Below are 72,089 nucleotides of genomic sequence, written 5' to 3' on the forward strand. Positions count from 1 at the left end.
ATCCAAAAGGAAGAGCAGGGAACTGGTATAATCCACCCGCAGTTACGAAAGCTGTTTTCGGTCTATTTTCACATACAATTTAATGCAGGAACTCACCCTAAATCTGTCTTACTAGGACGTGCAGTACTGGACAGCCAAAGGACGTTATAAGGACGCGCTTAAGACACGGTTCTTTTAAAAAATAAATCTTGTCCCTCTGAAAACGTGTTATTTGGATCCATTTCTTTAAAAGCCACGTTTCCACAATTAACAGTGCAGCGTTAATTTCGGGGTTCAATTTAGTAAGAATTTCGTACGCCACATCAAATAATAATCCAGAATTTCTTTTTCAATACGTAGTGATTGGTTAACAAGATGATGCGGGAGTCCAATGATCAAAACTCATAATAGTTATGTTTCTCTTCTGGTATTTTGGTCAAAGATCGCAAGGTGTAGATTTATTAAATGATAAATTTTATTCTAAAATTCATTTTTTAATAATGGAAGCCAAAACTATTCCACTATAATAAGTGTCAGTCTAAAACTATTTAAGTATAAATGAATGTTGCGTATATGGTAGACTACTCATGCGGGAGATCCGTGTTCGGATACGATGGTAGAAATTTAGTTTTTGCATTTTTTATAGAGAAAAAGTCGTCCTAGAGAACGCCAAAATGAGAGCTTTGGTGACCAACAAAATATGTGTATTAGAGCAGTTTTTGCCGGTCATCAACACCGGCTAAAATCATCTTTAAGTCGTCATTGTAGGATTTCAGGACAGAATAAAGAAATCCTAATAGTGCCGTTAAGACGAATAAATATCCTTTAAAAGACGTCAGTGTGCGGTTTGGGTTCTTGCTGGCGACTGGCAGCTGGTGATATCCGGTTTTGAGATCCATGCTGGAGAAAATTGTAGCCCCCTCCAGGTAGCTCAATGTATCAGCTACACGAGGCAGCGGGTAAGAATCCTTTATGGTCACTGCATTAAGTTTGTGATAATCAAAACAAAAACGCCAAGTTTCATCTTTCTTCTTTACTAGGGCCACAGACGAAGACCAAGGGCTGTCAGAGTGTTCAATTATTTCCTGACGTAACATTCCTTCAACCGGCTCTTGGATCACGGCTCATTTCTTCCAGGCACTCTTATAAGGAAGCTGGTGAATTGAAGGGTTAACTCCAGTGTTAGTGTCATGCTCAACCAACACCAAGTCAAATCATATTTACTAAATACGAGACAACTGACGGAATTCTTGAGAATTTTCAATACCTCATTCCTTTGATCTTCGTGCAGGTTTTTTCCAATTCTGCTTTTCAAATAATCCAACAATTTTTCAACTTTTTGATCTATTTTCTCATTCGAAACATCTGTTCCTGTAGCTTCACCAGATTTTTCTGTATTTTCTGCTTCTTGGAATTCTTATAAAGTCCTCAATGTTACACCTTTCTCCAGCAACATTGATTTTGGAGACAGATTTGCTACAAGAATTTTTTCCAGGCCATTTGCACGAGGGCATTACCCGTAGACAGACTTGTTGTTATCATCAATGAATCTGACGGTTTTAAGACACAATCGCCTTCCAGTTTACTAAAAACTTTCACTGGAACTGGTTTAATTCAATACGCAAGAATTTCTTAACGTGCATTGGACACTAACACGGTATCTTCTGATCCTTCTTTCGCAGGGAGGGAGATTGCCAAGACCGGTAAATCACCCATAGTGAGAAAAGGTTTCTCCGCCTGGTAATTAATCCGCATAGATCCGAATTGCTTGAGAAAATCATTTCCCATCAAAAGTTCCATTTTTGAACTTGCCATAAAGATTGCTTTTCCTTTCACAGATCTGTTTTTGTGCGTCACCAGGATTTCGGCTGCTCCTTGAGGCATTACTCGTGAACCATTCGCGAGAATAATTCCGAAACCATCCCATGGTTGCTGAACGAATTATGTTTTCTTCAATAATTCGGGAGAGATCACTGTCACTGCTGCACCAGTATCACTCACTGCCGTTGCATTCACCTCACCGCAAAACACAGGTTCTTTAATCAAGTTGGTTCGATCGAAGATTAAGAGTTGTTTTTCTTCCTATACGTTAGGAGCTTGGGTCGCTAGATTTACTGCTTCATTCGCCATTGGCGTCGTAGCTGGACCGGCATCCCGCGTCAGAGCTGTATAATTTGGAAATTTTGGATTTTTGAAACAGTACCGGGAGATGTGTTAGGGTTTCTTGCAAGGGAAACAGTATGGTGTACCGTCAGTAGTACGCCCATGTGGGTCGAAGGGCTCTTTTGCTTTCTCTTAATTTCTCACAGGTGTCTTTGATTAACTTACGCATTGACTTCATAAATTCTGCTTGCTGGTCTGGATAGATGACGGAAAGGTTTGGTGAAGGTGGGTTTGGTGCAACTAGGCAGTCGTGGATTTTCCCTCTTCGGCATCGGCTAACAATGACTACTGTCACCTACGGTGCTGCCCTCATTGGGCAGGGCTGTGGGAGGCAAGCTAAGTCGTCGTCGGGTGGTCTCGTTTTGTTTTTGTCAGTCTTGTCCTTTTTGTAACCAAGTTACCTCGTCAGTCCATTCGATTTTTACGTTTTTGATTTTCCCTGCCCCGTCTTAAAGACAGTTCGTTCTTACGTTTGTCCTCTACGTTTTGTCCCCCCTTTTTTCTCACAGAAATACTGTGTACTTAGATCCCCCCCCCCAAGTAAATTCTCTTATCTTTCTCTGCAACGCGCCTGCAAGCACGTCAGGTGCGTTACAACTACAGCACGACTTCGTTTACTCTCAGGTAACGAGCTACGTCTTCAATAATTGCAACACTCCAGCACAAATTCGTTACTTAGGTAATGAGCTGCGTCTCCACTAATTGTCACACGAGTTGTATTTAAACGAAAATAGATGAATACAACATGTGATGACTTAAATCTAAACAATGGTTTTACTTAAACAAAAAGGGAATAACCATTACCAAATGTTAAAGAAGCGTCTGACGACCTCTAGGAAACCAGGGAACTCGTCTTTAACTATAAATGAACATTTCCTGATGTTTTTAATAGTTCAATTAAAATCCCGGGTAAGACGAGAAAAAAAAACAGTCTTTGTTTGAGTCGAGAGGGGCAGGAAAAACATTTCTTTAAATGAAGGACAAGATTTTCTTGGTCGTTTCATTACTTTTTATATTTTTTTCCCGCAAAAACCAATTAAAGCATCATCAAATTCCAGAACTCCAACAAAAGTACGAGAGTACTTGAGATTTTGATCCCAGCGCCCCTTGTGGCGCAAGCACAAAGCATAATTTTCTCTGTAAAACATTTGAGTGTACCAGCTTTGGGGTATAGGGAAGCATTTTTTTAGTTAAAATAATTCAAAAACATGCACTATATTCTTATAAAGTCAAGAAAAACGCGCCGTTCGGCATAAAAAAATTAATTTAAGGATGAATTGAAGTATTTTATTTATATTTTTGGAAACGCCGGTATTAACAGGGGGTTTTTGGGGAGAAAGGTGGTGTAACTAATCATATGAACGATACTTTAGCACCCTGGGTGTAACTCATAAAATTTTGTGATGTAAAGATAACTTTTAAAGCACTTTCTCTTCTGATAGAGGAAAAAAGAAAAAAAAAATTTGTCCTTACCAGTAAAAAGATATTTAAGTTTTCTTAAGACCCGTAGCGCCATAAGGATGCACTAAAAAACGTGGGTGTACCTAATCGTTTGGTGGGTACTGTACCTTACAAGTAAATATATATATCCTTAAGTGTTAATGTCGCATAACTATCTTCTGAAGTCAATACTAGAATTTCTCCAACCACCAGTCTTTTTCTTAGCAATCTAGAGCTATACCACTGAGCTACCCTTTATTTCCATTGTATTATAATTTAAACAATGTGTAGAACCAATTTAAACGTAATACAATTTAATGGCGGCTAAGAATAATAGATCCGTTCGTATACCTGATAGAATAAATACTAGTATTACGTAAAAAACACGACCAAGTTTATGATACGCGTTTCTCAGACTAGAAATTGAAATAGTATACCTAACTCAACTTTACTTTTTTAAATAAAATATTGTTGAATAGTAAGGTTAAAAGGAACTTCACTTTATAAATACGTACCTTAAATACATAACCTAAAAATATCTTCCTATCACTAGATTGGAACCATAATCCTCATTCACAGCAATCCAGTCCCACATGTGATCAATCCAAATTCAGTAAAACGGATGGCGCGATGTCCTAGTCCTTGGTTATAGCCAATCATACGTAAGATAAATTAAAATAAAGAATTATAAAATTATTATCGTAAGCCCTAAAGAGACAATATATATAGATCGCAGATAAGATAGCCCCTTTGCTATGTTATCTGCGACTCGAAAAAATATACATTTATTTTATCTTTATCTCATCTTTTGCAATTTTTTATACGTATCAGATATGTTAAAAGATAAATTGTAATGTGTTTCACTTTCAATACTGCAATTGCTAGTCCAACCACTTCCCAGGGGTAACACCTTCCCTGACTTGCTTCTTGCGATTATCTTTCTCGGCCAATTGTTGAATATGCTTTTCAAAACTCCCCATCTCTTCTCGAGTTTTACCATTTCAAATCGCAGTTTCCATCACGTCATCCCTGTCTCTGTTCTTTCCTTGCCACCCTTTATCTGTCATTTCTATGGTTCTCATATGGTTTCCTTGCACAGTCAGACTCCCTAGATCCATTACCGCGAGCTTCGGAGATTCCAACTTAAGACTTGCAAGCCAATTGTAGATACGGTCTTGCCGAAAACTTGCCTGAAATATCTAGTCATCTGACTGTGCCGTACATCCCATAGGAATTTCAAAAATTCCAACGGCTGGTAAACCCAAGGCATAGCTACTACTTCCTCTGACACGTGATCTGTTGCGTTTCTTGCGCAGAGAATATCCAACAGCGATGATCTAGATACACTGCTGATTGCCTTCTTCATGGCATGTGCTTAACATTATTTAAGAAAATAGACACTGAAAATGCTTCTTTAGTATCTTTACTACTGACCACTTGACTAATGAGAAAATAGTAAAAAGAAAAAATTTTTGAAAGAAATACATGTTTTACATTCCTTCTCTAAGAGCTCAAGGAATGTTTGTCTATCGAACGATCAGGCCAAATATTCAGGTAATGTTGAGTAACAAACAGCTCTTGTTACGATTCCCATTACCATGGGTAGACTTACGACGCGATACACGGAAATCGATAAGCGGAATTCAAACACGGATAAGTGTATAAGAATTTAAATACCCGTTTTTACTGCTGCCGCCACCATTCTTGCGTTCTGATAAGCCCTCCACACAAGCAAATGACCATCCTGGTGGAATATTCCTTTTCATTTTCACCAGTCCTTGTCCAAGCTAAAGGGGTGGAAATAAGGCTGAGGCCAATACCCTCACCACTCATTTGATCGAGGCAGAAGAAAGAGCTAAAAAATTTTTGGCTGAAATTACTCTTCATCATGTTGGTTTGGACTGAGGATGAATTCCAATCGATAGTCAATTTTAAAAATTTGAGGATGAAGAATTTGGCGAAATATAAAGATAATGGAGGCCCCGTTGAATTTTTTAATTGGTGGAAAACAATGGCCGTCCATCTATCCACCCCACCTCAGCGCCATCTACCGTACACACTACCGGTCACCGTTTGCCCAAGACGAAGCAGACGACACCAACACCGGACCCTATAATGGCTACTGATGCTGCTTCTTCCCACCACCCACTTTCTAATGCGGCAAAAAGAAGAATTAGACGAGCTACCCTTGAAGGAGAAAATATTTCCACTCCCGACGTTTCATAATCTTTAACGGAAAATTATCTAAGTAGACCCAAAGTAGTGGAAAAAGAAAGAAAAAATTCTTCTTCACGGCGGAGCAGTCCTCAAACACCAAAAAGAACGACGTATTCCTATTCACAATCTAAGTCCAAGGATTTTGATTCTCGTCGCTCAAATTCTGATTCCACCTACAGGGGAAAATCTTCAACTCACCGCCAACCCCAACTGCCTTAAAAAACGCCAGATTTTCATCTCCCCGACGCACCCCTTACCGAAGCCGCTACCCATCACCGGACTCTCGTTGCCCATATTCCCCGGTCAGCCGACGAAGCCCCTACTCACCAGTGAATCACCGCTGGCACCAACGCTATCACGGCAGCAGGGGAGACTACGACTACGACGAGTTAGAAAATCATACGCCAAGAAACTATAACTACAGGGAATAGTTTTAAATGATGCAAATGCCTATCTCAATGATGCCATTAAAGAAGGGTTTTGAAAACCGTTGCATAGCCAAACTTGCAAATCCTACGCCCAAATTTTTCAAAAATTGTGCCAACTAATCCCAAGGTAGGTCAACCAACTGAAAAGCGTCCTTCACTTTTCCCATTGCCACCTATTGATTCTCTTTTTCCTTGTTACGTTTCCGAGTCGGAATTCCGCTTTTCTGCTTTCCCGATCTAACATTCCGCATGTCATCTGCATCTTTGCTATAGCCTTTTGGCTAGCTCGAATCTCCCAGACGGTTTCGTTGATCAGTGTTGTGTGGGCTTCTAGCGCGTGCACGTTAGCAGTAGATTCCGTTGACAACTGTTAAATGGTTTTTTTCACTTTGTCCAACTCATCCGTGGTAACCATTCCAAAAAGCCAATTCAGTGCTGTTCCCCCTCCATCCATAACACCGCGTTGTTTTCTCGATCGTTTCGGTGCTCAAATTGTGGCTTTGAGTTCTTTGTAGTTGCGGGTTATGATCCACAAAAACGCGAGTACATCCAATGCTCTGGCATGAACATGATCTATTGCCGTGGAATGGAATTTCGCTATTTCACTCGGCTTGACATCATCAGGCATTGTACTTTTCTGCCTTAACCAATCTTTGAATTCTGCTGCCACCCCATCCGTTTGCTCAAAAGTGATGCCCGACATCAAAACCCATTCTGGGCCAGTAAAACCTCTCGTCTTTTTCGCTTTGAAGATGACTCCATTTGACAAAGTGATATCTGATGCTATTGCTAATCTGGGTGTCAACATCAGATTCGTTATTAGCAATGGTAATGACAACATAAAATGTAGTGGTAATGTCATGTTAAGTCTAGTTTACCGCTTTGTTCCGGACTATTCCTCCATGTATGCATTATTCTCCCTCTCTTTTTCTCCGGCTCCCCCTTCTTTTCTCACTCCTCCCGATTGTTCCTCTCACAGGTTCTTGATTGCTTCCAGTCGGTCGAGCGTTTCTTTCTCCCAGCCTTCCTCACTCGTCTCCCCTTTTGCTTTTTCTTTAGCTGCTGCATCTTGCGTTGCTGTCTCGTCCTTCCGGCTCAGCTTACTGACGTCCCATTTTTCTTCGTTTTCACCCGCTGATGGGGCTAGGTGTTCAACAAATTTCTTGATGTGCTTGACGTGGACTATCTCCGTTTTTTGGGAACGGTTGTCTGCAAATTTGACCTCATAGTTAAAGAGCGTATTCCGTCGTACCACCACGGCCCATGCCATCAGTGTAGTAGTTTCTCTGCCCTCCTTATTTTCCTCACTGATTTCTGAAATTAACACCTTTTCCCCACTGCATTCCGGTCCACTTTTTCCCGACTTTTGTCGTAATATGGCCAATACTCCATGATCCCGCTCCTGCCACCGTTCTTCCCAGCTGTTCGGCATCGTGTTAGAAGTTATGACACGACATGAGTGGTTTCTGAGCAATAGCCGTACTCCTTATTGGTACTACTCATAGAACGACACAAAACTCATAAAGGTAAAATACAATAGGACTTACATGACTACTAGAAGAATTATACAGTCTATACTTTAAGTGTTGGACAGAAAATGGTTAGAAGGTGGTAAGAAGTATGACTTGCCAGGGGACACATAAAAAAGCGAGAGGCAGAGCATGAGAGCCCAAGGTTGGGGCTAAACAGCAACCTAGGTTTAAGCAACCATTAGTTGTATCTGCTGGGCGGTCTGGCCAGTTTCGTGTTTCGCTACACTCAGTAACACACGGAAACCATTGCCACGCCGGTCCCTCCAAATACATTCCAAAATTAGCTCGCTTGTCTTCTTTTTTCTATCTATTGTAGTCTTCCACTAATTTTCACCCATCAAACCCATCTTCCGCATTCAGCTCTTGTTTTTACCTAGAACATAGGAGGAGCTGTGAACTTGAATAATCTGGAAAACGCAATCTTCTCTTCCACCTCGTCTTCCACCGCCTCTTCATAGTCTTCACTCACGGTCTCTGGATCGAAGTTCTCAAGTTGCAAAAATGTCCCGACCTGTAACTTGCCTTAAAGCGTAATACCTTAGGGCATAAAAAAATGTCTAGACTTACCCAACCCTGCCCTGACGTGTCCATCACCCCGTCTACCCTCCCCCCTTAAAGAAAAACAAACAAAAAGCCCACTACCTTGCCAATAGGTTGCTTTAAAAATTAAATCGGTGTTCGGATTTTTGTGCAGGATACTGTACTCTGCTTCCTCTTCATCGCTTCCTCTTCATCGCCATTCTCTCCGACCATTCATTATCATTCAATGAGATATACGACTCCAACGCCTTCCAGAGATCTCGTCCCTCCGATATCCTATCCCGTCCGGATAATAGTTATTTCTTTCTCCATGTCCCGCAGCTCTGTGTGTAAAAATAGGACCCACAAAGTCCATTCCAATTACTTGAAAAGGGGCTTTCGTAGTTTCGTGAGGGTACAAATGTGCTCTATATGTGGATGAAGTGTTAATTATGCATATTTCACAACTTTGAAATATTCTTTAATATGGCCTCTTATGGTTAGACAACGATAATGATTTTTTACTTTTAAATACGTACTATAAAAACCTTAATGGATTCCCATCGGCACAACATGTAATTCTTTAAGCACTAGATAGCGAAGAGGCAAAACCAATTGATAGTTTGTTTCACTTCGCTTGCTATTTTGAGAAGGTAATTCATGTCGATAAAGTGTACCTTCCATTACATGAAAACAATTAATTTTTTTTACCCATTCTGGCTTAGATTGGTTAAACATTTCATCAAGCTCTCATTTCTACAAATAATTTCTAATTACTATGCAAAGTTTGTGTTCTTACTGTTTTTTTTCAAATTAAATTAATATTCTGTCCTAGTTCAATACTAGCGCTTTTTAAACAAGAGAAGCCATCATACCTCTTATGAATACGTGCAGTCCTATACTATAATTCTTAACTTTTATTAGTTAAAAGTAGAGCCCATCTACCTAATTTTCTATTATTATCTTTGGAACGGACAATGATGACTAATAATCACAAAAGAGAAACTTCACAATATCTCACGAACTTACGAGCGTCGCTCTCGCGTTCGCTTACAAAAAATGTAATGAGCGATAGCTTGCACTCGAAAAATATCATGAAATCTGATTTTAAGCCCCGTTCTACTTCCTCCTCTGGTGTGACAGTGGAAAACCTGTCATACAATTTAAAAATTATGAAAAATTGAGTATTAAAGAAAGATGTAAAATTAGACAAAACACAATATAGAGGAGCAGTGGACCACAATATTTCCATAAGGTTTGTAGACTCAAGTCTAGCTAAATATTTGGGAACATTTATTTAAAGGTTTTGCTAAGCACGCAAGTTTGAATTTCTTACAATTCACTGTAATTTCCCTCCAAATCGATAGGTTCACTCTTTTTTTCATCTATTTCGAAAACGTTGAAATACGGTAGGTATTTCACTCACGTGTGTGAAATGTCTCCCATAGCGCAGATGGGTCCCACGGACATCCGCAGTTTATCCAACATGGATAAGGGTGATATCCTACGGACATCCGTCAAACTTCCCAACCTCCAGGCTAGATGTCCCTTGGGTATCGACTGAATATTACATGACCTGCCGGGAAGATGCCATCGGACATTCTAAGAACATCCGAAAGTACTTCTTTTGGATATAAATAGAACATTTTTTCCGAAAAAACTATTCTCCCGGTCGGAATTCGAAACCGATTCTCACGCTTCATAGTCGAGTCTCTTAACATTCTGCTATCCTATTCATGTCTTTATTTCTTTCATACAATTTTATTTTTCTCCTTAATTGAAATATTGTGAAATACTTGTGAAATGTTGGCAGCTTGGGATGGCCAATAGCTGTATTATATAATTATCAGCTTAGTACTATTTTAAAACTTACATAGACTTGTATTATTTTCACTCTATCATTATTTTGCTGATCTTGTTACACTACGAATCGCTCATAAAAATTATAGAACAAATCGATAATGAAAGAAAATGTAAATGAAATCGTATAACCTAATTTCTGATAATAAATGTTATTAACTTATATAATCTGCCGAAAATTATATGAAAACTAAGAGTATGTCTTAAACCCCCCAAACCCAAACCAATCCCTTCGTGTTCCAACCCAAACACATTGTGGTGGAAAATTTAAACCCTGTTTAAAGTTCCCCTTTGTTTAAAAAAAAATTTATTTTATCAATCAAAAACGATACACTAAATAATCTTCTAAGCTTTTGGAATAAATAAAAAAATTTGCACTTCAACTGTGATGGACATTAGGGTGTTTGATTTCCGCAAAATTTTAGAATTTTGCTGCAAAAGTTGGAATTGGGGTGTAGGGGAGACCGGGGCTAGTTGGCTTAGGGGTAAGTCGCTCTTTTGCGTATTACTTGGCGCCACTTAAAAATTAGAGTTTTTCAGGATAGCCGAAGTGTTAATTATTATTACTAGATGGTCTGTACAAAATTTTAATTTTGTCTGCACTTAAATACTGACGTTGTACTGCAAAAACCGTTTTACGCTTCGCCGCGAACTTTTTTTTTCCGTGCATTTTTCTTTTTCAGAAATAAGGTATGTAGTGGATGTTAATGAAATTTTTTCTTTAGATACCTTAGTCTTTTAGCTAAGGGTCAGTCAATTCTAAAATTCAATATAATTTATTTTTAAGTAAATATTTTAAAGAAAACAATGACCCCTACCCATGGGGTAGGTTGGCGGTTTTTTTTTGGGGCAAGTTGGCCTTTTGTTTTAGCTTCTGACCTTGTTTATTTGTGTGTCAAAATCTTCTGTTTTTTTAGTGTTACACGAGGATGAGGAACTATGTACGAAAAACTGACAGGGGAAAAACGCCTAGTGAGGTTATCGAAAGAGCAATTGATGTTGTTCTTACAGAAGGAAGAGGAATAACTGAGGTTGGAGAAATGTTTCAGATTCCCAGAAGAAGTCTTGCTAGATACGTAGACAAGAATAAGAATGTGCTACCCTGTAAACAAAAATATGGTTATTCAAAGATTCGTCAGGTAAGAAATACATTGAGTTTAGGCTACAGGCATAGTAAGTTAGGCTAATGAGTGTAAACATTTTGTCGAACAGGTTTTCACAGATGAGGAGGAGGCTATACTAGTGAAATATTTGCATCGAGCAGCAGATATTTATTTTGGATTGTCACCACTGGACGTTAGGAAACTAGCATTTCAATTGGCCACCAAAATGAACATCAAAATTCCCTTGTCGTGGACTACAAAATGCTTAGCTGGCCCTGACTGGTTTAGCTCATTTCTTAAGAGACATAATACTTTGTCAATTAGGAAACCCGAGGCTACCTCCTTGGCAAGAACATCATCTTTCAACAAACACAACTGTGACGCCTTTTTTGACAATTACGAGAGATTGTTGACAAGAGAAAACATATCACTTGATTGTGTATGGAATATGGACGAGACTGGTGTTACAACTGTCATGCCACCTGAAAAGATCGTTGGTCGACGTGGCTAAAAGCAAATAGGTTAGAGGACTATAGTATTAGTTTGCAGTTATTTATATTTTATATCATCTTTGAAACTACTTTTCTATAGGGGCAATCGTTTCGGCAGAGAGAGGGACTTTAGTTACCGTTGTTTGTGCAATTTCGGCTTTAGGAAACACAATTCCCCCTTTTTTTGTTTTTCCAAGGTAAATTTATAGTCTTGAAAGCAAGCAGTTTGTGGTATTCATTGATGTTATATGAAAAATAGAGTGAACTTCAAAAGCCACTTTCTTAATGGAGGTCCTATAGGATGTGCAGGTACTGCAAACAAATCTGGATGGATGAATGATTCCAGCATGGAGTTATTTATGGATCATTTCGTAAAATTTGTTCGTCCATCCAAGGAACGGCCAGCTTTATTGCTTCTTGATAATCACTCTTCACACATGGCCATCAATGCCTTAAACTTCGCAAAGGAAAACCATATTCATTTTCTATCATTCCCGGCACATTGTTCCCATAGATTGCAGCCACTGGACGTTTCGGTGTATGGTCCCATGAAAAAATTTAACAGCAGTGCTGCTTCAGCATGGATGCTTAACAATCCAGGAAAAACTATGTCCATTTATGATATTCCGGGAATAGTTGGCAAATCGTTTCCTCTAGCTGCCAACCCTATTAACATAACATCTGGTTTTAGACAGACCGGAATCGTCCCATTTGACCGCGAAGGTTTCCATTCACGTGCTGACTATGATCCTGGCTTTGTTACCGATAGAGTGGACCCAAAGTTAACTGTTTCTTTAGTTGAAATTGATTTGCCACTTCTAAATGAGCCATTTGCTCTTCCAATTGGGATTTTACCGGATGAAGTGGGAACTGATATGCAGCTTGTTGTGGATCCCCTAGTGGAACATAATGCTGTGGAGCATGAAGTGCAACGTGATGCTGTGGAGCCTGATGTTGAGCCTGGTGGAAGACAACACAATTCAAGATCATCTAACAGTGCTTCCAGCTCACCTGTTCCCTTTTCAAATTCACCGACTAATTCTTCCTGTTCATCAACGCTGTCGATAAAAATACTTGAAGAGTTGAGACCTTTTCCTAAAGCTGGCCCCCGGATAATTCCACAAAATAATGGGCGCCGGAAGAGAACATCGGCAGTTTTAACTGACACTCCCATAAAAAATGTTATCGAAGCAGAGAAAGCTGCAGTGAAAACAAAAGCCGCAAGGAAGATTGTGTATTCTGAACAGCCGCCCAACTCTAAAGCTGATAAGTGCAAGAAAAGCAAGCCAGCAAAGCGGAACAAAAAAGAAGTCAAGAAAAAAGAATCATTTTGCCTAGAATGCGGAGGGCGTTATTCCACCACTAAAGAAGATTGGATTCGTTGTACAATTAAAAAATGTTGCTTATGGGCGTGCGAGTCGTGTGTGGATGACAGAGGAGAAGATGAAAATTCTTACGTGTGTTCAAAGTGCTCTGCAAAGATGTAAGGCCAACTTGCCCCGACTTCACGGGCAACTTGCCCCACTTACGGGGTAAGTTGCCAGCTGAAAGTGTCCGAATAAAACTGTTTTTTGGGCAGAAAGCTTTTCTAAATTAGCATTTTTTTTTGACGCTACAATTTAGATAAGATAACAAAGCATCAGCTAGGCCATAAATGTTATCATTACAGGAAAAATTTCAAGTGGTAAGACAGGGTGTGTAAAAACCAGGCCAACTAGCCCCGGTCTCCCCTATTAGGTCATAATTAGCTTACTGATTTTGTATTTTATTTTTAAAATAAAATTTAGACCCCCCACACCTCCTTTTTATTCAAAATAGCCTTAATTTCAATATAAAATGGGTCCGCTTGGTAGGATGGGAATAAAACTTTTTTACAAAAGTTAGACATATTGTTAAGCATTATTTGATCTTTTACTTAGCTAAAAATGGAGACAATCCGATTAAATTTAGACCCACCCAATCACTTTTATTCACAATGACCTACTGAAATATGACCAAAATTTCTCTATTTCAAACCAATTATGCTGAGTTTTATATGAAATTGGCAAATTGAGCATAATAGACATAGCGAGCATAATAGACAAACGTGTGATGATGTATAAATCCTTGTCAGCATTGCAAACGAACAGAAAGAATGAATCTGCGAAGTAAATCAAAAGATCCTTTTATTCAACGTTTGGAATATCGCAATTTAGCCGAAGGTATCAGGTTGCCAACAAATCGTGAGATTATTGGCAGATTTCTGTGTTTGAGAGAAAAGAACAAACTGCTTCCAAAAAAGAAATCATTCAAACAGTGGCCAGTGAAGTAGAGGAAATTTGGAAAACGGGCATTTATTCCCATCAAAGCAACAACACCTGTCTCTTTTTGTGTACCTTCACTCCACCATAATTTAATTATAATAATAATAAATAAATAATTTAATCAATTCATTTAAATCATAAATTCCGCTTTGAAATCGTGTAAAAGGCATTGCTGGTCCTTGACAGAAGAATTGGTAATTTTCACAATCTTCAATGAAAATCTGTCTAGCTTCACTCGTTCTTTACTTGCCAAAACATTATTAACACACCGAAGCCAAATAACTTTATCCTAAAAAAGCCAAAATTTCCCGTTTTTACAACGGAACTTCCATTTTTATCTCCATTAATCGGTCCAAGATCTTGGCTGCTTTTTTCATTGATGAGACTCAGTAACTGACCGACTGGCTACAATTACCTGTTGAGTGTTGGGATTTAATGGAGAACTATCGCACCATTAAGAACTTTACTAATCAGCTGGAAGTTTTTAACGATTGTGCGGAACAAGGGATAAAGATCATGTGATAAGTGATTACAAAAACATTTGTAGAAATGACGAACATTTAGATTATGTCATTCAAACTGTTGGGCATCACCGCCTCCATGTATCGTCCCTTGAGAAGAATAATCTATCAAATGTGTAAATTTAACAATTCATAGTAATCCTGTAGTTCATCCAAATAAAACCAAGAGTCATCAGCTGAATACAATTTAAAATATTCGTTTTTATGTGTTAGCAAAGCCGTTTTTCTCGCATTTTTAGTAAACTTAAAACCGTGTATAAATCTGTGTGGGGTCTAAATGTATTCGGATCGTGTCCTTTTTTGGCCAATTAGAAGATCAAATAATGTTTAACAATATGTCTTACTTTTGTAAAAAAGTTTTATTTCCGTCCTACCAAGCGGACCCATTTTATATTGAAATTAAGGCTATTTTGAATAAAAAGGAGGTGTGGGGGGTCTAAATTTTATTTTAAAAATAAAATAAAAAACAGTAAGCTAATTATGACCTAATACACCACGATTCCAACTTTTGTGGCAAAATTCAAAAAGTTTCCGGAAATGAAAAACCCTAATGGACATCCCTGGAATTACCCATGGAGTAAATGGATATCTAACGGATGTCAGGCTGTGAATTTGACATCCGATGACAGAAGTGTGCTGTATGGGGTGTCCTTAAAAGAGCAGACAACCTGAATTTTTTTACATTAAATTGCATATTTTACCGCTAAATGGCGGTAGCTCTGTGGCAACGAGCAACCGCTAATTGGCCATATTTTCTCACTAATTTCTCGCTCAAATGCATTTTGAGCGCAATAGCTCGCCGCTCACGTAAATTCGAGTGAAGCTCGTGAGCGCACTCATTTTCGAGCGTCATTCGTGTGAAGTCCGTCAAAAGGTTTGTCCTAAAGATAATATCTGAAATGTCTAATTGCATCAATTCGGCTAAACCTTTTTTTTCAGTGGTTTCATATTTTGCTTCAGCTTTTGTTAACTGTCTACTAGAATAAGGTATTGGATGCTCATGAACTATGCTACAATTACATGCATAAGCAAAAAGTAAAAATTTTTCATTAAAATTTTTTATATTGTAAATATATTATATACAATGCCGGTCTAGTTATAGAACCGCCTAACTATGCAACCGGCTCGGTTATCGAGCCGATTTTTCTTTGCCGTGTTTCAGTGCCACCGTTGGCCGTATTATGAACTATATCGATTTTCTATGGCGGAAATGAATGGGTTTTGCCTTTTAAAACATGCCAAAAAATGTTACTGTAATTGATTTTATCTTTTTAGGCAGTGTTGTACATTGGTTCAATGACCCAACTAATAATAATAGGCGGTAAAGTTATTCTAAGACCGTCAAAGTTTGAGGGATGAATGAACCGACGATAGGTGGCACTAAGATCGGGTGCTTGGTTATAGAACCATTCAGTTATAGAACCACGCACAGGCCGGTTCTATAACTGGACCGGACTGTATTTATTATATTAGGCAGTTATAGAACCGCCTAGCTATAGAGTCAACTTGGTTATCGAGTCGATTTATCTTTGCCGAGTTTCAGCATCGTCGTCGGTCGTTTTAAAAACTAGATATAGGTTCAGTTGGCGGGTTTTACATGCCATGAATTTTTAACATGCGAAGTTATATTATTTTAATTTAGTTTGCCAATTTTAGGCAATTGTGTACATTTATTCAATGATCCAAATTAAGACAAATGGGTGACAAGCTAATTTAGCCGAGAAACGATAAAAAAAAATTATTTTCTTACTTTTCTCTATGTCTGTACAAAAAATGGTAAAAGCTTTTTAAGGTGGCATTTGTGTTGTAGTAAAAAGAAACAAAGAAAATAACTATCATCTGCCGAGCGGGTTGTGCTTACCTCAATTGTAGAGCTCACATCAATTGTCTTTAAATCTTCTGTTTTGGCTGTGTTTTTCCACTCGGGGATGGGACTTACGTAGGCCCAATTGAAAGATGGCCTACTGCAATCAAAATTTCACACTGTTATTTTATCCTTTTATGCTGAGTTTTGAGTTAAGAAATTAGTTAAAATCAAGTTCAAAAGAAAACTAGAATGGCAGAAGCTTCTCAAGGATCCAACGAAAAACTTAAATGAATTTTACATGTTGGAGAGGACGATAGTTGTGAACCAGTGAAAAAATTTTAAGCTGAACTTTTCGATACCTGCAGGAAAAAGAGTGTTGCCTACAAATTTCGTGTTACTTCTGACTTTAAAGACCTTATTATTCCTGTGATTGTAAGTGATTCAAAAGGGTACCACTTATCATGTTATAAAAAGTATACAGCCATTAAAAATAAAGAAGTTGAGTCTGAATTGTCAAAACAAAAAGCACTTGACGAGCAATCAGTTTTAGTGCAGTCTACATTACAACCTACAGCCCAACCAGCCTCAGGTAACTGAAACATTGTTGAAATTATCGGTACTATTTGTAATATCCTTCCTTCTGTTCAGACAGTGCTGTTTATTCTACAATTAGTACTCGTTCTTTGAGGTCAACACCAAAAGGAAAAGAAAATGAAATAAATCCCCGGACTGGTGTGCACATTGAAAAATGCATTTTTTGCCTAAAGAAGAGGAAAGAATTTAATAATAAAGTGTAGTCTCTAATTACATGTAGAACTGCAAACATTCAGGTATTACTATTGTTATTTATATTTGACAAGATTCCACTGTTGATTTTGATATTGTTATAGCCTAGCATATTACATGATGCAAAGGTTTTGCAACATAAGAATATTTTGGAGAATTTCGCTGGTGTACAATGCGATTTAAAATTTGTAGCTAAGGAAGTGAAAGTCCACAAGGCGAAAGATGTTTCAGATCGTCATCGTATGTTACAAGCCGAATATGGGCTTGAACCAAACGACTTTTCCACAGACCGTGACTACATGTTTCTCGCCAAGTTGACTGAACATTTCCAAGGAAAAATTTTTATAATGAAGCATGAAACTAAAGGCATTGGCAAAATTATCTTCTCCTCAACTATTCCACCAACCAAAGCTTTTGCCCCTATTTTTAACGTAAATAATGGTATTTCCTACAAGGTATGCAACATGTAAATTCCTCTTAATTACGCCAGTTAACGAAACAATATTTTTTCTGTGCTTCCAGGTGCAGGAAGCTGCCTATTTCCTTCGAAATTTAGTCTTGAAGTCACCTTGTAAACCGTTACCAACAAATAAGCTACAGGCGAAGGATATTTAAGAAGGTAAAATCTATTGGAGTCCGTAATACGGACTCCTCTAGCGTCAAAACTGTTTATTGGAGTCCGTAATCCCATATGGCTCTGGTGTCGTGCCTAGCGCTAGCAGACCTTTTTGAATTGTAATGTTGAGAACAGAATAGTTTCCGAGTTAAACATGTGTATTGTAGACTGGTATCTGAATTATTCACATTATTGTGAGCTGGGCAATTAAAAACTTATACAATATAAAGGAACATGGTAAGACAATAACATTTGTGAACGATAAAACTTTCAAATTAACACAATTTTTCCAACCAGGTTTGCATCACTGTCATCTGGGTAATCTTTGACACATATTTGATGAGTAAGCTGGACTATTTAAAAAAATTATACAGTATGAAAAACATGGTAAAGCAATAACACTTTTTAGTGATAAAATTTACAAATTAATGAAGTTTCTGCACAACCAGGTTGCATCAGTGTCTTCTGGGTAGTCCTCACACATTCGATGAAACCATTCTTGGCAGTTCTCACATTCTATCTGGTCCCACTGTTCTGATTTCAATCTGTACCAAGTCCTTCTGCAGTGACACATAACAGGTGATCTTTGAATGATGTCCACATGCCTGCTTGAGCGACTTGGGGTTGATGGGAATGGGGTTAAGTTTCCAGCTGCCATGCATGCCCTTAGGTGGGGTCTTAATTGCCGAACATCATAGGTAACTGTTGTTGGGTCTTGGCCATGCAGTAAGCTGGTTGCAAAAGCAATGGCAAAAACACCACAGTCATAGCCAGTGCCTTGACGTTGCACATTCTTCACCACACAAGTCATTTCCTTTTCTTTTGTTTGTAGAAGGGTAGATGTGCAGCTAATAGTATGTGGATGTTGATTTTCTCCAGGGAGGCTGTCATAAATAAGAACATGTGCAGGCTAGCTGAAGCCTTTAGCCGCCAATACCCAGTGATCCTTCCCGTATGGATAATTTGCATCCATTTTTCCTCGTCAACCTTTGGAAATTCCAGGGATCCTCCAATGGTGACACAAAAAAGACCGCCAATGTCGGGATTATTTTTCTTCATCATCATCTGTGCCATATTGATGTATCCTGAAGTCAGTTGATTCTTTGAGGTAAGCTCTTCTACCTTATCAACAAAGAGGTGCTGGTGACCAACACGCGTTTTTCTTTTCGGCTTTTTTACAGGTGACGTGGTTGCTGGGATCTCCACCGGGGTATCTGAAATTGTTGAAGAATCCATAGCATCCTCCGTCTTAGTTTCGGTTGGCTGTAAAGATAGAAACTTAATGATTCATCACCTCATCTAATTTTATTGAATTATTATGTTTACTTCCATAGGCACATCCGAAATGATGATGGAAGAATCATTCACAGCTTCCGTCAATGCTACATCTTCCTCCTTAGCGTACATTCTGTCTTCCTCTTCACGAATCATATTCTCTTCTTCAAGTAGTTCATCTAATACGGAGCTTGGTTGTGCGATACGAGCCTTTTTTCTCTGATGGAAGCTGTTGAAATAGCCATTATTATTCTTTGGGCGGCCTCTCTTTTTTAAAGCAACTGGTAGACGAAATGATGACCATTCAGAGGAAATTCCCTAATAGGTATTCGATGTTAGGACACAAAAATACCTAAGACGTGCTAGTATAAATTACCTTTTCTGTAGGATCAGGTTCGTTTTCCTCAGACACTGGAGAGGAACATTCATGGGGATTTTTAGTGATAGTTTTTCTATCTGGTATCTTCACATCGTTATCAAACTCACTATTTTCAGAAACCGGTGATGAAGTTTCTTGAGTAGGATTCTTGATAGCACTTCCGTCTGTTAAACTAAGAGTCTTCATAGCATTTTCATTAAGAAGAAGTTAAATGGGTTGATCAGCCCTTATCAAGGTATGAATATCAACGAAGAGGCGGATTTTTTCACTGAATTTTGCTTCCGTCAACATACTAATGGTTTCGGCTATTTTTCGGAAAAGAAGCGTTGCCGTGTTGAATTGCTCCCTCTCAGTCACAGGCTTTCTGGCCTTTTCCTTCTTATGCACTCTTGTAGGGGATGTTACACTGGCGAGAATATCTAAATCATCCCAACAAGAATTAACAGGTAAAAATTATGAATATTTACTTTTTGCTCTTAAAACAATTATGAATTACTCTATACCTCTAGACATTTGTTTCTCCAATGATCAGAATATGATTCGGGAGGAACCTCCAAGTTATCCTTTATATGAAAATAGATTAAATGTCGGCAAGGCAGCTGGAAAGACATGAAGAAATCACAGGAGCAGCCCGTTAAGTCCTTTTGTAACGTGTAGCTCTTGTTGTTGCTTGAAGAAATCTGGTATGTTGATGATTCCTTTAATTAACACCAATATTATTACTTTGCATCATATGTTATCCTTATTACAACTAAGAATACCTGATGATATTTAAAATCGTAGGATTTCCTCATGTACTTCATGTTTTCTGTTATCTTTCCCCAGGCAAAGGGAGAAATGGAGGCAGCAAACTTTTCCAGTAGCGGATGTTTACGCTGTCTTGAAAATTTCACCTCTCGTATTTTCTGCATAAGTTGCCTGTCACTAAGGCTGATTCGTACGATATCGACTAAACCTTTTATAACCTTAGCCAATCACCTATCCTTTCCGAGGACTTCCTTGATGGTATGATGGAAGCTAGAAAACTAAGAAAATAATGAATAATTGTTTGAAATTTAACTTTATACGTTTGTTTTTATTACCGTTCTAGCTTATTCGTTGTATTATTATCCAATGGTGGAAGGTGCTGTCATCCCACACTCGTCCACTTGTCACTTATGTTGAACCAATTGTTATGAAAATACGCTGCAATGATTCCTCCTTCTATCAATTACAGAGTTTGTAAAATTTCAATACATTTTTTTTAGATTAAACTTAAACGATGACTATTCACTACCTTCGTATAGCCTGGCTTTGGCTGTATCCAACTCTATATTTGTTCCGGTATAGAGAACCTTGCGGAATTTTTCTCGGATGTCATTTTTCCTTTCTTTGTTGACTCCATCAATCTCTTTTAAAGTATTAAGCCAAGCGTCGACCGCCTTAAGAACATGGAAGTGGCATAAAATGTGCTCAGCATCCGGGAAATACTTCTCTAATGCGGAAATTTCAGAACAGTCCTTATCTGTCATTGTTACTTTCGTAACTGAAACATCATTATTCTGAAATTTGTAACAAGTACATTAATGATATTCTAAGATAATTTTTAAATGCATCTATTGTACCTCTAAAAAAATCCACAGGCATTCACTAATTGCTACCGTTGTCTCTTCCTTCGTGAAAAACAATGCAACAGGTTGACTGTTACCATTTTTGTCCTCAATCATCAAATGGTAGAGGGAAAATCCAATTTTTGTTATCTTATAGATGCCGTCCATTTCAACTACAATGCCATATTTGTGGTACAGTTTCCGTTGTTTTTTCGAGCTGTATGAATATTGCTGCGACCTCCCCGTCCCCATCATAAGAAACGCTTATGACATTATTGGGATCTTTTCTGAGATCAAGAAGTAAGTCAACTGTATCTTTCCATTCATCTCCAGTGTTTCCTATTGGAGTATGGTAAAAATTAATAATGCGCTCACAATTTTTATTTTTGAAATAATTAATTGAATTCTATATAATTTCACACCTGCCAGAGTCTGCTTCAAGTTGATTAGGTCTTTGCTAATGAGATGACTCCCGAATTTATCTTGTAGCAGCTTCCGTACTCTAGCTGGCTGAATACCAGCAGTCACAGTATCTTTGGCTAATTGCAGTGCTTCTGGAGCCAATCTCCTACAAAATATTTCCATTATGGTAATTTTAAAATTTAAATTACATTAGCCCAGCACGCATTAACACTTACTGTTTTCTAGCATAATTCTGGATGTGTTCCTCGGAAACGGGGTGGTCTTTATGGATTGAAACTTCTGATATGTCAACTTTTCACTAATCTTTGTCCGATTCCTCACATCATTATTGAATGATTTCACTGTTACGCATTTTCCACGACGAAGACACACATTTTCCTCCACTTCAAGTTGCTTGATACACGCAACAATTTCTTCTTCGCTGTCAAAAGTTTTATATTTTGCCAATGCATTAACCGCACTAATAATCGACATTTTCTGTAGAAGAATTAAACTGTACTGAGGACTTTTCAATATAATGCCAACTTTTCCGAATAAAAGCTCCTGCCTTTCATTTGATGTTTTTCATTTTCTCCTTTCTTTCCCAATGATCTTGTCAACGATCCCCAAGCTTGTTTATGCCGCTGGTGCGGTAACCCTTTCATGTAAGAGTATGCCGTTTCCTCGAACCTGTCTATTTCTGACCTTGTAAAGCAGTGCTGCTTGCACTTCTAATTCAAGTGTAACATCGAGGAGACAGGTAGACTGTGACAAATAAATGATTTGCCCGAACTTAGGCAATTAACGACACGAAATGTAATGTTTGTCAGAACCGTTTATTTCAAATTGAACGGAATAGTTTGTTGCACAAAGTCAAATGAGACAATATTTTTCATTTTCTACATCAGGAAATAGGGTAACACGCAAATAATGCAGCGAGATTTCATGTTTTGCAAGCTATTTTCCGCTTTTTTCAGTGAAAAATTCATTGCCATCGAAAAATTCGATTGCCTTGCACATAAATATTTTACAAACAGAATTGCGAAATCCCCAAAAAGACTGCAGTGTGAACTTAAGTTAACACGCTCTGTAATTTACATAAAAACAGATATTTTAGATCATAGAGGCTGTCACAAAGTGTCATAATATATATGTTTTATGGTTAACCGGTAAGGCTTAGTTGCTATAATAGCGCATTTCATGTAAAAGTAAGATTTATTCTGTAAATGTGCCACTTAGTATTTCTTTAATTTAGTTTATTAATGTTTTCTTGATTTGATTACGGAAATATCACCAAATATTATCATTTTAAACGCAAAAACGGACTCCAATAGCCCTTTTTGCCGTTAGAGGGATCCGTATTACGGACTCCAATAGCAACTTTTGACAATAGGCGTCACCATTAAAGAAGGCAAAGTTTGCGCACCTGAGTTATTGGCATTGTTTTTCCAAACATTAATTTGTAGTGAATTCCCCTTTAATAAAAATTTTTCATTAAAACAAATAATCATTTATAACGTATTTTTCAGACCGCCCTCGCAAGGGCCGACCAATTACTGAGACAAATCGTATTCGGATTGATGCGCTTTGCGACGATGCGATGTTTGCGATCACAAAAGGATTGTTTAAGCCGAATATTCATCTTCAGTTGGCCATTTATCTGCTGTCCCATACGGGCAGCAAAGAAGTTCTCTCAGTAGTAAACCGTTTGGGTAAATGCGTCAGCTATGCAGTTACTCAAGGACTCCTGACGAAACTCGGAGGAACTTTTAAGTCCACAACCGAAGCAGAAAGTAGTATATCTACCGCAAATAGACGCATCTCCAACAAGAAATGATGTTGTCGTAGAAACGCTTGAAAGATCTCAAAGGCTGAAAGAAGCTTGCAATCAAGAGTACAAGTATGAAACTTATGATTTAGTTGTAGCTATGCCCACTCTAAAAATTAAAAAAACTGGAGGGAGAAAATATGCCAAACTGTTTATTCATGGGACCTTTCCACATGCTGATGTCCTACTTTAAAGCAGTAGGCAAATTTATCACAGATTCCGGCCTGACTCATATCTTAACGGAAAGTGGGGTGCGGGCCCAGGGGTCTTTAGCGGCTTTTTGAATGGGACAAATTTCAACCGAAACAAACGAATTCATCCTTTGTTCGCTGCTGCTTTCTTAAAAGTACATTTCAACTCCTTCTTGAAGCAAGAACACACAATGGATGCGGAAGCTCTCAAGCAACTACTATTGAAAATCAAGATAGAACCGGGCGATGAATCTACAGTTACAAAATCTATGTCAGAAATCCAAGAACTGTTTGAAAAGTACGAGAGATATAGGAATCTTAACTTACAAGGAGAACATGGCACAACAGGACAGTTCTGTATGACGTATGTAGGAATGATCAATGTGTACCACCATTTTAGCCGTGCTGTAAGAACAGGAAACTTAGAACTGTAAATCCATGATCTTACAGAAATGAACAAGTTGTACCACTTGTTTGGTCATCAGAACTTTGCCCGTTGGGGCGTTAAGTAATTTATAACTTTCTACATAACGTATTTTTTGCGGAAAACTTAAAAGTTTTTCTTTATACAGATTTCTTGACAATTTGTTGAAAATGGATGATACTCACCCTGGCCTGAAGGAATTATTCCGGAAGGAGATGCTTGCTGTGCGACGGATGAACAAGGAATATTCTGGAAATTATTAAGATTTGGCACTGGAGCAAACGATTAATCGTGATGCGGCTAACACAAAGCACGGTAATAATTGTATTTAGATAAGAGGCATTATTGATTGTTAACTTATTCCGTACATAATTTTTTAATGCAGGTGTAATAAACGTCACAGATTCTCTTAGTGCGCGACAAAGATGGACGATTAACTACTCTGTACGAACAGAACTTTCATCTCATTTCCTTGATTTCTTATGCATGGTTAGAAAAAAAGATGTAACAGAGAGAGAACTTGATGGAAGTTGCATTACAAGAGACGAGCGTCAGCTATCGGCGATCATTGGCCAGTGCACGAATCCATTTTCTGGAACGCCTAGTCCAGTTCTGTACAACTTGAGTACTGGAAAAGCAGCCACTCTTAAAACGCAACAGTTCCTCTTAGGTGCAATACAAATTGGAAGTAGAGCAATGAACGAGTTTATTCAGAGGTGTGTGGAAAACGAACATGCTTTTCAGCAACCAATTAAGAAGCAGGCGATATCAACTTTCGCCGACGAAGGAATCAAAATTAGTAGAAGAATCAATGGAAAAATCAAAGAAGTGAAAATGGAACGTGACATGGTTGGAAGGCTTTTGATGCTCTCCATAAAGCACAAGATCGACTTGAAACTTGTCTTTGGCTATCCATTAGCGCCTGTATCTCTTGTGTTCGGACACATTGACGGATCCACGACTCATACACCAAAGTCAACTTTAATGAAAGCACTTATTGGAACAAGCTACTCTGAACAGCCAAACTAAATCGATGCTTACATAGTAGATGGCTTTTTTTCCTTACACCTCCATGCTACAAGACTACCGATTTTTTATGAAGATGTAGTCAGGTACATTCTTTTGAAGTTGGTCACTGTGAATGCAAAAGAGATTCATCTGGTGTTCGACAACATCACGTCACCATCAATTAAAGATATTGAGCGTGAGCGACGTGGAGAATCCGAAAGACACACCAGCTATTCCAACCTGTTATTGAAGCAAAAGCAACCGACAAATTTTCTTCAAGCATTGAGAAGTGACAGCTTCAAACTAGAATTCGTGAAACTTCTTTCAAATGGATTCAGTGATCCATCTCTTTCTTGTATCCTTGGAGATAAGGTTCTTTTCCTCATCGTAGGAAAATCGTGCTTTTCTTTGAGAAAGTCTGACGTAGTAATCGCCTGGTTGGAAGAAATTGATAAGAAATGTTCACATAAAGAAGCCGATACAAGAGTAAGTCATGTTTTTATATTAATTTGTTCTTGTAATTAGTACTTATCTTATTTTAATCCAAACAAAAGATGATTACGCACGCTGCTTCGATAAATTCTCCCGTAACTATAGCTATCAGATCAGCTGATACGGATATTCTTGTCATTAGTCTTTCAAACATTTCAAAAATGAACAAGAACAATACATTCTACTTGGAGACTGGATTAGCCAGCAATAATACGCACAAGTTCACCAATCTTACGCACTCTAAACTTTTGAGAGGCTACGTAGGGGGTACTTAGACCCTTTTTCTAGTAGTTTTTTGGGAAATCATACTAAGATGGTACTAACTCGTATGTGGGCTACGAAAAGGCATTTGTACGCAGGGCTACTAAGTAATCGTACGACACATACTAATCCTTCGTACTACACATACTAACTCTTCGTAGTCATTCAGGATTATATACCCCACCCCCTTTTATTCTTTCTTTGAAACCCTTCTCGCCGCATTCAAATTAGTACTGAATAATAACCAAACAAACAAGATCATTTAAACCACATTTATTGAAGGCGTAACACATACAAGAAAAAGTTAAGCTAAAAAACGGTACATTCCTGGGTCATTGAATATTGGGAGCATTGCATGTAAATGAATACAAATTAAGTAAGGGGCAAACACTCTAATTTGCTTACAAAATCGCCAATATTGCAGCTACAACTAGGCACAATTCTGTAAACTGCATATTCAAAAAATTGGTACAATTCCATCAAAACGGGTTTAGGATACTCAGTATTAAAGGCAAAAAAACTTGAGAAAAGAACATTGAATGCATTAGAGCATTCACTTCCACAATCAATGACATAGAAGTCAACGACTAGAAAAAATTGCTTTGGAGCAATTAAAGTTCCTAGACAAACAAGGAATGGTTGTTTCAAGTGCGCAGGCTTGTTTTTTACGAATTCCTCTAAATTAGTGTTTTCCTATAACAGAAAAAGGGTTTCAGTTTGATGATGGAAAACAACGAGGGAAAAAAGGAACTCAAAATATCGTTGACAATTTATTACCTTGAGAAAAATTACGAGTTGTTGCAGAGTTGTGTTCAGTTGACTTTTGGCTTGTTGAATTCTTGGCATCCATTTTGCACACACCACCAGTACCTTTAAAAAGGCTGTTGACATAAAAGAAAACATTTAAGAACATAAATATAGACAGTGAAAAGTGTTGGTTGATAGGTGTTACCATCTGTTGATTCTTGAATTTCCATATAGTTATACAGAGCTAGACGGATTAATCTGTTTCCATACTTGGACATAAAGGTGCCAATGTACGATGATTTAGGATACTGATGAACATAATCGGCTATAATCTACGTAATAAATCAACTGTTAGAAAATGTTTATATTATTTAAAATGTTTCTAGCTATTAAATTATACCAGTCTTCCGAAATCCACATCCAAAAATCTCGGGAATTCTGTAACAATTGCAGTTGGAGTGAGTAGGAAATTTACAATTTGGTATTTCCTGTACTCGTAGGTCTCATCCATATACTCCATAATCTTCGATTTGTTTTCCAAAAAAACACCGCAATTTTGCAACCAAGCAACCTTGATAAAAAGTAAAAATATTTAATGTTTTCGAACATAGATTTCAATTGAAGAGTGGCCTACCTTTGATTTACATTGAGCGAGATACTCATCTGATAGAGGCTGCTCTGCTGGACTTGACTTCTTTAAAGATTCTCCTTTACCTTTCCTTGCATCGTCTTTGGGTTTTTCCACAGATTTCCTCTTTCGTTGATCGGGAGTCAACGCAGCTTTTCTCAGCCGCTTTAAGTGTTGATCAATAAAGCATTACCAGTTGCGCTGTTGTAAATATATGTATAAGCAGGTAGGCCATCTCGAATTAACCCTATCTGAGGAAAAGCAGCTACAATAGCAGCAGCCAATTTTTCTTTTGTTGACGCTTCTGGGTAGTAATGACCAACTATACGAATAACGTGGCCCAATGCAATATTAATATTAGTGTGTTGGTCCTTCTCAGTAACAGGCATCGCAACGTCAGCTTGATATTTCTCAACGATTTTCACACCTTCTTCATGGGAATTCAAAATCTCTTTTACATCAAACGTCAAATTCTGTGGGTTGGAATTTTAGAAAAAGTTACATTTTCGGATTATGGATATAAACTTAACAACAAACCATATACCTTTTAACAAACTTTTTGAGGCACATGGTTCTGCGAATTTGAATCACTTGAAGTTGGAACGTGTTCGCTCAATTCTTCAGAAGAAAAAGGCAAATCACGTGAGGTAGAACTACCAAGAGGCTCCTCCATTTGATGATTTTTGTCCACCAATTTATTGTTCAAACTTGTTGGAAGTTGACTCTCTCACAACTGTGTTTCGGGGGTTACTGTACCAGAGGAAGGGGACTCAAAATGGTGCAAAATGGTTGGGTCCATTGCTGTTGAATGGCTGGTACCCATTGACAGACTCTTGATGTACCGAACGAGTTTCACTCTTTGCCCAAGTGAAATGCCAAGACTCTGTAGTTGATTTTCTTCAAGCGTCAACAAAACGTCTCCGTCAATATCGTTCTCTGAAAGAAAAAAGAATTTTCATTAACTGTATACTGTCTCTAAAAAAATACTGTATACAGCGAATTGAGTTCACGCGCTTTCGATCTTGTGTGTAATGAAACAAATGATCAAAAGTGTGCGAGCTCCATTCGCTACATATAGTATTTTTTTGAGAAGTTCTGTGGATAGTTGAAATTATGGGGAAATTTTTGATTTGAAATCGAAAGAAAATAAAATAATCGAAAAAAACCATGAAAAGCATTTCCGAGATGCTTTTTATTAAACCACTGAAAATTAATTTGATTTTTGTTAAACTAAGTGGCGGGGCGACACAAAAGACTCATCTGAAAATGGGTCAAAGTTTTTTAATATCCATAACGGTTCACATTCAGCCAAATTATTTATTGAAATCACATTCTTAAGGGTAGTAAAAGCAACTTTAAACGAGTGATAATGTTCACAGAAAGAAATCGTGTTAAGGAAAGTTATTAGCAAAGAAAAAACGTCATCGCCCTCTACAATAATCTTTTGAATGATGCCAAATTCAGGGAGAGCATTTTGTGTCTGATGAGAATTTCGGAGAACAACCACAGAATTTTCTCGATATTCCCAGCCTTGAACCTTCAGCCAATTCGTTACATTTACAAAGGAAAATTGCCGGAAAACGTCGTTTTCAATATCTAAATCAATCAGTTCACTAAACAAAACTCTTGTTAAGGGGACGATTTTTTTTTGTTTCAAATAAGTACTCGGATAGCATTGAGGAGCATTTGACTAATTGTAAGTGATTTGCTACAGACAAAGTAATATTTTTAAAATTGAAATTTACTTGGGCTAGTCTTTTGGCAATATTGTGATACGCTTCATAGCGCATACACCAATACCTTACAGGAGGGCCTTGTGAGCGAATGATCTGGGGATAATGAACCATGTGATGTAGCTTGTTAATGCCTTGGACACTTGGGAACGCTTACGAAATTCTTCAAAGTAACGCATAATTAAAACTTCGAGAACGACGGTATGCTCTTGTGTTAGTACAGGGGAAAATATGATATCCATAATGTGGCGCAAAGTTAGTATGATCGTGAAATGGATGTTGCCCTCCGAAATTTTGTCACCCACCAAAAGAGCAAACATGTTTATAAGACAAAAATTTTGCCCAGCCCTTTGTCTCGTCGAATAATTGACACTTGCTTTAATATTATCGTCAGTAAACTTAGCCGATGGTTTGTTTGAAAGATCAATAAAGCTGTACTGGAAATTCTCAATTCTTTGATTTAGGAAAGCTGCATCTACACCTAATTCAGGATAAATTGTTGCCATTGCGTGTAAAACAAGTTTAATTGAAAATGGGGCGACGCCTTCCAGAAAATCGTGCATCGCATCAAAATTTAAATTTTCTGCAAAATGAAAATATCTACTGGCATTAAGGAGACTTGCATATTTTATTCCCGACTGAGAAATATCACAAACTCTTTCATTTGAAGCTACCACAGCTTGGTCGTAGTTATTCCGGTCTCTCAAAACGAGCTGGTCGACATTACTTTTAAAATTGATTTCTGATCGATGTATTAGGCAAAGACGACAAAACTTATTTGCCGACGGACTCATAAAACCACCAATTTCGTGAGCCCCCTTAGTGTCGGCAGAAACGGAAACAAGGGTACCTCGAATGCGAAAATTTGGCATGTCTGAAATATCTAGAAGCATCCCTTCCTCAGACTCTAGCTCTTCCAACTCTTTCATAAATTCTCGAAGAACAAACCCGAAATTGTCCTCAACAACATCTAGTGTTTTACAGACGGCAAAAGGATGGATATGGGCAAGTTGAGACATTAGACAAGGTGGTAAGTTTAAAAGGCAAAAACAAAACATTGCAAGTTGATGTAATTTTGTCTTCGAACCACAAGAATTACAAACTTACAGATCGTCATTGAAAATTTGAATTCTCAGTGCTCTCGGACACTCTTTAAATAACTCATGTGATTTGGGATCAGGGCTTGGTTTCTCTCTAAAATACAAAGCTCTAAATTTAGGAATAGCGAAAAGCGAAGATAGTGTTCCCTTAATTGGGATGTAGTGAAACAATCGAGGAACAATTCGTTTTCTTAGGGTGTTACTTTCAAAACGATTTGCCCAGCGGCGTTGCTGTAACGACAGTAAATGCTTGGGTGATTTGTAACCAAAATTTTTTATGTAAAAAGCACTCCTTTTCGTCTGTGAATTCAAGTTTGTAAATGCGTTTTCTATTAGTGAAAGGGGACTTTTGGCGGCCTCAGCAAGGATTTTTGTCATTTCTGCCGAAAAAAAATTCAATGCACTATTCGTAACATTGAATGTTGTTCGAAGATTGAGAAACAACTTAGCTACCTGTACTTGCTTCTCACACACCTTTGGTTTTTCTGCAACATCAAAATCTACATCTACACTGCCATCAATACTTTCATTTTCTGACATACTTTCAATTTGTGGAACAGCTGTTCGCGAGGTAACATTATCTCCTTGAAAATATTCACACTCCAATAAATGATGTCGAAATGATCTGAAACTCATTAACTGAGCTGAGCAAGAGTTCTGTCCACATATTAACGGGTTACTTACACGTTTACTTGTCTTCATGCAATGCACATGTTTGAAATGTATAACAAGTTTGAGGTAAGGACCAGGAACTACTACCTTACAAATGAAACATCCAAAATTGTTCCTTGAAGTGGGTTTTGATTTGGACTTGTTCAAAATTTTTTTTGTCAACACTGAGTTCGACATTGCCTATTGTAGTATTTTAAGTTTACGTAGTGCAAGTCAAGGGGAACTCTAAAGAAAGAAAAAGCTGGTATCACGAAGGTAGAAAAACCTGATTTTAACTTTAATTTGTTCGAAACTTCTTTGCCAAGTTGAGCTCTAAAAGCTACAAAAACTCATTTCAACTTGTTCGACACTAATTGTTCCACTATTGGTTGTTAAGCCTATACAAAGTTATTTGAATTTGCTCTACACATGTCTTTTCAAAGATGGGTTTAGAAAGCTACAAAAACTGATTGGACTTGTTCGACAAACTAAAAGCTAACAAAACTAAAACATTTACCTCTTAAAACATTTGTGGTTTTCTCACTGCACTCTTTTCCCAAGAGATGTGTCTCTAGTTCCTGTACTGTTAACTTTATCACAGTGCTCTTAGAATCAACGACGAACATGGCAACCGTTGAAACGCACGTGGTCGGCAAGAATCCAGGATGCAATCTGATGAAACGAAAAGTATATTTATAGTAGCTCTCGCACACAGCAAGCAAAGCCAGAATCCAACTACTACTACCTTTCAAAATTTCCAAAAATCAAAGAACTGAATTTGAAAATGTAGACAAGATTAAACTTGCGCAGGCGGCACTCCTAAACTTGAAAACTTCTGACCCTAAAAATGGATGAGCATATCCTCAGTTCCAAAGTCCTACAAGTTAAAAGGTGGACTAAACAGTAACCTTTGAAAAAGGTTTCATTTTCAAGTATTTTGAGTAACAACTAAAACAATAATTATTACTACATTTTAATTTGTTTTTGAAAAGACAAAAGCAATTTTGCAACTTTTTACACAAATGATCCAATTTCCTTACAATTTTATTGCCATTCTTATTCTCTCGACTCCCACTGCGGGTTTGCGTAAACGGAAATATCCTTTGTCATCTACTATCGTCTGCTTGAGTTAATCGATAGCACTGGCTTACTTCAAACATCCTTAAGATTTTGTGTTGTTTTATTTTACCTGAACTCTCGCTGGTATTATTTTAAAAATGGAATCTGTCAAAGAAGTCGAATGCAAACCGAATAAAGTTTACGACTTCTATGCTGATATAAAAGTTCATATTGAGGATGGGGGTGTAATCATGAAAGTGGGAGTTCCCTGAAAAGCCGATTGCTATGAAAGGATGCTGAGAGAAGGTAAATTTGATGGTATTTCCTTATTATTGATTGCATGTCTCACTCTTAAATCTAATACTTTTACAGTTCACTTTTACCGGAAAATGAATATGGCAAAAAAGTACACTCACCTGTACTCAGATTTCTCTTACCAAGGCCAGAAATGTCTTTGTGAACGTGACTTTTTGGATGCCATGAAGAATGGAAATAGGCCTACCTTTACGATAGATGCTTTTGTCTATTTACAGGACAATACTGTTGCTTGGCTAAGGTTCATCCCCCAAGAGATCAGAGACAGCTATATTCCTATGGACTTCGACGACTATTGAAAAAGATTATTTGATTTCCCCGTATGGTCATCATGCAGTATATTTAGGAAGTAAATTATGTTCATGAGTTCCTACTGCATATCAAATCAATAAAATCTTGGTCAAGAAATTCGAAAAAAACACAGCTAGAAAAACATGGTTTTTATTAGGACTTAATTGTTCGAAACTTTGTTCAAGATGGGTTGTAAAAGCTAGAAAGACATGGTTTTTTATTTAAACTTAATGGACATTTTTATTTTCAAAGATGGGTTTTATAAGATAGATAAAGTTGGTTTTTAAATTAAAACTTAAGACGTACGATACGTATACGATACGAAAACGAGAAGGCCAAAAGGGATACGAAGAGGGGGTGGTATAATCCGTTTTACTCGTACGGGTCTTCGTAGTGGCGGATACTACTGTCGTTTTTTTATGAACATACTAACGGAGTACGAAGAGGGTTCGTACATGCTAATACTACCTAGTACGGGTCGAAAAATTATAAAATGGTCTCTTCGTAGGAGTGCAGGTTAAAAAAATATATTTTAACTAATACGAAAGGAATACTAAGACTCATAGTACTCACATACTACGTACCCGTAGTACGGGTCTCAAAATTTAGAGTGCGGCTCTGTCAAAACAGCTTGGCGCGGAGTTTTGTAATTCTCTCGCTGGATTTCATGCCTCCCTGGATCCGATACCTTCCTTCGCCGGGAAGGGAAAACTGAACCCCCTTCTTTTATTTAGTTTTATTCAACAAGGAGTAAAGTAAGTTGTCAAATTTTTTAAGTTAGAGTCAAGAGCTAGAATCCTTCATTCAGCAAGGGAGCCGATGGAGTGGAATAATGCTGTAGTGTGGGAATCCGATTCACTCGGTTTTAACGCACGTGTACGTTTTTTGGGAAATGCTTTGTTCTTCTTCTTCTTGAATTTTTCTTCTTCCTAAGAATGGTCCGAGATAGTAATTTCAGAGTATGACGATGAAGTTTGAGTTTAACTATACTTGGCTTCTTTACTCATTCTTTTTGTTTTGTTTTGATTTGTTTCTTTTTGTTGTAGTACCGCTAGATGATGAATATTCGAACGTCTGTACTTCTGATAATGCCTCATGGAGACTCGTGGAGTCGCTTTCTCCCGGTATTTCCAATTCACGTGAAGTGACGATGGCTGTGGTTTAGTTAAAACAGCCGAAAGCATTCAGCAACGTGATAATCTGGTTCACTGAATGAAAGCAATCTTTCTGTAATAATTCTTTGAAACGCAAATAAGAATTGATTGTTATTCAATTCCTCCTCCCGTGGGCAACAGTTACAGAAAGGTTTAATACGTGGCCACATGATAGCATTATTCGTTGTTGATTATTGGAACCATAAAAAAATAATGGTACTAGCAGAGGTGCTGAAAAAAATTTGGGTCATTTGGCGTTCCGTATACCTACGCTGAAGTAACATCGCATATAATTTCTTTAACATATATTGGCTGTTGTTACGCGTCATATTCGAATGACGTTGATCACCAATAGCGTGACTGCTCGTAACTAATGACGACCACTGCAATTATTATTACTTTTTCGTTATATTCAATTATTATTGCTGTAATTGTGATTGCGATTACTTACGAACGTCCAGGTTGAATCTTTGTTTCAACCCAGGTTAAGGCAAACTTTCGTTCTATACCAATACAGAAAAAACAATTATCAATAATAGTTTAATTAAATAATTGTGATCATGGCATCCACCATGATAATTTACGTACAGTCAAGATCAGAGTTGCCCCGATCGCGCTCTTTTTTTTTGAGCGAAATCAAAATCTCAATCAAAATTTTGATCTGGGATCAAATTATCGGAAAATTGAATTTAATGTTATCTCAAATAAAATATTTTGATCGCCGATCACCGATCACGATCAATTTGTTGGATAGCCTTAAGCATAAGGTGTCCATCGTTACCTCTAGCGCTTAGTCACTACCCGGGTCTTCAAGTAACTCCCCGCGTTACAATATTAAAAACATTTACTTAGTTCGAACTATGCAGGTGGAAGTAGCTTTGCCGTAATTCCAGCAATATGTGAACCGGCGATCGACGTTCGAATATAAGTACAGTAACCAGTACAAGAATTGGATCACCCCTGTCTAATTTTGGTGATCTAGCCCGCGAGAAAAAAGACAAAGGTGTCTCGCGCGGGAATTAGTTTAGTACAATAATCATGCCCGTAAAATCATCAGGTTTTTTAAAGATAAAAGAATGTTCTTTGTCTATCTGATTTTTAATTAAAAAATTCTTTTCGGGTTCTTTTAAATAGTTGATAGTTTTTTAATATTGGACAACCCCAAGACAGCCCACTTTAGCTGTTCCTACCCGTGGCATAGCCTTAGAATATGGGGGTGGCAATGGTGGGAGGAATCATACGCTAAAAAAGAGTTGAATTTTGGCACAAAATTCCGATAGAGCCTCTGAAGTATGCCCATTTTGTTCCTAATTTGAGAACAAAACATTTTTCGTTCTAAAAACTTATTTACTTTACCTCATTAGCATAGGATTCTCAAGCCAAGCAAGAAAACAAATGAAATTATGTAGTGTATCGTTGACTGTTGATAAAACAACATCATGGTTACACTGTTAAAAATTTGACCCGGTTTTTGGGCGTCATAAATCCCGAAAGTCGATTCCGCCAATTCGGGTACATAAAACCCAAAATATAGCAATGGAAAATAGCCCTAAAGTCGGAAATTTTTAAATAATAAAATCGGAAATTTTTAAATAATAATATAGGGTATAATTACACACAATTTTCAGAATCCATAAAACCCAAAATTCAGTATTTAAAATTTTTGGAAATTGGATAAATGTGTCCCGTAAACCAATATATATATATTTTTATTTTGTAAATAAAATGTAAATATCTATTTGTCCCTGCCATTTAGGCTATCCGTTTTTTATTTTTTTCAGGTTACGAGCAAAAACACAAACAAAACGAAAACAGTTTACATAAGTGGTAAATGTTTCTGTGTAGAAAAATATAGACCTATTTAGACAATTTAGGAAATATAGGTATATATACAACGGAGGGGGAAACCAATGAGGAGGATAGTTTTACATAATATGATTAGTCACTGATAACATCCCGAGATAAACCACCGAACCAGTCGCAAACTCCACCCACACGTATCTTATCCTTCTCCACGAGCTTATTAAAAACTGCTGCAGATTCACAACTAGTTGTAACATCATCCGGCAGATTCATTATTCAGTATGGATTGTTGAAGGAAGAGAAGCGTTGGCTTTACTTCTTCACTGTATTTTAAATCAAATACGTAATATAACACCATCAGTGCCACTTGCCCATCCGTACTAGTTTGTACTCTAAGGTACGGTTGACCCTCGAGTACAACATGAATGGTGGAGCCATGAAAATTAAGGTAGGGCGCGTTACGTAGAATGCTCTGAATTGCGTGACACAATGATGCCGATTCCTGAAAAATGGGAAAAAATTCCATTAATATTTTTACGGTTGTACATCACTTGAGAAAAGTATGTATTATACCTGTCGTGAGTCTACGAAATGGCGGCGGGACTTGTCTCCCTTTTTATACCTATGAGGATCAGCGGAAGCACCTCCATTGCTGCTCTTGAACGACATTCTAAACATAAAGTATTAAATACGCGGCATTTGGACAAATACCAATCTTGCTTACCGAAATCACCATCCAAGTTTTTAATTGATTTCAGAAGGCAATCTACGTTTTTGGTTCTAGTTGACTTAGCAGGTGCTAAAATAAATGGCACGCTGTCCATCCATGTTTGCCGAAACCGGTTACAAGTATCCTCTCCTAAAGGCAAATCCATTTCTACGCAAAGCTATTAAAACAATTGATTATTTATAAGAAACAACCATTTGAAATCTTCTAAGAATTAAAACTTACGTAAGTCAGTTGACCCAAGAAAGGGCAGTTGCGTTGGACGAAATCACGGATGCAAACGTGTTCGTTTTTTTTGTACTCGGCTCTCCTTCCATCGAAAGTAAGTTTCAAAAGTAAATCGACACATATGCCGTCAGACACCAAGTTAGGGTTTTTGAAAGTCTCCACAATTTTTTTTTGCTTTGACTTTGTTGGACACCGTTGTACACTACCAAAAGACGACACACACTCGTAAATGCTCAATAAAAACTTTGATAGTCAAATATGAAACTTACCAGCTGCCGTGCGGTTGCTGAATGTTGCTGCCAGGAGATTGGTTTTTGTGGCACCATCACCATACCTTTTTTTTTTCTGCCGTTTCTCTTCTTCGGCCCATTAGTTTTTGCAACTTCCAAGTCAATACTTTCTAAAATGAAAAAATGTGATTAAATAATAATACTCAAAATACATAAACTCAGGGCTTACAACTTTTCCTTCCGTGTCTGGATTAACTGACAGTTGTGGATAGAGACCTACCAGCTGCCGGACAACAAAACTGTAATCTTCTTTTGTGGGAGTATACGTATAAACTTGGATTGAAGTTGCAACTTCTCGTAACCCAGCAGCAGTGTCCTTTAGAATCAGAATAGAATTCTTGTCAGCAGGTAATGATTGAATATCCTCTCGTAATCGGTTAGGCAACTTGTAAGATGGAGGAATGTTTCGGGCATAATGAAGACTGCGAAAGCTTGGCCTATTAGGCCTTGTTGAAGTAGTTCCATTTTCTTTACACAAGGCTTTCTCCCTGTTTTCAAAAGTCAGATCTACATCTAAGTCAAAGACAGTTTAGTAGAATGAAACATTAAAAATAATAAATTTCTGTAATCAATACCTTCACCATTTGTTGTTTGTGAGATTAACGCTGTACCATAGTCAGGTACTGGCATCATGTCAACTTGGTAACTTGTCCCCTGAAAGTCGTCTTCTGTAAACCAACAAAAAATAAACATGTAATATGAGACAAAATCCTTTAGGTTAAAATGCTGAAATTGAAAATAGCTAATATACCAGAACTTGTAGTTTGAGTATGGGACAGTTGGTCACAGTGGGAACGGGTAACAGGAATGCTGGTTTCTGTTAAATTTGGGTAACAAATTCCACAACGTAAAATTTTTATGAAAAAAATTATTACTTTATAATAGTTACCACAAGAGTTGGAAGGAAAGATTTCCATGTCAAGGTCTTGGTCTGCAACGTAAGATAAAATGTGAGTAGGGTATTAAACATAGATAAAGCAAAACCATGAATTAACTGACCTAATTGAGAGATTGAAGAAATCATCGATTTACATGGCTTAATGGAACACTTGATTTGCATTCCATGTTTAACAGGAGAATTATCCCCAATTACAACCCAGGCACCTGGCTTGACAAAACTTGGAAGTTTAAAAACCACATTGCATTTTTTGGCAGTCTCTTCAATGCTGCATTCTTTAAACTCATTTGTTTCCATATTGACTTTAGATCAGACACCTTCCTATCTTTATTCTTAAAGGTGATTTCGTACTCATCATGATATTCCTCCATATTGTTAACTAACTCAACCTCCACAATTACTGTTTTTACATCCTCTCCACAATCACGACTCATTTTCGAATATACGTTTTTTAAAGCAAATAATAAATAAGGAAAACGATTACATGTGAGAGATAAGTTACCATCGTGTTTGAGCGCCTTACACATTCTATCTATGACGATCTATTGGATTCGTACAGGAAAACAGAGTAGGAGACTTCACGTTTTCGTTTTTGTTTCCAGGACGTGTGTTACAAACGCAGAGTGACATTGTGAAAAATTTTTTTAGTTCAGGTGAATAGTTGCGGAATCTGACATCTAACTATGTATAAAGTAACTAGTGAACCTGGTGCAGGTGAGACAATAAAAAGTAACACTTTGAAAACAATATGCATTTCTTTATTAAGATAATTTTATTTTTAACACGTTATTTTCCCTGTCAAAGTTTCTCTTTGTTCAGCAGCAGCAATTTCCAATACAAACATAGCTTTATTGTCCCATTATAGAGTGGTGCACAGAGGGGATGTCACATTTGATGTACCGTGTCTTATTCCTGGCTGCAGTCATGCAGCTCATTTCAAGACAGAATCAGCTTTAAGAAAACATGTGACTAAGCACCACTCAAATGATGAAGACCAATTGAGTGAACAATATTAACATGCAAGTGAACAAAACGATGTGGCTCAAACATCCCCAGTTTTAAGTTACTACGAGGAAGACTATACCACTATGCAAAATGATGATCTCAATGACAACTCTATTCAACTGTAATGCCCAAGCCGTTGTATATAGCTATTCAAATGATAATAAACTTTTATTTCTCTGATTAGGGATCCAGCTTTGTATGTGTTACAGTTACTAGAGGAGCGTAAACTTACTCAAGTTGACCTTCAACTTATTATGAAAATGAAAAATGTTTTAGTAAGTCAATCAATTGCTTCCACCTTGGCTAAAGTTGTTCAGTCGTTAAATAATGAAGGATTTGAGAAATTAGAGACTCTGGAGAGAATTATGAAAATTTATTCATCACCTCATACAGCACCTAATATATTTCATGGGTTGGCTACCCAGTACTCTCAGCGGCAATGCTTCATTCAACGGTTTGGTTTGGTATCTCTAATTGTGGAATGGCTGGATAACCAAATTGAAGACTTTGGCCGAAATAGAACAGGGAAAACTCAGGCCCAAAAACGGCAAAGCTACGTTCGCGTTCTTTTAATTCCACAACTTCAGTATTTCCTAAACCTCGATGGAGTTTTTGTGGAATTGTGCAAGAGAAAACCAGGAGTAGAAGGCGTTTTGTGTCATTTTGAAGACGGGATTGCTTTCAAGGAGAACTTTTTATTTAGTAAATATCCAAACAGTTTACAAATCCATCTCTACTTCGACGAAGCCCAACCCTGTGATTCCTTAGGTAGTCGAACCATTAAAAATAAGCTTGTTTTCGTTTATTGCTCATTAGGAAATATTGAGCCTAAATATCGGTTCGTGCTAAACATATTTTTTTGCTGAGTATCTTTTATAATCACCAAGTGAAAACGTATGGGTTGAATGTACTGCTTAAACCTATCATCGACGAGTTGAAGCAACTCGAAGAGGGTGTTGCATTTGTCATCGACAACAGCCCAACTAAACTTTTTGGTACTGTTTCAATTTTAACTGCAGACAATCTTGCAAGTCATGCAGTCGGTGGTTTCAAAATGGGATTTGCAAGTGGGTACCGCAAGTGCAGATACTGCATGGCTACGGATGTAGAAATACAGTCTAAATTTTGTGACAGGGAATTCGTTCAGAGAACCAAAACCGATCATGATTTGCATTGTCAAGGCTTAGATACAGAAATGTCTGAACATTTTCCCCATCTGTACGGTATTAACAATACTTCAGTTCTCAACCAACTTAATTTTTTTCATGTTATCGGTGGACTAGTTCCAGACGTGATGCATGATTTGTTGGAAGGAGTGTTACGATTGACAATTTGTGAAATGCTGAAATATTTTATCGTTGAAAAGAAATTTTTTACAATCGATGAGCTCAATCATGCCATAAGTATTTTAATTACGGGCATTCGAATGTAGAAAACAAACCTTCTTTCATTGGTATTTCGAATTTAAATAGAAATAAACTTCGTCAAAGTGCATCTCAGCTATGGTGTCTAGCCATTTTCTTGCCAATCATGATCGGTTCTGTCATACCAATAGATTATCCTGTTTGGGTATGCTATGCCGACGTACTAGAAATGACGAGACTAATTTTTAAAACATCAATCACCTTGATGGAAATCGAAATGCTGGAATTTTTGATCAGCGATTTTTTGACAACGTTTAAGGATTGTTTTAAAAGGTTGTTTTAAAAGTTGACTACGAAAATTCATTTTCTTGTGCATTATCCTAGGCAAATTAGATTGTTCGGGCCACTTGGATGTTTCTGGTGTATGAAGTACGAAGCAAAGCATTCTTATTTTAAAAAGCTGTCACATTCTATTAGGAATTATATAAATCTGCCTTGAACACTTGCTTCCGCCACCAACAATGGCAGTGCTACAATTTCTTTTTGTCCAAAAAATTTAAAGAAAATTTTCTTAAATTCAAGGTTGAAATTCCTTGAAAAACCAATGATTTGAAATATCTACAGACATTGAAAGTACAAGGTCAGGTGGCCCAGATGTTATCAATCTCAGATGCATCAAACGCTCTCGTAAGAACATTGAAATGGATTAAAATAGCATCGTGTTTACTGAAAGTGAATGAAAGTGTAGTTTTGTGTCCATGGAGTGGATCGAACAGCAAGGGTTTCAGGCTAATTGTTGGTATAGTTTATTATGAGCATAGTCATGTATTGGTGTGCGAAATGTATCACATATTGGAATTCGACACGCATTTACAAGCTTACCATGTACACAAACGAAGAGACAACTTACATATTGCTATCCGTTTTGAAGACTTATTTGATAAAAAATCATTTCAATTCCATAACCCTGTTGATCTTACTATTACGTCATCAAAAAATATTAATCTTGATCATTTGTATGTGGTTCCTAAAAATTACTAAAAGAAAAGGAGTTGTTTGCCATTAGCGTTGTATGTCATTGAGAAATAAATTGCAGAGCTTCTTAAATCCAGTTCGAGGTTTAATTTCGTTTTTCGTATTAATATATTCCAAATGCCAGATTGTTCCATCTTGGTAAAAAGTATTCCGTAAAGTGGATTTTAAAATGGCAAATATCGGAATAGCCGTCTGTTTTCAGAACACGTTCTGAAAAGTGGATTTGAAAATTCCGAATATCGGAAAAGTCGTCTGATTTTCGTCCCTCGTTCTAAAAATAGTTGACGGCTGGCGTTTTTGGGTGGGGTTGAGACTTAAGTCAAGACTGTATTTGACTTACACAAGACACGAGAGCAATACACGCTGTGCAAGAACAGTACACGCTGCGAAATCAAATGTGACCTGATACTTCTCTCTCTCTCTCTCTCCACTCACGTCGCTGGTCGATCTCTCACTGCCACCCATCTTCCTATTCTTTTCAGACGAAGCCTTCTCTCCTCCCGTCTACGTGAGGGACCTCTAGTGGTCCGGGCTACAACAGGTGGCTTTTCCGTTTTATGGGTTCACTTAATGGACGATTATCGGAACCATTTTTAACAGTGTATTTAAAAAAGCATAAGTGTAGAGGAAAGAGGCAAAATTAATTCGTTGATTCATGTAAAACTTTGGGGTCTACAAAGAAAGTGTGTAAAACATTTAATCTCACATATAGCACCGTTCGGTACACCATCATTAACGAAACTAAATCGTATATGGACAGACCTGGACGTGGCCGTTATAAAATCTCTTCTTCTTAATCGGACAAGCGCTTCATTAAACTCATTAGTAAGAGGGATCGAACAAAACTGTGTCTCTTATAACTGAGGAGTTCAACTGCAGCAGGGGGGGGGATTTGTTCCGAAACAGCTATTCACCGTGGTCTACTGAGTTGGGGTCTTATAGACCGGGTAGCGGGTAAAAAGCCTTTATTGCGAAAGCATAATGTTGCCAAGCAGTTGACATTTACTTAAGAGCACGTAAATAGGACAAATGATCCGTGGTTTGAAGTTTTTTCTGACGAAAGAAAATTTGAAGTAAGTGCCGTTTATTCGTCCGGCGATTTGAAGGTGAAAGGTATAAAAAATATTGCTTACAGCCTTCGGTAAAACATGGCGGAGTTAAAATTATGGTAACACATTCACTGGGTTAAGGAATGTATTCGATTATAAGTAGAAAAACTCCGCTCAACTTTTACAGTGTTGACACGTCATTTATTTAGCTTTCTGAGTTCTTTTCGCGCCATTGCCACGCCTCATGCCTCAGACCGTTTTTAGCTTTATCTGAGTGCAGTCATGGATTCCACCTCGTCACCGCTTAGCGAAGGGTCGTATTCCATTGACTCGAGAGTGAATTTTGAAGAAGTTAGAAGACGCTCTCCCTTTCCTAGAGTGCCTAGATCATCACGTTCTAGATCGCGCTCCTGGTCAAGACGATACGACGTATCATCGCAGGATCGCTATCGACACAGGAGAGACAGAAGCAGAGAACGTAGACGTCGGGACAGATCAAGATCACGAGATCGGCTTCGTAGACGTTCACCACGCCGGTCATCAAGGAGCCGCTCCAGATCTCGACGCAGAGAGCGTTCTTCAAGATCCTCGCAGACGCCCCCACCTACGCCTGTCCTAGACCGAATCTTCCCAAAGGAGGCTTCAGCCCAACTAGCATCTTGGATGTCTGTAGGACAGAAACCAGCTCAGACCAGAGAGCTGAGGGACATTTTTAAACCGGCGTTCGAGGACGAAAATTTTCTGTTGTCATGCCCAAAAATGGATGACGTGGTAGAGCGACAGATTTCCCGCAACAGGCACAGTAAATTCATCGCACAGAGAGAGTTGATATGGAAATCAACACAGCTTAAGGTATTAGATATCGTCAGACCGCTAATTTCGCTTTGGAACCGCTTAGCTCCAAATACAGAGGAAGGGTCGATATTGGAGAGCGCGATCGGTCTTTGGGCGGAAGCTCACTTTTTTATCTCAAAAAATAGGAGAGCCAACGTGATGAATAGCGTTTATCCACGCTTCAAATCCCTTTTGAAAGACCCCGCCAACTTTTCGCCTTCGGAAGTTGCCCAGCTTTTTGGTCCGACCTTTACATCCGCTCTTCTGCAAGCAGCCGACGAGGACGCAAAGTTACAAAAAGTCGCATCAGTCGGAAGGATCAGTGGAGGATTCGGCCAAAAAACTCAACAGAAACCAGCGGATAAGCCAGAGGATCATCGCCCCGGGACTTCGAGACAAGGAGACCCGTCGGAGAGACGTGGTTACCAGACAAGGTACACTGATTGTCTCCCTCTTTTCTTTCCGGTCGTTAAGACACCCACTCTGGGTAGGACGTCTGCCTTAGTCAGAAAAAATGTAGGAGCTAGACTTAGATTCTTTGCGGTAGCGTGGCGTGCGTTGACCAACGACCCTTGGATCCATGAGATCATAGAGTCGGGTTACAAAATCGTTTTCGAGTCTGCACCTTTTCAATCTAAAGAACCGGGGGAATGCGTAATGAGTCAGCAAATGGATTTGGTCTGCGACGCGGAAGTATCGGATTTATTGAAGAAAGAGGCCATTGTCAAAGCCCCAGAAACACCGGGTTTTTACAGTAGATTGTTCGCCATTCCTAAGAAAACGGGGGGTTATAGGCCGATAATCAACCTAAAGAATCTCAACCAGCACATAGTTTACAAGCATTTTAAAATGGAGGGGTTGGACGTTGTAAAAAATTTATTAAAAAAGGGGGATTGGATGGCTAAACTTGACTTAAAAGATGCCTACCTGACGGTACCCGTGTGCTTCGCCCATCAGCCTTTTTTGCGTTTTAGGTGGAGAGAAAACGCCTACCAATTTACATGTTTACCTTTTGGGCTGACGCCGGCCCCTCGGGTGTTTACTAAACTTTTAAAACCTGTAATGGCGGCCCTACGTTCGAAAGGGGTAAGGGTGATCATCTACCTAGACGACATGTTATTTTTAAATGAGAGGAGGGAGGGGCTGTTAACAGATGTGAAGCTAGCGTCAGACCTCCTTCAAGGGCTTGGTTTTCTCATCAACTGGGAAAAATCCCACCCGTCACCTACCCATACTTTGGAATTCCTAGGGATGATTTTGGATTCCCCGTCGCTGGCCTTCATTTTACCAGAAAAGAAGAGGGAAAAAACTCGCAAGCTTTGTGTTCAGGCGCTGAAAAATAATAGGATAAAATTAAGAGACCTTGCAAAGATAATGGGCAACTTTGCTTGGGCCATTCCGGCCGTGCCGTTTGCACAAGCTCATTACAGGAAAGTCCAGCGCGATTTAATTCGGGCACTGCACAAAAATGTGGGGGATTTCGAAAGCTGTTTCACCTTATCCGAGGAAGCTAAAGCTGACCTTAGCTGGTGGATCACGAATATGGACTCATCAAAAGGTAAAGTCATTTTTTTCAGGCGAGCCGGACATGACTATCTTTTCGGATGCGTCGCTGACCGGATGCGTCGCATTAACGGGAGCACCGCTAGAGGTCCTTGGTCCGTGGAAGATGGCCAAAGACACATAAACGAGTTGGAACTCCTGGCCGCTTTTTTCGCCCTCCAGTCGTTTGCCGTTGCCGTTTGCCGTTGCTGAAGATCGCTTCAGCGATCCCGCGGAGCAATTGGGATTATAAGTGGGAAAAACGTAGGAAGACTTTTACAGTCTATTTCCCACCCAAAAAAAAAAAAAAAAAATTTGCAAAGTATTATTATTTTTTACCCGCCCAGACCTGTAATTAAAAGTCTTTGTTTGGTGTTGTGGATTCCCAATGCAGGAGCAGAGGAGGTGGTCGAGGTAGGCAGGGACCATTAAGACAAGTTAAGGAAGCATCCAAATAATTTCAGTTCCCAGAGCTACGGAAGTCCTATTATATTCCAGCTAATCTGGCAGCCTTCTTCACTCAGAAAATCCTTCCAGAAGTTGAAAAAAAAAAAAAAAAAATTTTCTCCTTTTTTTGTTAATGTCTCGGTTCCTTCCCCTTTTTTGTTCCCTACCTTCCTCTTCCTGTGGATCCGCACTCAGAAGCTAACGGGTCTGAGGCATGGGGCGCGGCAATGGCGCGAAAAGAACTCAGAAAGCTAAATAAATGACGTGTCAACACTGTAAAAGTCTTCCTACGTTTTTCCCACTTATAATCCCAATTGCTCCGCGGGATCGCTGAAGCGATCCCTCGAGCAATTAAAAAATTATAGGCAGCACCAACACACACAGCATACACAGTATACAGCACTATCAGCACTAGCAGCACTAACAAAACTAACAAAACTAACTACTAGTGTGAATCATTACACTGGACTGTCTGTCTGACATCCGGTCAGACAGGCAAAGTCTATTGACACCGCACACTTTCATCAGTTAGCATCCCGCGCTAAGCGAAAAAGTACATTTTCGCTACATTATGATATGAAGAGCAACTTCCGTCAAGGGTGCACTTTCTCTGAAGAAAATTTTGAGTATCATGGACATAAAGGTAATTTAGTGTTATTCACACCCGTAAATATAACATTAATTAGATTTTTATCTGGTTTATTACCAAATTTTCATTCGTCTTGGCCTTTCTTGTAGAAAGCGGCTTTTAGGTAGTGTCTTTCAAGAAGACATTTTGATCATTACAATAATTTTGGTGCTCTCATTAAGCTTACTCTGCATGTCGCTGCCATAGGTTTAGTGAATGAGAAAAAATATAATTTGATTTTTGAAATCCATCCCTTTACCTATTCTCCTACCTTCTATTTTCAGATTGTTTTGGTACAACCGATTCCTATTCATGAAATTACCACTATATATTTCGATTGTATTTCATATACGTTTACAATACAGCATTCAAAAAAAGTTTGAAAACAAGAAATGGATCTTCTGTCTTTCATTACCACCCAGTAACTTAAATATTTTTTTGTCTTAAATTTAAACGCTGGCCTTGAAAAATGTCAATGTCCTGAATCATACGTCCCATGTGTATGTTTAATTTTTGATTCTTTGACCTCGAGTCTGTGCTGCACGTGTGTGTGTATTATTTGGTTTGAAATTGTGTGTAGTTACTAAATTGTTATTGTAGTGCTCTGTCGTCTTAGTGAAATGGATAACGACAACGTTTCAGAAATCTTCTCGATAATGGAATCAGATAGGTGAGTAACGAAAATCAATTTCAATGTGCTAAATGTTTGCAGTTAAATTTTTAATTTCTAAAGTCTATTCAAAGTTTCATGTTTAATTTATTTTTATTACTTCATTATTTTTCACAATTCTAGACTTGTGTTAATTGGAAAAAATAGAAACAGGGGACGGCGCGCCAAGGGGGAAAAAAAAAAAATAGACGCAACAAATATAAACATCAACAAAAACTTAAATTAAATTCATTTGTCCATGTACCGGCCCCAGAAGTTGCGCTTGCAACACAAGAAGAAGCAATCGGTGACGGTGATTTAAATTTGGATAAAAAGTTTCTTCAGTAAACAAACATGAAAACGTAAAATTTTAAGTAGACGATCCATTGGTTTTGGATGAAATGCCATCGGGAGACACAACATATCAGGAAAAGTACAGTATCCTGCACAAAAATCCGAACACCGATTTAATTTTTTAAAGCCACCTATGGGTGGGGTAGTGGGTTTTTTGTTTGTTTTTCTTTAAGGGGGAGAGTAGACGGGGTGATGGACACGTCAGGGCAGGGTTGGGTAAGTCTAGACATTTAAAAAAAGTGCCTTAAGGTATTACGCTTTAAGGCAAGTTACAGGTCGGGACATTTTTGAAACCCCCAGGGTGGTGTTTTTTTTAAACGACAGTTGGAAATTTAGGGCTTGGGCTTAGTAATGTTTCTTACCGAAACAATTTAGCTTATGTTTCAGCTGCCTGTGAACATTTTCGTCGTTGTTAATGGCGTAGGTGTAGAGTTTCTGAATGTAATACTGGAGATCGGTGTTCGATTCCAGATGAGGTGTTGAATAATTGTGGTTACCTTACGAGAAATTCTCGATTAAATATGAAATAAATGTTTATCGAGCATTATGTGCTTTTTTTTTATTTTATAATTAAAAAAATAATAAACCCCTTCATTTTGAAGTAATTAATATTCCCAGCAAATTCAAATGAAGAATGTTATAACGATACTAAATATTTTCGAAATTCAGTATCGGGAATCGAACACTGATCTACGGCGTGGCAATCAGAGCCTCTACACATATGCCATCGGTATTGACAGCATTGTGCACAGGCAGCTATCTAATTTATTTGGGTATAGAATATAATACAGCTTAAGTCCAACATTTCCAACTGTCGTTTAAAAAAACACACCACCCTGGGGGTTGCAAAAATGTCCCGACCTGTTACTTGCCTTAAAGCGTAATAGCTTAAGGCATAAAAAAAAAATCTAGACTTACCCAACCCTGCCTTATGTGTCCGTCACCCCGTCTACCCTCCCTCTTAAAGAAAAACAAACAAAAACCCTTTACCCCGCCAATAGGTGGCTTTAAAAAATTAAATCGGTGTTCGGATTTTTGTGCAGGATACTGTACATGGTGGCAGTTGTATCTAGTAGCAAAATACGTGTCACGGCAATGTCCACTGGACCTCCACCCACATAAAAAATTACAACATCTATTCCCGAAAAACGTGTAACTGCACGAATGTTTAGTGGACTGTTGATGAAAAAGAACAAACTTCAAATTAGGTAAGGGTTAGAAAATACCTTAATTATTTTGTAAATTTCATATTCTTTTCTTTGATTCTTTCATTGTAGAATGCAGGATGTTTTAGTCAATTTTTTTTTCTATTTTTTTATTTCAATAACTTAATTCGATACATGAAATAAAAAATGTAACAAAAAATATATTTGTCTCAGTTTGGCATCGTTATATATATATCTATTATTATTATATATTTACTAGTCAAGATGGATCTAAATTTAGTAGAGGATATTTAATAAACAGGATGGTGTGTAGGATTCTCATATAACCAAGTTATTAGTCCGAGTTAACGGAGAGAGTCTTGTTTACTTTTTAGGTGAAATTATCCGTATGATGTGGCTAGCTCAGAGCCTGGACCTCAATCCCATCGAGCAATTTTGGGATCATCTCGACACCAAACTCCGTAAAATGTGAAACACCTCAAACAATGTCCTATGGCAAAATTCGCAAAAGGCTTGGTAAGAAATTTCAAACGATACTTTTTAGAAATATATTTTTACTATGAGATCCCACTGTGAAGCAGTGATCCAGGCAAATGGTGGCCACATGAGGTTATGATAAAGACATTTGTAATATCTGGGATCTCTGTTTTGTCCCATAGTCTTTCCCACTGATACTGTAAATTAAACAATAAAGAAACAGTAAATAGAATAACAGTAGCATCATGGTCTAACAGTAGAGGTCCCAGAACTGTCGTCTGCTAGGCCGGTTTTGTGCTGTTCGTCTGCTATTTCCGCGGACAAATTTTGGGGCACTCGCTAGGGGCGCTGACTACACGGATCAGTCATAACATTCCCTCCAGAGCGTTGTCAACAACGGGGAAAGTAGTCGTTTGTGACTGTTTTTCGCGCTGTTTTCTTCTGTATTAAAAATATAAAAAAATTACTATACAAATAAAGGAAACCTGAATCAATTCCTCTTTGTATTATAAACCTTAATATACATTAATATACATTAATTGACCATCTTAGACAGTAAGAGACAGTAAGCGCAGCTTATGTTGCAATTCTTTTAATTTCTCTCTAATCTTATTTTTTAAACGTTTCACTTCCATATGATATCGGATTTCTATATATACAAACATTAAAAAAGGGACCATTTCCGTGCGCAAAAATTTTACATTAACATTTTGTGCTTAAATTTCATATTATGAGCTGTAAAATTTTATTGATTCCTTATATATATCGGAATTTTTCTAACAAAAATATATTATTTAATATTACGTTCTAAATCTTTTTTAAAATAGTTAGTCCCATAAGAACCCATGGTCAAGTAGTCTTCATAGCTACCAGTGTTCTATCGAATAACACATTAGAATAAAATTTCGAATAGAATAACGCAAAAATTCGAATATTTATTCGTTCTTCGTTGAATAAAAATTTAATTTATTCTTATTCGTTATTCTTATTCGCTGTAACTTCAATCTGTATCATTTCGAATACAATTTCGAATAAGTAATTTTATTTTTTTTTTCGGCAAAAAATCTTATTTTGATTGCTGTTTAGTACAAATATTTTCTATTTTTAATGGCCTAAATTCCAATTTTATTCGATATTCCAGAGCCATAGACCCCTAATTGCTCCACTATGGTTATTTTCCCTCAAAGAAAAGGGCAGTGTTCTGTCCAATAAGGAAAAACTTTATTCTTTTTCTAAACGAATAAAAATGACGTTTTATTCACGAATACGAATAATATTCGAATAACGAATAACGAAGAAATTTTCAATTCAAATATTCAGAGCCATAGACCCCTAGTTGCTTCACCATGGCTATTTTCCCTCTCAGAAAAGGGGTTTCCTCTTGCGGGAACACTATACGAAAAAACGAGGATTTTAGGGTGGAGCGTAAGAGTAATTTTCCGCCTGGTGCGATACCTGGCTCTAAATGAGCCTGTGTGTGCAGTGAACACCAAGACACCCGCAAGAGGCGCTCTCGTCTGGTGAAAAACGTCTAGTATTCCCCAATGTTTGTTATTTTAGTATATTAGTTATACAGAAATGGATAACCTTTACCAAGAGCTATCCATTTCTGTAAAATTTATTAATTTTGGTCTTAAAGTTTTACCGCAATAAATTATTTAAATTTTACTTATTATTGGGTAGGGGGGGTAATCGGATGCCCGTTAAACCGCACCGAACTACCTGAAAAACGGAAAATCGGGTAACTCTTCAGATCTCACAGATCTTATCACAATATATCCATTTCTATCATTTTTTTAATTTTTGGACCTTGAGTTTTCCCGATCATTACCTGATCGGGTTTTGTAACGGCAAATCCAAGTGCCTTTGGCCCAATTTACACTAATTTAAGAAAACCCACCGGTACTTAATTCAATCTATTATATAAAATGAAAAAAAAATTATATAAGTAAAAATATTGCATTTGTAAAACTTAACAAACAGCAAACAATAAATGTAAATAATATAAATACACAAAGAAACAAACAAATCAAAGCGCAAAATCCACTCCCACGAAAAACCACGCTTTGTGTTTAAATAAACACCTCTGTCTCTTTCGATGCCAAACTGAGACAAATCTTCACAACGATCCAATTTCAATTCCAGCACAAAAACCCCTCAAACAAAAAGAAAAAATCTTTAATTGATTCCCGATGACGTCTTTACATTAATCACTCCATTTTTCAATCTATTTACACGGCGGACTTTAATGGTTGCCCTAATTTTTAAAAATAGATGCGCAAAGAAACACAATTGAAGTTTTTCTTTATTCGACAGAACATGCTACACACCCGGTCAGCGTTGTCCATAGCAGACCATTCCAGTTTTCGTCCCGTTTACGCCCTCTCATGTACAGTATCCTGCACAAAAATCCGAACCGCGATTTAAATGTTGAAAGTCATCTATTGGCGGGGTACGGGTTTTTTGTTGTTGTTTTATTTTTAATAGGTAGGGTAGACTGGATGAGGACACGACAGGACAGGGTTGGGAAAGTCTATACCTTGCTTTTTTTCTTCAGGGCAAGTAGCAGGTCAGGTGATTTTTGAAACCCTAATGATGAAAAATAGTGTCCGAATTCAACGAGCTTGAATTTTTCTTGTTCCAAATTTTTTGAAGTTTTTCCATGGCACTCATTTGTAATTGCTGGAACGTTAAATCTTAAATTTTTTGGACGTCAACTTTGGAAACGAGGCTTAAAAGGTGGCAAGCGCAGCGCGGGTGAACTGGCAAGGTAACAGTCTCGGGCAAAAGGGCACTTGTGTTCACTACAGGATCGTCCAGGATTTCTCCAATTTCAAAGTAGAGTATCTCCTCGACGTCAGATTCAATACCAAGATATGCGTCTTCTTCTTCTTGCATCATAGAATTGCAGTCTGGGAGTGATGAAGTAGCACCTTTTTCTCTGAAGAACTTAAAGAAATTAGATCCATTATCGGTTGTTGCACCGCGTAACTTGTCCTTAACTTGGAATTCCTCATGCACGGATTCTATAATTTTGCATAAGACGTCAAATGTATGGCGACCAACAATACGCCGAGTTGCAAGGCATGCACTTTTTCTCTTCAAGCTGTCATTGCTATACCAGTGTATTGTTTCCCCGAGGTAAGACCTCTTCCTATATGTCCACGCATCAACAGTTGTAGCTGCATCTGTGCAACGCGACAATGCAGCTTTCAGTTGGAGTTTTCTCTCTTCATATTTTGTTTCTAACAAGTTTGTGAAGAAGGTTCTTCCACGCAGTTGCAATGTGGTGCTAAACTTGAAACCAGTGTTTTAAAACCAGTCTTCTCGGCAACATGTATAGGCAAAACGTCCACAATCAGAAAATTCTATAAGAAAAATTCAACTACTGAAAAATGTTTTGGTTGTAATTAAATGTATTTATTACCATAACCCAATTATCTAAGTCTGTTTGAGAGGAAATACGCTGGACAGATGGACTAGTAGTTATATGATGAGTATCGGAACTTTCTTTCAATTTGTCCACAGCTTTTCTCCATTTTTCTTTATGGCCAAGCGAATTGTTGGGATTGTGGGACAAAAGATTATGTTTTCAATTATTCACGTGAACTTAAATATAAAAATTACTACCTACCAAATAGTGTCTTTTGGCGTTAAATCTAGTATCGTTGAAGACTATCAGTGGTTTTTGAGTGCCGTCCTTCTTAACCTTCATTTTACATCCTTCAAATAAGCACCTGTACACCCGGGCTTTTTTGCCTACTGCGTCTCCCAACAGTTCGAAGAATTCACTTGGCAGCTCAAGTTTTTTCTCATTATAACTATAAATGTTACAAATCATAGAAAAAGTGTTACTTGGATCTAATATAAAGTAAATGGCGGCAGTACCGTGAAAAAAAAAACTGCATTCTACGCTAAGTACAACAGACCATTGTTTACAATTGTCCTACCTATTATTTCCAGAAATGCTCTCGTTAGGGTCCACATTTTCTAGGGAGCCACAGTCTGACATCCCAAAGATATTCAGTAAACGTAGTTAGACTACAAAGGGCAATGAGTCTTGCAGCAATAATACTTGTGAGATTCAAGGAATAGTTGCCAAGACCACAGCTGTTAAGGAAGCACAATTGCACAACCTACAATGATTATGATTTAAAAAGAAGGCCAATGTCAAAGATAACTCATGGTAGCTAAAACAAATACCTTTATAAAAGCTTGATGGAAATGAAAAGTACCACTGCACTGTCTTTCAGTAAACGTAGTTAGACTAGAAAGGACAATGAGTTTTGCAGAGACAATAATTGTGCGATTAAAGGAACACTTGCCAAGACCACAGCTGTAAAGGAAGCTCAACCTAAAATGATTATGATTTAAAAAGTAAGCTCATGGATATGATAAAGACTAACGCGTGACGGCTGAGTCCTGTCGGTCAGTGTCATTTACAGTAAATGAGTGTAAAGTAACTTTACCATGGCAAATAAATCTATTAGTTTTACCGTGTCTAAAAATTCTACCATTAGATGGCGAAAAGTTTGATCGGAAAATTGATCACCGATCGGATCATTTTTTTGATCGCCGATGCGATCGCCGATCAATCTCAAACGATCGGATCGGCAATCAATTTTTTTATCGTGATCAGGATCGCGATCAATTTTTGAGCGCGATCGCGGCAAGTCTGCCTCACCCCGTCTACCCTACCTATTAAACAAACAACAACAAAAATCCCGTTATCCCGCCAACAGGTGGCTTTCAACATTTATTTCGGTGTTCAGATTTTTGGGCGAGATACTGTACGCCTACCATTAAACTCATATCAAACACAGCACGCTGACGTCTTTTAAAGGATATTAATTCATCCTAACGGAACTACTAGGCATTTCTTTATTCTGTCTTGAAATCCTAGAATGACGACTTAAGGAGTATTTTAGCAGGTGTTGATGACCGGTAAAAACTGCTCTAATACACGGACTTTTTGCTCTACCAATAAAGACGATAAAAATGTTAATCTGCCATCAGATTCGAAAACGGGTGTCCTGCATGACAGTCAAGTATTCTACCAAATACGCAACATTCACACATTATAAGTTATTTTTGGCTGACAAATATTACAGTGAAATACTTTTGGCTTCCATCATTAAGAAATGAATTTTTGAATAAAATTTAGCATTTGAAAAAATCCACACTTTGCGCTCTTTGACCAAAACACCAGGAAAGAACCATAATTGTTATGAGTTTCGATCATTGGACTCCCGCATCATAAACTGAGCTTCTTCTTCTTAACCAATCACTAAGTATTGAAAAAAGCAATTCTAGATTATTATTTGATGTGGTGTACGTAATTCTTGCAAAGTTGAACCCCAACGCTACACTGTGAATTGTGGCAACGTGGCTTTCAGAGAAATGGATTGAAATAAAACGTCTTTTGAGGGAGATGATTTATTTTTAAAAAGAGCCGAGGCTTAAGCGCGTCCTTATAACTTCCTTTGGCGGTCCAGTAATCCACGTCCTAGTAAGAGAGATTTAGGATGAGTTACTGCATTAAATTGTTATGTGGGAAGTAATGACAAGTAATCTCCCACATAGCACACTTCTTCCGTGGGATGTCCGATTAATGGCCGAACATCCGTTTGATATCCGTGTACTCTATGAGTAGTTCCAGGGATTTCCGTCGGATAGCAACAATTGAAGTGCAAATGGATATTCAAAAATGTGATTCTACGGACGTCCATTTAACAGCTAAGAAGATTTGTTAATGTTTGGTTTTTGATTTACAAAAAAAAATTTTTTTTTTACTAAAGGGGACTTTAATTTTCCACCACAATGTGTTTGGCTTGGCACACGGTAGGGCTAGCTCTGTTTTTTTTTGTTTATTTTTTTTTGGGGGGGGGGGGGTTTAAGTCAAACTCTTGGCTTTTTATAAAAATAAAAAAAAACTATAACGAAAAGTTAGGTTTTACGATTTCCTTTACATTTTTTTACATCAGTGGGCTCGATAATTTGTATGAGCGATTCGTAGTGTAACTGGAACAGCAAAATAAGAATAATAGAATGAAAATAATACAATTTTATGGAAGTTTTAAATTATTATAAAATTGTACTAAGCTGATAATTATATAAGACAGTTGTTGGGCATCCCCAGCAGCAAACATTTCACAAGTATTTCACAATATTGTCACGTCCCGTCCTGTTCGCCTTACTTTTGCTTACCAGATGAGCGCTAGATGGCCTTGTGTCGCTTGGCGTCCTTAGATTTAGTCCAGATCTCTCTCGCACATCTCGTCTACTGACCACGCTGAGTGGATTTTAGTTTTCTTTTCTCTGGTGTGTGAGGTAATCTCTTGCTTGTGTGAATGTGTTAGTTCCACTAGGGCACCATTGGTTAAGTTAGTGTAGTGTCTGAGACAATTAGTGTAGTTAGCCAATGGTGAAGGCCACCGTCTTGTTTTGTGCCGTGTCGTTGACCAGCATTACGGTGCTTTTTACAAGTGGTTTTCATCATCGAGTGTACTGAACTAGATTACCCGTGTCAATGGTGGAGATGCAGGGTACAGTTACACTCGTTGATTGAGAACAATTTACATTGTGATTTTGTGTGGGTGAAACAAAACTTGGACAAATTTGTGTTGGAAGATTAAGGCGTCCCATAGTCAACGTTTATGTTACGTTGCATCGTTCGTCCGTTCAACATCAACGCTTCGCTGCTGTTTTGTGGCCACGTATCGTTCCAAATTGTCTGTGTGACACGATTATCTGTTTCTTTTTTAATTTTGTAGGTTCATCATTGTAGAGAATTAAATTGATTGGAAATTTGGAATCGACGTATCAACGTTGAGTCCGTTGGCGTGGCGTGGGTACTGAGTCATCCAACGGCGCTGAGCCATCCAACATTTTTTCCTAATTACGTCTTGCCGACGTTGGTCTTGTGTTGCGAACGGAGAATTTTTGATTCATAACTTTTTTTTTATATTCGTTTAATAATTCTCTTTTGCTTTTTATTTTGATTTGAGTTGAAGATTATTGGCTTTTGGGTCTTCTTTTTGGAAGTGGATAATCCCGTTTTTGATTTGTTTGTGAACCAGACCCAAGGGCTGGTAAGTTGTGTCCCCTAACCCTCATAGACTTTTTCTTACAGGTACTTGAGGCTTGATAGCCGTTTTGATTGAGAGTGAGAGAGCATTGGCTCATGTTTGTTTGTGAGTCTTTGACTCTTATCTTGTTGACGGCCACTTGTTGAATACCCCCCCCCAAAACCTATTGATTGCGAGTAGCTCCCTCCCTATTTTCGATTATTAGTTGGGATAGGAATTAGGTGGCGGCCGGAGCGAATATTTATCAAATTTGTTGTGTGTAGTGATTCAGATATACCATATTAGTGACACGAACACAAATCAATGCATAGAACGTATATTAACTTAGGATCAATGTCACGGCAAGTAGAGAACAGAACATAGAAAACATATAATTTGTCTTAACCTTCTAGAGAGTACCTGACACGTTGATTCCAAAAGAGAAGAGAGAGAAGCAAAAATAGTCTAGCAGACGACCAAGAGTTTTTGACGGAAGAGGGAGTGGGTTTTGGCAACAGCGGATTAGTTTCAGCAACTGGCGCTTGGATTGATAAAACACAACACGCCCCTCAAGCCGAGCGCACAACGGAACATAATGCGCCCCTCAAGTTCAGCAGATTTCATTTGAATTCGCAGATGTTCAGACTAGCGCGCAGTTTTTCAAATCTCGGAGCGGCTAAGGCCTTAGTAAAGATGTCCGCTAGCTGACTCTCAGTTGCGATGTAGGAGATGTTGACTTTCTCTTCCGCCTGGGCATCGCGCACGAAGAAGAACCGTACGTCGATGTGCTTTGTACGCTGATGGAATACCGGGTCATGAATGAGGGCAATAGCACCCTGATTATCGCATCGCAGAGGTACGGGTAACGCACGAGCACCAAGCTCTATGAGAATGCGGTTGAGCCAGATGGCCTCCTTTGTCGCCTCAGCGGCGGATATGAACTCCGATTCGGTGGTTGAAAGAGCAACGCAGGATTGGCGGCGGCTGAACCATGAGATCGGACCATTGTAAAGAGTGAACACGGCTCCCGAGGTTGATCTTCTACTCCCCAGGTCACCAGCGTAGTCAGCGTCACAGTAGCCAATCAACTCACTGTTGTCTCCGCCAAATAACAGTCCAAAGTTGACAGTTTTGCGTAGGTAGGCCATGATGCGCTTAAGGGCTTTCCAATGTTCTTGGCCTGGATTTTGGGAATATCTTGATGCTTGCCCAACGGCGTAGGCGATGTCCGGTCTGGTCAGGTGAGTGAGATGCATAACGGAGCCGATGCACTCCATGAAAGGGACACATTTCATTTCTTGTTTTTCTTCTTCTGTTTGTGGACACATTTGCGGCGTCAATTTGACGCAGGGATCGGCTGGAATGGAAAGAGTGGCACAGTTACTCATACCGTACCTCTCGAGCACTGTCTTCGTGTATTCTGGCTGAGAAAGATGAATGGAGCGCTGAACTCTGTTTCGACTGATGTCCATTCCGATAAAACGGTCGGCGGGAAGGGATCGAACTTCAAATTCCTTGCCGAGAAAATTCATCATTTCGGTGAGAACAGTCTTGAGACTACTGATGATGAGACCGTCGTCAACGTAGAGGATGAAGATTGTTATCTCTTCGTCTGCCTCCCCCGGACGGAGATGACGGTAGTAGACACAAGAGTCGGCAGTGCTTCTGGTTAGCCCAAATAGGAGAATGAACTCGTTGAATTTGATGTTCCAAACACGAGACGCCTGTTTAAGTCCGTAGATGCTCTTGATGAGACGACAAACTTCTTGCTCTCTGCCTGGAATCACGAAGCCTTCGGGCTGTTGCATGTAGATTTCTTCGGTCAAGGTCCCATAGAGGAAGGCGGTTTTGACATCCAATTGAACTATTTCAAGATCTCTCGCAGCTACAATGGCCATAATAGCTCGGATCGAATAGTTCTTTACCACCGGGGCGTAGGTTTCCGTGTAGTCCAAGCCGTACACTTGTGAGTAGCCCTTGATGACGAAGCGGGCTTTGTATCTCGGTGCCGTGGTCTTGAATCCCGGCAGGGCCTCCCCGACCCTAAAATGACAGGAGTGCAAATTTTTTTTCCCGGCTTTGCCGCCCCTTAAAAAAATTTATATACGAAAACATATAGTTGATTTTAACATAAGCTTTAGTTAACATCTGGATTAGTTATATTTCTGGATAAATAACAGTATCACTTAAAATCATACACGATACAAGATTGCTGATAAATGACGAGACACGAGAATATCTTGCAAATTGAATTGCAAATCGAATAGTGAGACTTAGATCGGCACTTTACGCGATTTTTTTTGGGCAAATTCCTCAATCGCTTCATTGAGATCAATATTTTCGACAATTTCTCTTTCGATTGAAATCATTGCTAACCCATCTAGTTTTTCTTGTCCCATTAATGAGCGAAGATATGTTTTTATTAGTTTCAATTTGCAAAAACTTCTTTCTCCTTGCGCAACAGAAACTGGAAGGGTCAGCAAAATTCGTAATGCAATCACAGTATTAGGATAAACTGACGACAATCCATTTTGAACGATAAAGGTCAAGGCAGCAAGAGGACAAGAATCAATTATTTTTCCGTCTTCGCTTGGTAAAGGAAATCGATGGGAGAGAGATCGCAATTCGATAAAAAGATCATCTGGAGAAATGTCGCATTTTTCTCCGACGGACAATGCGTTATTTAAGGCAGTACAACATGTTTTCAATTGGTAATCGTCAAGTTTCTGAATAGTTGGAATATCGTATAGAAAACGGAAAAGAGAATTGTGTTCATTTAACAAATCAAACCTTTCAACGACTGAATTAATGGCAGTGTCAATCACGTAAAAAAATATTTCCGTCCGAAACTTAGCCATTGGATCCAAAATCGGTTCATCTCTTGATTCATAATTGAATTGACGACGAGTTCGACGAACTCGGACTGTTGGTTCAGATGGAAAATTTGGCTCAACTTCTATTTCTTTTGCAAGTTCTTTACCAGTAGCGATAACTCCAGCGAAGCCCTCGTCGGATCTTAGATTGACGAGAAACTGTTTTGTTCGATCCAGATGTTTTGTGGCTTGCGACAAATCTGTTTCCACTCGTTGAAGAATTTTACTAGTAACATTAATTTCAAAAAGAACATCATGCCACAGAACAAGAGAGCAGATTCGACACTCAAAATTCCCTTAGAAGATATGCGGGGTCAAGGCTATGACAACGGTGCAAACATGAGCGGTAGACATAACGGCGTTCAAAAGCGAATCCAAGATCTGAATCCGAGAGCTTTGTTTGTGCCTTGTAACGCGCACAGTTTGAATCTCGTTCTTAATGACGCTGCAAGCTGTTGCGTAGCGGTCGTTTCTTTTTTTGGCATTATTCAAGCCCTTTATGTGTTTTTCTCTTCGTCAACTAAACGCTGGCAAGTTCTTCTTCAATTTGTCCCTAACCTAACACTTAAGTCATTAAGTGAAACTCGCTGGGAAAGTCGTATCGATGCCATCAAGCCCCTTCGCTATCAACTTGGAAATGTGTATGACGCCTTACAGCATCTGGCAAACGATGAAACTTTAGTGGGGCCCAATGGAACAAAAACGCGTGCTGACGCATTTGCACTAGCAACAAACATCGCCAAATTCAACTTTATCTGCTCTCTTGTTCTGTGGCATGATGTTCTTTTTGAAATTAATGTTGAATGAAAATTCTTCAACGAGTGGAAACAGATTTGTCGCAAGCCACAAAACAACTGGATCGAACAAAACAGTTTCTCGTCAATCTAAGATCCGACGAGGGCTTCGCTGGAGTTATCGCTACTGGTAAAGAACTTGCAGAAGAAATAGAAGTTGAGCCAAATTTTCCATCTGAACCAACAGTCCGAGTTCGTCGAACTCGTCGTCAATTCAATTATGAATCAAGAGATGAACCGATTTTGGATCCAATGGCTAAGTTTCGGACGGAAATATTTTTTTACGTGATTGACACTGCCATTAATTCAGTCGTTGAAAGGTTTGATTTGTTAAATGAACACAATTCTCTTTTCCGTTTTCTATACGATATTCCAACTATTCAGAAACTTGACGATTACCAATTGAAAACATGTTGTACTGCCTTAAATAACGCATTGTCCGTCGGAGAAAAATGCGACATTTCTCCAGATGATCTTTTTATCGAATTGCGATCTCTCTCCCATCGATTTCCTTTACCAAGCGAAGACGGAAAAATAATTGATTCTAGTCCTCTTGCTGCCTTGACCTTTATCGTTCAAAATGGATTGTCGTCAGTTTATCCTAATACTGTGATTGCATTACGAATTTTGCTGACCCTTCCAGTTTCTGTTGCGCAAGGAGAAAAGTTTTTGCAAATTGAAACTAATAAAAACATATCTTCGCTCGTTAATGGGACAAGAAAAACTAGATGGGTTAGCAATGATTTCAATCGAAAGAGAAATTGTCGAAAATATTGATCTCAATGAAGCGATTGAGGAATTTGCCCAAAAAAAATCGCGTTAAGTGCCGATCTAAGTCTCACTATTCGATTTGCAATTCAATTTGCAAGATATTCTCGTGTCTCGTCATTTATCAGCAATCTTGTATCGTGTATGATTTTAAGTGATACTGTTATTTATCCAGAAATATAACTAATCCAGATGTTAACTAAAGCTTATGTTAAAATCAACTATATGTTTTCGTATATAAATTTTTTTAAGGGGCGGCAAAGCCGGGAAAAAAAATTTGCACTCCTGTCATTTTAGGGTCGGGGAGGCCCTGAATCTAAGTAAAATATAAATACGTATCTGAGTCGTGACTTAACCAATTCAAACTCAAACTTGGACTTTTAAGATAGTCTGCTTGAACTACAAAACATATTATCCATCTAGTGAGTTACATTGACACTATAAGAATTCGTCAAAAAATCAAAATACCTAACCCGAAAACTACTCAAACTTTCATTTAATAAAAAAAAAGTTGAAAAATCTAAAAAAAAGAATTTTTTTTTCTTAATTTTTTCCTCAAGTGCCGCCCCTCAGAAAAAGTCAAGGGTGCAGCCGCACACCTTGCACACCCTTAAGGGAGGCCCTGAATCCCGGCTTAAATTTCATGACCCATTTTCCTTCAATTGCCTTGCGGCCGGCAGGAAGCTGACACAGAGTCCACGTGGAGTTTCGAATTAGAGAGTCATACTCTTCGGCAATCGCCGGAATCCAGAACTTGGCATCTTCGCAGGTAATGGCTTCAAGGTAGCTACATGGTTCCGTTGGTTTGGACATTTCGGGCTGATGTTCAGCAGGCATACCGTAAAGGATGGCTTGTTTAGCTAGCGATTCCATGTAGATGCGGTATTTGTCGGAGTATTTGGGCTTGCGACTTGATTGGCGTGTCTGTTGAGTATTTCGGCGAGGGATTGCGTCTTCAACTTCAACGGGCTCACGATTTGGGATGATGGCATCGTCTTGAATTGCGTGGTCCGTCACGAGATCCTGGTGAGCAATGCTGACGGGAGGAATTAGAGAACTTCCAAAATCCTGTTCGTCATCTGGGACATCCTGGCTGTTTATTGGAGATGGCAAATCCGTCACCATGTCACCTTGCGGGATTGTTCCGTCAACGCCTTGATTGTCATCGTCAGCAGTAAGAGGTACTGTTGTGTCTTGATGGCCATCGAAGATAGGGGGGGTGGTAATAGAAGTACCCAAATCGTGCTCGTCATTTATAATGTCTAATTCATTCTGTGGGAGAGAGAAAAAAAAATATTATGTCTGCATGATGCCAGAAAAATAGTTTTGAATATTTTTACGGTTAGAATGGGCAGATCCTTCGTCATGTCTCGATACAGTATCGTTTCATCAATCTTCACGTCTTTGCTGATGAGCACTTTTCGGGTTTCAGGAATGTATACTCGAGATGCATTCTGGTTGATACAGCGCCCAACAAAAACTCCTTCTAAGCTGCGTGCTTTTAGTTTTGATGATGGTGTCGGGTCTCGTATGAAGGCTCTAGATCCGAAAATGCGAATGGCCGACACATCAGGTTGCCTGTTGTTCCAGAGAGCGTAAGGAGTTGTCTCATTGGTTCTCGAGAGAACTCTGTTCCGAATGTAGACTGAATATGAAATTGCCTCTCCCCACAATGATGGTGGTAGGCCACTGGATATCAGCATGGCTCGAACGCTGTTGAGTAGAGTTCTGTTAACCCGTTCTGCTGTCCCGTTTTGAGCAGGAGTGTGTGGGGCACTGGTCTCGTGACGGACACCAGCTTCGGTGAGAAATTTATCGGCTTCGTGGTTGTCGTATTCTGCTCGTCCGTTGTCGGTTCTGAGCGTCAACATGTAGAACCCTGTCTCATTGAGGAGCATGGCATGGTAGAGCCGGATGAATGCAGGTACTTCGTTCTTTCTTTTCATGAAGTAAATCGTGAGGAAGCCGCTGAAATCATCCTTGAATGATACAAAATAACGAGCTCCTCCCAGGCTTGAGGTGGCAATCGGCCCCCAGACGTCGGAATGCGTAAGTTCTCCTATTCTGCTGGCTCTGTGTCGACCAATTTTAAGCGGAAGGCGGGTGAACTTGGCCAGTTCACAGCCAGAGCAGAGTGTTTCCGGAATTTCGCATTCACCTGCGATGTTGAGACCAGCCACTAGGTCTTGGCGGATCATCTTGACAAGAGTGTGGTAACCGATGTGCCCAAGGCGTTGGTGCCAAGTGATGAGAGAGGCCCGGATGTCAGCACCAAGTGCGGTGTCTTGAAATAGATCGGAGCAAACATGAGCGTAGATGGTCTCGGTTGTTTGAAGTTCCGGCTGGAAATCGAGTTGATATAGCGTATCATCTTTTCTTTCACCAGTTAGGATCACTTCCTCATCCCTCATGAATGAGACCTTTAGAATGAAATGAGGGTGTGTTAGTTGCCATACATAAATATGTATATATTGAGAGATATATGGATTGTACCTTGTTGTTTTCGAAGCATGCCTTTAGTCCGTTAGCCGTTGCGGCTCCTATCGAGAAAAGGTTGACCCCGAGGCCAGCTACATAGAGTACATCCTGCAGAATTCTAGGAGTGGTAACTCCATTCACTTTGACTGCGATATTGATGCTTCCAACGCCTAGGACATCTAGTTTTGCGTTCCCAATTCCTGGAAGAGACACCACAATAATAAATATTTTTTTTTTTTTTTTTTTTTAAGAAATGCCATAAAATAAATAAATGAATTTATCTGTTACCAGAAACAGACCAAGTGCCAGTGTTAATTGGATTAAAAGTCGAGAAAAACCCTCTTTGATCGCACATGTGTTTGGTTGCGCCTGAGTCGGCGAAAAATGCAAAAATACTTCTAGGATCAAATCTTGATGATGAAAAAAGAGAGTTGTCAGTTCATCCTTCTTCATTCTTGTCGTTTCCTCTGTTTCTTGTGTTGGGATAGCCGTGTTTTTTGTAGCACTCATTTACAATGTGGCCTACAATCTTGCAGTAATTGCATCGCGGACGCATGTCTTGATTAGCACCATATTGTCCTCTTGTTTGTTTGTCCACAAAGCCTCCTCGAACACCTCTTCCGCGTCCACGATAACCACCGCGGCCAAATCCTCCCCTTGATCCACTGTTGGCAGGAAAGGCTCCTTCAGTACTGCGTTCTTTCTTCTGGTACGACTTTATTACGTTTTCTTCAGTTAACAGTCGTTGGAGGAGGTGGTCAATAGTACGGTCTTGTGCTGGAACGCTTGCCCATACGGATCTCACGATGCGGAAAGTTTCCGGGAGAGAGGTCAAGGCTTTGGACACGATCTGAATTTCAGATAGAGGTTGATCCCTCTCTCTCAGTTTGTCAGCGGTGATTGACAGCTTTTGAATGTAGGTCCTCATATCATCTCCTAGTCGAAGTGACAAAAGAACGAGGAGGTCAATAAATGGGATTTTAAGGCTGATTGAGTAAGTGTTACCATCGGTATATGAATAATCATAGTAGTTTTGCCATAGCACGTGTAAGTGCTCTTCAGTTTGTAGATGGTACTGCTGGTGTAGTCTAGTCCACATCTGTGCTGAACTTGTGCACGTGTACAGATTCTCTTTCATCTCCTTTGATGTGGTTGCCATTATGCAATTTCTAGCCAGTACATCTTTACGCGTCCATTGTTTTATTTCTGCTTCGGTTGTGATTTCTCCTTCATCATCAAATTCCTGTGAGAGGAAAAGAAATATGTTAATTAATAATCTGCGAATAATTGTCATGAGACTTTGCAGTGAGCATAAATCAACTGCATGTGCAGTGTGGCGAGTCTAAGCGTTAGGGCTGTTATCAATAAAAAAGGATTGTACTCTCTTGAATATGCATGTGTAAATTGACTGGGATGTGGCTTGTCAAGTTTTAGTGTCCCATGATCAGGATTTGTTCTCAAGGCCCTTTTTTTTTTTAATGAACGTAATATGAGAGATTCACATTTGTGTTGTGCGTGGGCACTGTAACAATACAAAGGAGTGAAGACTTTGAATAGTGTGGAAAAGTCATGGTATGCGACCCCCCAAAAAAAAAAATTCCACTGCGTAATGTGTCTGGGCATTGTACCACAAAGAAAGGTTCAACTTTCAACAGATAAATGTAGTCGGTGACTGAGAAAGAGATAGTGAGTTTAATTTAGCTGGACAGTGTCTGCGTTACCTCTTCAGGAAGTACTTCTGTTCCTGTAACAACTTGATCGATTTCCATTCCTTGGAAACTGAGGTGCAGTTGGTAGTTCCATTCTCTATGGTTGGTTCCGTCAAATTTGGGCACATGTGCGACAGCCCTCATGGATCCAATTTCGTTCCCAGCGTGTTCGGCCATACTAATTGTTGAATATGCACAGCAGTTTGTGTTCTGGGCCCATAACCTGTTGTGTGTAGTGATTCAGATATACCATATTAGTGACACGAACACAAATCAATGCATAGAACGTATATTAACTTAGGATCAATGTCACGGCAAGTAGAGAACAGAACATAGAAAACATATAATTTGTCTTAACCTTCTAGAGAGTACCTGACACGTTGATTCCAAAAGAGAAGAGAGAGAAGCAAAAATAGTCTAGCAGACGACCAAGAGTTTTTGACGGAAGAGGGAGTGGGTTTTGGCAACAGCGGATTAGTTTCAGCAACTGGCGCTTGGATTGATAAAACACAACAAAATTCCTTTGCTACAGTAAACGAATAAAATGGCTAATCAGGACCAAGCGGGTCACGGGAAATTTTTGCTACCAGATAACGGGCCAGACAACAACGTTCACCCTCCAAATCTCCAACAAAACGTTCCATTAAAGGTACAGGGCGTTCCCAACGTTCCTCCAGTAATTCATGTGGGAAATTTTAGGGAGCGGGATCCTCCAGTTTTCCGCGGGTTGCTACACGAGGACGTGATGGAGTGGATCCATCAGTTCCAGCGGGTGTCGGCTTTTAGTCAGTGGGGCCCTATCCAACAACTCCGACACATTGAATTCAGTTTAGAGGGGGTGGCGGCAAGATGGCTATCGGGCCTACAACCTCGTCCCCAAACGTATGACGGGATGATGGCAGCTTTGCGAGGAGCGTTTCGGCATCACAACTATGCGATGGAACTGGAATCCAGATTGCCGGTCATGTCATACTGTTATGACATGATCTATCTATTGTAAAGAACCAAAACAATTTATTCTTTATTATTTTCATTATTTTTCCTACCCTTTATTCTTACGTAACATTAATTTTCTATACGCCCCTCTTTTCTATGTAATTTCTTCCTTAGACGTTTTACAGACTGATTTACCCTTCAAACGTTTCAACTTAATTTTCTTGTAGTTCGACCTTCATGAAACCCGTATAAAAACTTTTGTTCTATAGAAAATAGCGAGAGTCACTTTTCACAAATCAGTTCCTAAAGAGTTGTTCCCCAATTTTTTGTGCTACTGAAATAAACTTTACTAGAAACGACAATGAAAAAGTAAGTTAAAATATAAATAATTTACATTTGGTGGCAGCGGAGTCGAACTCGGCTTTAGTGTTAAGCTGAATAGCGTGTGTTTTTTTTTGTTTGTTTTAAATTTTTATGGTAATAAGTGTTACTTATTACCTTCTCTCCGTTTTTTGGCTTCTTATTTGGTTGAATTTCTGGTTAACTTTTCATAGTTATAAAAGAACATGCTTTGTTAAGAATTAGTTCGTTATAAAAGATGAGGGCAAATGAGGATAGCGGTTTAGAAACCACTTTAGAAAGAAGATCTGTAAGAAAAGGGCCACTAATACAAAGATTTGTTCGATCAGTACGTGAAAGGTTCACTCCCTTACGATCAGGAGGCGGGTCGACGTCAATTTTGAGAAATAACGAAAATCTAGGTGTCGAACTAGATAGTGATAGCCCACATCAATCCGATATTGATCTTCTTGATTCCAATGAAATTAAAGAATTGAGAAATGATGATCAGTGGAACGAAGTACTTAATATGCAAGTATCATCACAAGACGAAACCGTAGTCGAACCCCTGATAGGCGAGGAGACAAGAGAATTGTTATCATATAATCAACTTCTAGAACAGGCTCGGGCAATTACGGACCTTGAAAAAACAACAGATAGGGTAGAAAACACAGAAGATATCTCTATAGATTTCCAAAACCTAGAACTAGTAAATGAAGAGAACCAAGATCAGGCATGGTTTTATCAGCAATACGGAAATACGAGAATAACGGAAATTCCTGTTGACGATCTTATTTTTGAATTGCAGTATTTACTTCGAAGTGAAAAAAAAATAGAGTTAACAAACAAAGAAGTAGGAACAGCCTTAAGAGCATTACTCTTAACCGAACCCACAATTTTGACACCAATAGAACTCTTTAAGCACTGTGGTCTAAAAATATACTACGAAAGTACTGATTCAGAGTATGAATCAGTGCATTCAGGAGAACAACAAAATAGGTCAGAATCAGACTTAGTGCCCCAATCTTTAGTAACACTCGAAACTGAGGAAGAAAGTTCAAAAAACTGCGTACCTATCAAAATTGTAAGAGCGGAAATCCACACGCAAGGTGATCAGATTCCTTTAGATTGTCCTAAATCGACCCCTAGTACCACAACAATCACTTGTCCGACGGTTACTCATTCACAGTCAAGTATGAATACTCAAATTCCTCAATCACAGTTAGCGTCCACTCCGTGTAACTATTTACCGTATCAAGGACTACAAAGTCGGAAAGTCTCCTTTACTCCAGCGTCGATCGTTGAGCAGTCAAACAAAATCACGCAAAACAAACCTTCAGAAGAAACAAACCAAGACATGCCCATTAAAATATACGTAAAAGAATTGAGCCGTTTGATGGAATCCGGAATGGATTATGAGGATGCTTCTAAAGCAGCTGATTGTATTGTGCAACACGTTCTAACGAATACTAAACGTTGCATTAATTCCTCTCAGAAAACGAAGCCTAATGGACAGCCTGTTTTTAGAACTAGCTCTCAGCCTTCATATCTTACCTCAACCCCTTTACATACACAACCACTTGCGTTAAGTGGACAAAGTGTAAAAATCCCAAGCATGTACAATAAGCAAAGTAATAACGGAGCAACTCCAAAGTACTCAGTTACCAGCTCCATTCCTAAAATGAATCCCTTAGTAATGTGTCCGTCAAAAGTAAACAGTATAGGAAACACAAACAATTTTATTTCTAACGCCATCGATAAAAATAAAAAGTTACAACAAAGCCAAGCAATGACGTTATTTAGTAACGTCGGAATTTACGTAGACCGTGAACGCTCCGGTCGCTTTGATGACTGGCTTGCACATCTAGAATCAGTACTGGTTTTAGGCGATTTTGAGGAGTCAAGAAAAATTATCTTACTACGCTCCAAATTGTATGGTGAAGCAGCTGATGAGTTTGATAACTTTAAACTTGAAAACCCAATTAGCGCGCAAATTTACGACAGAGTAAAGGAGCGTTTAATTAAACTTTTCCACTCTACAGAGACCAGATCTAAACAAAGCGTTGAATTTCATAATATGCAACGGGAACCCGAAGAAAATATGAGACGTTATGCGAATCGTATACGCAAGGCCTTCCACTTAGCGTATCCTATAAAATCCACGATAGATAAAGCAACAGCTTTTTCCAGAGAACAAATTATGATGGACAGATTTCTGGAAGGGCTGTCTTTCGACGTCCAGACCAGACTTAAGTATAAAGAATTCGCAACTTTTGAAAAACTCATAGAAAAAGCTGAAATGACGGCCATGGCAGAAGAAGAAGCCCAAGTTAGATCCAGACTAAATGCTTTTCAGGCCAAATACGTCGAACCTAATAGAGAATTTACTAAAGTAGAGGAAGCTTTAGATCGCCTTAGTTCCCAGGTGGAATCAAACACTCACCAAAAACATTTAGAAGAAAACATGGAGAAAATGCAAAGACAATTATCCACCAGGAGAAACGTGAGTTTTTCACAGCGCTCACCACAGTTAAACCCTCCAATCAATAAAACAGGGGATTATATTTTTGTGATTTTCACAACGATTGGGGCTATCACTCAAAAAACAATTGTAAAGCAAGGGAGAGTCAAGCTAATGATAAATGTTTTCGTTGTAAAGAAATTGGACACCGAGCAAACTTTTGTCCCCAGATAAAAAATTTGAAACCCACTCCTCCAGAGGGTTAGGACGGAAATGGGAAAAAACTTCCTTTGTTTGAAGAAAGGGGAAACTAAAAACTACCGATGTAAGCGTTGGGCCCCTCGGTGGAACTAAGAAAAAGCCCCGACATCATATAAATAGTTTAGCAGTAAAATCTACAGTTCCTAGGATAAGAATAAAAATAGGAAATTCTGTTGTAAAAGCGCTGTTTGACACTGGAGCCGAGAGAAGCGTTATTAGCAGCACATTTTTTCATAAGCTTAAAGAAGGAAAGGAATTAATTAATTTCACTAAAGAGGTAGATGTGGATCTTTTCAGCATAAATGACAGGCGCCTCGTCACGGAAGGCACAATTACCGTTAACTTTTTTGTGGCAGAAGAAACGCCACGCCAAGCACTTAGGCAGAAATTCATAGTCGTAAATGGAATTGTTGAAGATTGCGTTCTAGGGCGCGATGCACTTTGGAAACATCAGTTTATCTATAACGGAAAACAACAGTCCATCTACCGAGTCCCGGAAATTGATCACTTCCAGGAAACAGAAAATCCCTTTGTGATTAGCAAATCTTTGAGAATTCCTCCAAATTCCACTAGTCTCCTAGAGACTAGAGAAGAGGAAACTCACCCTTTCAACCCTCTCAATACTTGTCATTTTGTTAGATGCTGTAATATTCCCTCCGGGCTTAGCTTGGAACCCTACATCTCTACGACACCAAATCGTTCGCTCCGTGTGGTGGTTGTTAATGGAACAGATAAAACCATATTTCTACCTCGCCTTACAGTGTTAGGAACCCTTCATATTTCCAGACCTTCAAGAAAGCCAGTTGAAACAATGGCTTCAATTAGCGTAGCTTCAGGTCCAATCAACACAGCAGCCGTTGAGTCGGCTCTTCCAGACATAGATGAGGAAAACAAAGAGAATTTGCGTAGATTAATAATAAATAATTATAACAGTTTTGCTTTTAAAACAAGTGAGTTAGGCCATACTACTTTAGTAAAACATGTCATTGACACACAAGGACAAGGTCCTATTCGTCAAAGGGCATATCGCACGTCTCCAAAACAAAAAGAGATAGCTAAAAATATCATTGATGAACTGATGCAAAATAAAATAATTCGTTATTCGATGTCCCCGTGGGCAGCCCCGATAGTATTAGTAAGTAAGAAAACAGGGGATGTCCGTTTGTGTGTAGATTTTAGAAAATTAAATGCAATTACAAAAAAGATTCTTTCCCTTTACCTCGTATTGACGACGTTTTAGATTTACTTGTGGGACAGAGGTATTTTTCCACATTAGATCTTGCCTCCGGATATTGGCAAATTGAGCTCGAGGAGGAATCCAAAGAAAAAACAGCCTTCATAGTCGATGACAATTTGTACGAATGGAATCGTTTGGCGTTTGGTTTAACCAACGCCCCGGGAACGTTTCAAAGACTGATGAATTCAGTTTTACGAAGAGTTATTGGAAAAATTGGTCTCGTTTATCTTGACGACATAATAATTTTTTCAAGAACAATTGAAGAGCATTTTAGCAATTTGAAGACTGTTTTTTCCCTCTTAGAAAACGCGCACCTAAAAATGAAATTGTCAAAATGTGAATTTTTAGCGCAATCCGTTTCCTATCTTGGACACGTAATCACGGCTGAAGGAATAAAACCAGACCCTGCTAAAATTGAAATCCTTGTTAATTACAAAAGACCTGGTACAGTAAAAGAATTACAATCTTTTTTGGGACTAGCCAGTTACTACAGAAGATTTGTAAAAAATTTCTCTACCGTCGCCCACCCCTTGTTATCACAGACCAAAGGAAAACCTACTGATACTGTAACTTGGAAAACAGATGAAATTGCAGCTTTTGAGTACTTGCGACAATGTTTAATATCAGAACCTATCTTGATATATCCGGATTTTTCAAAGGAATTTCTGATTTACACGGACGCAAGTAACTATGGCTAAGGAGCCGTCCTTTCTCAGATGAAAGACGGAAAGGACCAACCTATAGCCTATGCAAGCAAACATCTTAATAAAGGGGAAATCAAGTATTCGACAATAGAAAAAGAGGCTGCAGCAGTAGTGTTTGGGATAAAACGTTTCCGACATTATTTACAAGATCAACCTTTTGTTATTGTAAGTGATCACAGGCCTCTTCAGTGGTTGCAGACTTTTAAAGACGAAACAGGGCGACTAGGTAGATGGGCGATCTTGTTATCTAATATGAAGTTCAGTGTTAAGTACCGACCAGGTCGAGTACACGAAAATGCTGATTTTCTTTCTAGAATACCGATGAATCTAATATCTGCCATTCCTGCAGACAACAACGTAATGTGTCAAGAACAACAGAAAGATTCTCTGTGCAAAGCAATCGTTACGTTTTTGGAACAAAATGAACCTTGGAAAAAGAAGATGGCCCGATGCCTTCTTGGGTCGGTGAAATAGATTATTTCTTTGTAGAAAATGGTCTTTTATGTAAACACTACGAACCTACGTCAGTGAAAAGAAGAAACTTTGAACAGTGTCAAGTGGTTGTTCCACTTTCTCTGAGAAAGCAACTTTTACAAGAATATCATGATTCCCCATTGTCAGGACATATGGCAACTAGGCGAACATTCTTTCGTCTAAGGGACAAATACTATTGGCCTACCATGTTACGGGATGTTAAGGAATATTGCACTTCTTGTGAACCTTGTGCGCTGGGACGTCGAGTGCACAGTACGAAAGCCTATCTCAACCCGTTAGACCTCGCTACAAGACCTTTTGAAGTATTGGGCTTAGATTTCCTAGGTCCAATCAAACCGCATTCACTTCAAGGAAACAATTATATATTAGTAATCACGGATTACTTTTCTAAATGGATAGAAGTCATTCCTCTTACCAACTGTACCGCCCTCAGTACTAGTAAAGCCTTAGTAGAACGAATTATTTTACATCATGGTCCCCCGAAAGCAATAATTACAGATCGAGGCAGTAATTTTACTTCTGAATTATTTTCTGCGCTTTGTAGAGCTTTAAACATTAAACGCATGAAAACAACTGCGTATCACCCTCAGACTAATGGGCAAACAGAGCGATTCAACAAAACTGTTGTTGAAATGATAAGGAAATATTTGGAGAATGGATTCGAGCGGTGGGAGGATATTTTAGGCCCCGTTGTTTTCGCTTATAATAATTCTGTCCACTCGTCAACACTTGAGACTCCATATTTTCTAAATCACGGTCGTGATCCAGTCATGCCGATTGATCAAATCCTCCGTCCTCTTCCCCCAGTAATAGTTACTCCCTCAGACTATAAAAGTCAAATTATGAAACGCTTACACGAAGCCTTTCAGCTTGTAAAAATCAATCTTTTCCAAGCTCGTGAACAACAAAAAGCCCAGTACGATAAACGCGTAAAAGAGCAAAAATTTAACGTAGGAGATAAAGTTTTACTAGATATGCGAACGCCCTTGGCGGGAATTAGTAAAAAACTCATTCCACGTTTTATAGGCCCTTTTAGAATTTTGAAAGTAAGCAACAATAGTACTGTGGAAATACAACAAGACGTAGGAAAACAAACTCAGCTTGTACATGTGAATCGAATAAAACCCCTATTTGAGTCAATGATCTGGAAAGACGAACCAGGTGTCGACTTTTTTGATGTAAGAATTGAGAAACAAGCCGAAAAATTCGTACAAGAAACCGTAGATGAACTCGAAACTTTTCCTCTACCCCTAGAAACAAACCTTCAATCTGAGTTATAACAAATTCCTTGTGAAAAAGAAACTCCTACTCAAAATTTGATAAGACCCCCACCCACAATTCCTCCTACTCCAAATGTAATGATAAGTTCACCAACAATTTCCTTACCTTCCAAACCGATTCCAGAGACGTCAACCTTACCCAAACAACCAGAGCGTCGCCTCGGGTTACGTCCTCGAAATCTTTTAAAACCAGTTGTCAAATTATGAAATTGTATTGCTGTAATTTTTTTTTGTTCATTACGTTCGAATCACTTTAACTAGCTTTAAAACCGTGTTTAAATTCTAAAAACTTTGTATTAGTTATCTTAATAATTCATAGAATGGATCCCTGAAATTGATTTTTAAATTACTTTTCTCATAGATTATGTCTTCTACCCCTCCTCATCATACCGTTTTTCTGTCGCCTCCATGCTCTTAACATCACTATTTGTAATTGTACGGCTGCTCAGCCAAAAGGGTTCCTAAAATTCACTAGCGATGACTGTGATTATCAAATAAGCCCCCTTCCCGCTATTCCAGTATATTATGATGTCTATTCTACTCTTCCCCAAATCACCCGTTTTGTTGGCCATTCGTGTACCATATGGCTGGAAAAGAAACACATCTATACTGACTTCTGGGGTTGGCAAACTCCAAGTCAATCAAGAGTGCCAATAGAAGTCAATGCACATGAATGTGAAAAAATGCGTGATTCCCGATTGTGCCATGGCAAAAGCATGGACTACTTAGGAAACAATAAGTGGTCGTTCGAACGTATTCCAAACGTGCAGGGTAGCTGGCTTCAAGTCACAGGTGATCAGCTGATCAACTGTCGATTAGAAGAAGTTACTTAAGAAACTGAGTGCGCTAACTGTACGATAAGTTCACCCATTGGCGATATACCGGGAGGGATCAACGGA

General features: G+C 38.6%; 3 protein-coding genes, 3 long non-coding RNA genes and 2 pseudogenes across 9 annotated transcripts; 5 read left to right on the forward strand and 3 right to left on the reverse strand.

The window, feature by feature from the left end:
• The first annotated feature begins 10,707 nt into the window (after positions 1 to 10,707).
• LOC123470335 lies at positions 10,708 to 11,752 on the forward strand. The gene is made up of 3 exons (XM_045170522.1): positions 10,708 to 10,828; positions 11,056 to 11,277; positions 11,351 to 11,752. Exons 2-3 carry the CDS (start codon positions 11,068 to 11,070, stop codon positions 11,750 to 11,752), a joined length of 612 nt encoding a protein of 203 aa, XP_045026457.1. The 5' UTR covers positions 10,708 to 10,828; positions 11,056 to 11,067.
• Positions 11,753 to 12,340: 588 nt separating this feature from the next.
• LOC123470334 lies at positions 12,341 to 13,314 on the forward strand. Its single transcript, XM_045170520.1, has one exon. It carries the CDS (start codon positions 12,341 to 12,343, stop codon positions 13,217 to 13,219), a length of 879 nt encoding a protein of 292 aa, XP_045026455.1. The 3' UTR covers positions 13,220 to 13,314.
• Positions 13,315 to 15,987: 2,673 nt separating this feature from the next.
• On the forward strand, positions 15,988 to 20,655 carry LOC123470501. Of its 4 annotated transcripts, none has more exons than XR_006644191.1 (14): positions 15,988 to 16,952; positions 17,012 to 17,193; positions 17,254 to 17,604; positions 17,672 to 18,002; positions 18,063 to 18,152; positions 18,215 to 18,344; positions 18,645 to 18,873; positions 18,947 to 19,030; positions 19,100 to 19,365; positions 19,428 to 19,654; positions 19,741 to 19,865; positions 19,929 to 20,102; positions 20,245 to 20,424; positions 20,510 to 20,655. It is a non-coding gene; the product is annotated as an uncharacterized LOC123470501 (long non-coding RNA). The 4 variants fall into 4 exon arrangements; XR_006644192.1 differs by having other exon boundaries at positions 17,016 to 17,193; positions 18,947 to 19,023; XR_006644189.1 differs by having other exon boundaries at positions 18,947 to 19,023; positions 20,510 to 20,654.
• A 29-nt stretch (positions 20,656 to 20,684) lies between these two features.
• Positions 20,685 to 21,636, reverse strand: LOC116919321 (annotated as a pseudogene).
• Positions 21,637 to 25,947: 4,311 nt separating this feature from the next.
• Positions 25,948 to 28,964, reverse strand: LOC116919322 (annotated as a pseudogene).
• Positions 28,965 to 35,664: 6,700 nt separating this feature from the next.
• On the reverse strand, positions 35,665 to 37,159 carry LOC116918378. Its single transcript, XR_006644183.1, has 6 exons — positions 37,092 to 37,159; positions 36,916 to 37,008; positions 36,510 to 36,853; positions 36,048 to 36,450; positions 35,820 to 35,982; positions 35,665 to 35,765 (listed from the first exon to the last, which is right to left on the reverse strand). It is a non-coding gene; the product is annotated as an uncharacterized LOC116918378 (long non-coding RNA).
• A 4,810-nt stretch (positions 37,160 to 41,969) lies between these two features.
• On the forward strand, positions 41,970 to 44,280 carry LOC123470641. The gene has a single exon (XM_045171181.1). The coding sequence runs from the start codon at positions 41,974 to 41,976 to the stop codon at positions 44,278 to 44,280; it is 2,307 nt and encodes a 768-aa protein (XP_045027116.1). The 5' UTR covers positions 41,970 to 41,973.
• A 14,308-nt stretch (positions 44,281 to 58,588) lies between these two features.
• Positions 58,589 to 59,489, forward strand: LOC123470491. Its single transcript, XR_006644166.1, has 2 exons — positions 58,589 to 58,842; positions 58,907 to 59,489. It is a non-coding gene; the product is annotated as an uncharacterized LOC123470491 (long non-coding RNA).
• Positions 59,490 to 72,089: the final 12,600 nt, after the last annotated feature.

Source organism: Daphnia magna, linkage group LG3 (genome assembly GCF_020631705.1).
Source record: "Daphnia magna isolate NIES linkage group LG3, ASM2063170v1.1, whole genome shotgun sequence".
In the NCBI taxonomy this organism is placed as follows: Eukaryota; Metazoa; Arthropoda; class Branchiopoda; order Diplostraca; family Daphniidae; genus Daphnia; species Daphnia magna.

Coding starts and splice junctions, on each gene's coding strand:
- LOC123470641 (XM_045171181.1), top strand. CDS start 41,974: ATGGATTCCACCTCGTCACCGCTTAGCGAAGGGTCGTATTCCATTGAC.
- LOC123470335 (XM_045170522.1), top strand. CDS start 11,068: ATGAGGAACTATGTACGAAAAACTGACAGGGGAAAAACGCCTAGTGAG. Junction 11,278..11,350: donor GTTATTCAAAGATTCGTCAG/GTAAGAAATACA, acceptor TTTGTCGAACAG/GTTTTCACAGATGAGGAGGA.
- LOC123470334 (XM_045170520.1), top strand. CDS start 12,341: ATGTCCATTTATGATATTCCGGGAATAGTTGGCAAATCGTTTCCTCTA.